Source organism: Mytilus trossulus, chromosome 8 (genome assembly GCF_036588685.1).
Source record: "Mytilus trossulus isolate FHL-02 chromosome 8, PNRI_Mtr1.1.1.hap1, whole genome shotgun sequence".
In the NCBI taxonomy this organism is placed as follows: domain Eukaryota; kingdom Metazoa; phylum Mollusca; class Bivalvia; order Mytilida; family Mytilidae; genus Mytilus; species Mytilus trossulus.
The window spans coordinates 30,250,888-30,322,976 of record NC_086380.1 but is presented as its reverse complement, the minus strand read 5'-3'; the positions used below and the strand labels follow the sequence as shown (position 1 = coordinate 30,322,976).

The 72,089-nt window shown below is 32.9% G+C and overlaps 3 protein-coding genes across 3 annotated transcripts; 2 read left to right on the top strand and 1 right to left on the bottom strand.

Annotated features, from left to right (window-relative positions):
• The first annotated feature begins 31,827 nt into the window (after window positions 1-31,827).
• LOC134727562 (short-chain collagen C4-like) lies at window positions 31,828-32,322 on the top strand. The gene has a single exon (XM_063591943.1). It carries the CDS (start codon window positions 31,828-31,830, stop codon window positions 32,320-32,322), a length of 495 nt encoding a protein of 164 aa, XP_063448013.1.
• Window positions 32,323-41,411: 9,089 nt separating this feature from the next.
• LOC134680794 (DNA ligase 1-like) lies at window positions 41,412-50,682 on the bottom strand. The gene is made up of 2 exons (XM_063540028.1): window positions 50,523-50,682; window positions 41,412-44,409 (listed from the first exon to the last, which is right to left on the bottom strand). The coding sequence occupies exons 1-2, from the start codon at window positions 50,645-50,647 to the stop codon at window positions 42,318-42,320; spliced, it is 2,217 nt and encodes a 738-aa protein (XP_063396098.1). The 5' UTR covers window positions 50,648-50,682; the 3' UTR covers window positions 41,412-42,317.
• Window positions 50,683-65,199: 14,517 nt separating this feature from the next.
• Window positions 65,200-67,096, top strand: LOC134727561 (uncharacterized). The gene is made up of 3 exons (XM_063591942.1): window positions 65,200-65,404; window positions 66,101-66,175; window positions 66,947-67,096. The coding sequence occupies exons 1-3, from the start codon at window positions 65,200-65,202 to the stop codon at window positions 67,084-67,086; spliced, it is 420 nt and encodes a 139-aa protein (XP_063448012.1). The 3' UTR covers window positions 67,087-67,096.
• Window positions 67,097-72,089: the final 4,993 nt, after the last annotated feature.

Here is a 72,089-nt window from a genome sequence, read left to right as displayed (position 1 = left end):
GGTGTGTTTATACGTGTTTGATCGATATGATGTGGAACGTTCTACAAAATCAGCAGAAAGAATAAGGAGTAAAATTAAGAATGGAAACCGTGAATGCTTCAAAGAGACAACAAGGTTTATTTCAAATGGTGGTATATCTAAGGTTATTCAAGTCATTGAATGCAGATCAATTGGAGATTTTAAGAAATTTCTTTGTGCACCAGAAAATAAACAGGGGTTGATAAGATTTGTAGGTGACTATGCACTCTCGAACTACAATGATTTTGATTTGCAAGAACATGACGAAATATTCTTAGCGAGATCTTTTCAAAATCTATATCTTTTGAAGCAGTTTTGTGAAGGATCTGTAAGTGACTGAAGAGGCAGATATAAGAATAATTCTACCGCCTCTGTTTGTTAATGCACAGGTGGTAAAAAGTTATTCCAGGGATTGCATTATATTAAAATCAAGACACTTATGTTTTATTTCTAAAAAGGTATTTTTTTCAGATGTCAAACATGATGAATTGTGGTTTCAGACTGCAAGCGTTTCTTCAACCAAAGACACAAGAAAGTTTTTACCTGTTCACGACATATACAACTTGTTTTTAGTTATTAGACCACTGATGTTTGGCACACCACATGCTGATCACGCTCTTACAGGATTTGACACGTCTTCTTTAATCAGAATTGGCAAAAAAGACAATTACAAGGCGCCGAAACAAAACCCATGCATGTATCAAAATGTGTCAATCTAGCTGGTTCTAATATTGACACATCTGTTGCAGTGAAATATCAATATGACCCCAGAAACAATGCTAAATTAGTACACGGTGATCTGAATGAACTGAAAAAATAAGTTAGCGTTTTCTTAGAGTGCTTACATAGTGAGACTACCTCCTTCAGATGATCATTAAGACAGCACATTATTCGAGTGTACTTCCAGATAAATGCTTATATCGTCAAACCACTACCTAGGTCACCTTGAAATATGGATATTGGGAATAGCTCTAAAGTTTCAATATGTTAGTATGTTTAACCCAATGTCCTTTGACTTTTCGTATGACATTGTTTGACATGTGAAGACAAAACTGTTAGGTAGCAAATCTGCCGTATGCTACATACAGAATTTGTCGTGCACCATCATTTGTTGTTTTCAGGACAGTGGTGATTGTAGAAACCAGCTTACTCATTAAATTGTTTTAGAAGATTTCTACGATAAAGTTGATGATTACAATATTAATCCCAAAGCCGAATATTTCAAGTTTTCTGCTGTTAATGGCCTCCGACTTGATATGGTTGGGTCTCTCTCTCTCTCTCTCTCTCTCTCTCTCTCCCCCTCTCTCTCTCTCTCTCTCTCTCTCTCTCTCTCTCTCTCTCTCTCTCTCTCTCTCTCTCTCTCTCTCTCTCTCTCTCTCTCTCTCTCTCTCTCTCTCTCTCTCTCTCTCTCTCTCTCTCTCTCTCTCTCAAACAAACCAACACAAAACAAACAAAGCTGGGCCTGGAAGCTGTTGGTGCGCTTTCAAACCAACTGGAGATATTCTTTTATCGATTTTGTATCGAATATTTGTATCGGAAGTATGACATGCCATGCATCCACCCATATGTTTTACTTAGTATTCCGTTACCTTTTCAATGAACACGCATATTGATGTCTAGTGTTAGAGTATTATATAACAGACAGCTTCTTTTGTAGTGTAATATCTCTGTGAATCGTGTTTGTTTGTATTTAACTTATTTATCGGGCTTTCAAATCGGTTTTAGTCAAGTCTGCTATATATGCCATTGTTTGTCTTGTTTTATAAAAAAAAAGGGGGGCACACAAGTTATTAAAATGCTATTGCTCTTGTACTGATTGACCAAATAACATAAAAAACTTCATATACTATAATGTTCATGCTGACATTTATGCATGAAGACTATTGTTTTTATAGTTCTAATAATTTTTTGGGTTTAAATAATCAGTAATTAATTACATAATGTTTTCATTAAATCATGGACCGGGTGTTAATTTTAAAGAACTTATTTCTCCTCTGTTCTTTATGGCATTTTAACAAAACTTTCCCAAAAATATATTTATATGTTAAATATTATATAACTTTCGTAGATAAAGATATTTTCTTCATGTTCTTACATGTTGGAAGCGAGGGTATACATCACTAATCTCTGGCAATCGGGCATAAACATGACAAGCTGAATTCGTATAGTATTCCTAGAGCAGGCTTCCATAGAAAAAAGTCTCATTTATCATGATGGACTACCGAGACATTGTCCGAAATGTCCAAAAATTGCAGTTTTTAAAATCCCCCCTTTTGACCCTTGACCACAATTTTCAAAAAATCTACACCACTTTGGCACTCTACGACATGCCTTAATCATAGGGTGTTATATTTGTCTTCGAAATAAGACCAAAATTAGTCGTGAGGTATTTCGGTTCATTAAATGTTCAACTTGATCTTATTTGTTACCGTATTATTAGCTGCGTCGGATAGAAATCGACCTCATGCAAACAGTTACAGACTTTGCATAGAGATTGTTTACGCCCGAAATAAGTTTACAGATGTATTGATATTCATGAGCATAAGTTTGATTTCTATCCGATGTAGCTCATATAATTATTACACAAGTTTAATTCATCCATGGTCTAGATTTACAATCAGCAAATGAATGGAAATTACAGTAGAGTATACTGAAATAGCATGCAGTTTTGTTTTTCTATGTATTTATAATGGAAATTACAGTACAGTATACTGAAATAGCATGCAATTCTGTTTTTCTATGTATTTATGATTTAAACGCTCTGCATGTAAACTTTTAGATTGATTTTTGTTTCTTGTGCATCTTTCAAGATAATTAGGTGGTTATTTGAAATTATCGACCATGAGCTCGTTGTATTCTTTTAACAAACCAACGCAGATATATTGTATCTGCTTTATAAAGAACACGACTCAGTTTCAGTGTTGTACTGGTACAAAATAAAACTTCCAATTTTATCATTAAATGGGTTAAAGTCCAACCTCTGAACTCGACTACTGTTTTTAGTCTATCAGATGCCAAAGGGGAAATCCAACAAATTAGAAATGATTGGTACCTTATTAAAGTGAAAGTTTTGGTGTATCATCAAGTCCTTTGTTGTTTTACCAACGGTTCGTATGATAGAGACATCGATTAGGTCTTATTGAAACAGCTATTTCAACTCAATAGTAACAATATAATATATAAGGCATTACTAGTAAGAATTTTAGTTGAAAACTGATATCAAGGGATCTTCTTAGTCCGCTTATTTTGGTTGTCTTTATTCCAAAATGAAATATAAAGATAAGAAGATGTGCTATGATTGCCAATAAGACAACCAAAGTTCAAATATTATTATTATTAATAATAATAATAATAATAATAATAATAATAATAATAATAATAATAATAATAATAATAATAATACAAATAATAATAATAATAATAATAATAATAATAATAATAATAATAATAATAATAATATAGGGTTATTGCATTAATATTGGGGAATATTGTCCCGAGTAGAATCTTATATTGCACGAGCTTGCAAGTGCAATATAATGTTCTACGAGGGACAATATTCCCCAATATTCATGCAATAACCCTTATATTGTATAGCAATATAATATTTAAAAGTAAAAATGGGTTTAAACTAGATTTTGACGTTGATGACGTCATGAATTTTTGAAGATTTATTGCACTAGTGCAATATTGGAATTTATTGCACGCTAAAATAATAATAATAATAATAATAATAATAATAATAATAATAATAATAATAATAATAATAATAATAATAATAATATCTTTATTTAAAGAGAGTAACTCATTTGGATAAAACCAATTTTCATTAAGGCTTTCTACATACAATATCAACTATATATACACAAATATAAAAAAAACCCAAAGAATACACCAATTGTATACAAAGTGGTTTAACTTATACATGTGATAAATTTCACATTTTTTAAATTTATAATGACTTGTAGGAGTATTTGAATGCAGATACAGTTTTTGATTTTTTTAATTTCACTGAATAGTGAATTCCACACTTTGGGACCACTAAAAGAAAACTTGATTTGTATAATTCTGTATTTGATTAAGGGACAATAAATTATCTGATGATCAAACTCGAGTATTGTACGATTGTTTACTATTTGTAGGCACAACAAGATTTGATAAATATTTTGGTGCCAGTGCATATTTTGATTTACACATTAATAATGACTAGTGGTAAAGTATTCTCTAAGTAACGGGAATAATTCCAGAATCCGTAAATACTAGTAGTTGAATAGATGGTTTACGAATATCGTGTTCGTTTAAAATAATTATAGCTGCCCTTTTTTGCAATTTTAGTAAACTGTCAATCAAATACTTGTTACACTTTCCCCATACTAATCAACAGTAATCCAAATGTGGTAGAATATACGCATTGTAAAATAGAATTCGTGCATTATGATTCAAGTATTTCTTGATTCGTTTTGATAAAGCTAAAAAAGAATTAACTTTTTTGATTATATGATTAATTTGATAATACCAAGAAAGAGTGGCGTCAACAAAAATACCAAGGACTTTTTTCACAGTGACTTTCATTAATATGTTGGCCATTAATGGATATATTTAAATACATTTGGTGTAAGCAATGCAGCTTTTTTTTTCATTGAAATTTTTCTTTGTATGTAGTGAGATGTAAATATTTAAATGATTTTATTCTGTCCGTTTGTCAAATTATGTCATTTTTAATCAGAAATTATAAACTGAAATAAATCCAAAAGTTATTTTAAGGAAATTGGAAACATTTTATAGAATACAAATGAACAATCATGCAATAGAGATGAAAAAATATGTAATAAAAATAAAAATAATATATCATTCAATGAAAATGCATGTCTATAAACATTCAAACTTCTTCAGTTACTTAATTCTCGCTCATGTTGTTATTTATAACAGTAGTCGTCAAACTTCCAGAAACAAACGTGTTTTATAGATCTGGAACATTGGGGATAAGAATATGAAAAATAGGTTACAGAAACCCACCAATACAATAAAACTAGAATATACATTAGCAGCAAGCCAAATATAGGTCTGCACTTTGTACAGGTAGGCCACGTGTGTAGAAAACCCAATGAGGAACACTAGCTGTGTGTATTACCTCTCCTGATGATACAAGGGCACACGATTTGCTGACGATATTATAATTGAACCCCATACAGTTTTCTCTATTCGAGCATATAAGTCCACAACGTTGTTCATTGATCAATGTGTATTCTTCCAAAATTGTCATCATTGCTCGTGTATTGAATATACTGCATGTTCCAAAATTTCCAGGAAACGATGCTAAAATTAAGTAAGTAAGTTTAACATATATTTAACAACAAATATGAATATTACATACAAAAACATAAATTTTTAACTCTTCATTTTTAACTTATTTGACACATTTGAAATTACAAATAGGAATGAAATGAAACGCCATATATAAGTTTATGGGACATTTATCCTGCAACACAAAAAAAAATTTCCAAACACGATCTTCTGCTATAGATCATGTAGACTAAGTACTATTCATTATGTGCAGTCCTCGTTGTCTTTTGTATTGTAAGTTGTGAATATGACAGATTCGCCTCTACAAAAGATCAAAGGTACATATCCAGTGATTGATTTTAAAACAGATTGATTTCTAATACTCTACTGGTACGAACACAAAAACGAAAAACAAAAGAAAAGCAAAGAAATAAACCGCAACAAGCAATAAAAATAAAACCTTTATGATAGTTGAAGTTTCATATTTACTGCTATAACTCGAGAAGTATTTATGTTTATATGATAACTAGAATCTCCAATATCCCAGTGAACTTGCTATTAAAAAAAATGAAATTAGATTGTCTGCTTCGTGTCTTGATCTTTTTCTTGGAATTAGCATAGATGGACTTCACCAAGCTAGACTCTTTGACACACATGTTGATTTTAGTTTCCCCCACTGTCAACTTCTTATTTCTTAGTTGTAACATAACCTTTACAACATTTTATGGGGTTAACGAATCTTAATATATACATTACTCTTGTGCATGTTCACACTTTACGGACTTTAAATAACCGAAGCCACTACCAAAAAACCCACAAAATTGTCAGAAATAACAATTACTATGTTGATGTGCATAAGGTATCCGCTACTTGAGAGAGAAACATATAGTACATGTAAGCAAAATCACAAGACAAGGTATGCGTTCAGTTTCGTTAGGTTGATTATTAATAATTGTTATTTGATAATTGAAGCACATTCCAAGATATACAAAGTGAGGTTAAAGTTATATCTTGGAATGAGAAACAGACGGTTCCTCATGATCTGATTATCTGATTTAGATATAGATAACAGATTTAAATGAAGAAAATTTTAAATCAGGGAGAAATAAAAGATTGATTTCTAGATTAGTATTCTATGAAATAATGTCAAAAATGTTCAAGGTAGATTTTTTTTTAAAGCTTGAAGACTATATAAAAAAACCTTGAACTCGTAAATTTTGAATTCGGTTTCGAAAGCAATATCAAAAACTGCTTCATGAAGTGTGTAGTCATAATAGAAGAAAAATATGCTTGTATTTTGTTAATATGAAGTGATCCAAGCGAATACATATTGTATCCAACAACAGACAGGTATATTCACCATTTGTCAACCTGTAAAAAAAACAAGGTTAAGCAAAAAGGAAAGTTATTGACGAGGCTTCTGGATTGAAACAATGATCTTAAAACGTGAAAACGTGAAACAGGTGTTATAATATCCTTTTCAGGATTTTATTTTATTCGAATAAAACAAGCTGCTAAAAAATGTATATATATTAAATCTTGCAAAATTATCAAAATTAGCAAATCTACCTTCAATGTAAATAATCCACTTCCCAGAAGCACCATGTGACGTCATAATCCCAGTTGACGTTATGACAAAGGGCTCCGGATCTGTCCAATTGTAGACTTCATCCACATAAAGAGAAAGCCCCTTTCCAAGACTAAAAAAACCATTTTCCCATGCCATCCAGATTGAATGAAAGTTAGGACATTTAACATATTCAAGTAGTCCTGGAATGAAGCTGTTTACAATGTCTTTAATAACACCATCGTTGTTACGGCGAACAATAATCTTTTCTTGGAATGATTTAGGATACAAGAGAATTTCATAAATTCCTTGATCTGTCGACTTGCTGGTGGTTTCTAGTAAGTATATTCGAGCACCGTCACAACTATATTTGAATATGAGGGAATTTCCAGAGTGCCCATACTTATTCAAGCATTTGATATGATCTATATAATTGAAACTGTATTTCATTGAGACATTACCAGAATCTGGTGTGTTTAACTCGATTTGGTATTGGTATCCTGTAAGAAATAAATTAATAAAATGAAAATATAGAATATCATGAAAATGTGGTTTTTCTCATCTTCAAAAAGGCTCTCATAACATGTTATCGGCAATTTGTACATTTTCCCTCTGATCTTACTGCCTAATCTTTTCAAGATCATGGACAGGACTTGATACACGAAAATATTAGGCAATGATGTCATGTATAAGTGCAGCGACGTCGCGTGCTCAAATCCATTCAAGTCAATTTATCAATGAAATGCACGCGACGTCATTCATACAACCGAACAACTATCCCAACGTTTTATACGCGTAAAAGTAGTTTTACTAGCTATTTCATTCTACTTGATATTTTTGCTGATAAAGTCAGTATCAAAAACAAAAATGCCATTATTCTATATTTATCGGAATTCGGTAGCGGCATGGTGACACTATTTGACATTGAGTCTTTAACGAGACCCCATAGATTTGGATTTTTTCCAAATTCTAGCCCAAACCTGTAAGGTTATTTTAAAAACATTTTGATAAATTATCAAGCGCGTATGAACTTTACCTAAAACGTTTTGCAATACAGTAGATTCTATTATCATACCCTTTCTGTGGGAAATCACATTTTTTTATTAATAAAAATCATAAAAAATACGCTATGAACATTTACGGTCCTACATTCTGTCGATACCTATATTTTGACATTGCACAAGGTCATGTTTTTTCTCGGACTGTTTATGAGGTCTTTACACTTAATGCATTGGATATGTACTGATTGATATTCTTGTCTTAGATACTTGATTTTTTATTAGTTGTTATTGGCTTTGAACTAGATTTCAATTTCTGCAAGTACTATTATATCTGTATTTTTTGTCCTAAGTCCTTTTGTTAGAGGATTTATGTTTCTTTTGTGTCGACTTGATGAGTCGATCCTTTTGCGACTGATGTTTATATTTTACACTTTGTTCTGCTGTTACATTTTCTTCCAATGTATGGTATGTGTTGGGCACCCGCAAACATTTTTAACCCCGCGACATTCTGTATATGGCAGTTAGGAGACTGTAATTCAGTAGTTGTCGTGGTGTGTTGCTGTGTAGCATAATTGTTTTCTCGTTTGAATTGGTTTTTTTTAAACAGCTTGTTTTACATTTGTTATTTCGGGGCCTTTTAGAAAGAACTACACTGATAACTACAACATATGAAACACGAACCACAGAAATAAATCGGACGACGAATTAAGGTGCTATCAAAATTAAGACCTGTGAAAATATGTCTTTTGTTAATAGGACAGAACATATATTTTGAATCGGTCTTCCTATAAGTATGGGGGTCTTAAATTGTTTTGTATCATCGACTTTAAAGGTCTACCACTGAATCCTACTAACACAGTTCTTGCGTTATGATGTCCGTGTATATTGTGAATATGGTCACGCGTAATGTTCAGTTGAGTTATGTAAGCGCCTTGAAACATGGAGGATTTATAACACAGAAAATACATTCATTAGTGAATATATACCATCTGCAATGTAAATAACCAAACTATACAAAAAAGTATTAAACAACATTATCTGATGTTGAAGTTTCGTTATGTCTTCAAATCATGTATTATATTAATCTTCAGTAAAATTCTCGAATTTACAATTCCAACTGATTGATACATTAAGAATATTCATAAATACATTGTAATTAAGAAATTTACAAGCTCCTAAATAGATATTTAATTCGAAAACGAATTTGTCATACGATCAAGACGATTTCATAAATCTTTAAGACAGTTATCTATCTTTTTATAATTCTTGCTTTTATGAATACTTTGCTGAATCAATAACAACATGTATCATATCTTCCCGACAACTTTAACTCATCTGTGGTTTGTTTACAAAACAAGCTTTGATTATGCCATTTTGTATTTATATAGTCAGGATCTTAGAAACTTTAATATGACATCTATACGAGCTTTCTATATACTTCGCTGTTTATAAGGATTTCTGTGCAGTATTTGTATCCAATATCAAGATGGGAGCTTTTCGATGTTCTTTTTCTATGTTGAAATAAAAGTAAAAGAGACCGAAATCGTTATTTTATGAAGTCTCTCCAATCGTAAAAGATGATTGTGTTACAGTGGTATTATCAGACTCTCTGGAAATTCCAATATCTTTGGTTATCAATTCGGCACAGCAAAACAATGTTTTTTCTTATGCTTTAGCTGCTGACGCAGCAACATATTAGCCGTGAAAAGTTGACAAAGCACCCACATTCAGAGATTTTCATCAAAGGATAAGAAACCCTAGTGATCATAGTATATTTTTCAATAGTTTGGAATACCTTTCTGAATCCTTAAATGAACTACTTTTTAGTATCAAGCACTACAATACGATGCTTTTCTCTCTATAACAGTGTGTATGTTTCTTTACTTGATTGGTATATTCATGTCTTAAGTTACATTTCAGCTTTCACATGTTTCACGCATTCATTAATTTATAATCAGTTGACATGGGTAAGTGTAGAGGACACACAAATATATTTATATAATGGATAAAACTACAAAACAAAACAAAACGCAAAAAAAAACCCAATTCAAAATAATAAGCTATAAAACGACTGTTTCTTGTTTTTAAACCATCAGTCAACGAAAATGTTCCTACCCTAATACATGACAGAATAAAGATCTATAAGTTTGAATTTTAAACACTATGATTTCTAGACAACAGATACACAACACAGTTACGAAAAATAACAACATGACCATTGTCAAATAAAATATCTCAAATACAAAAATAAGAAATGCGGAATCATTTTCAATCAAATTTATATTATTTTGATATGAAATCAAAACGTTTAATTAATCATACTTTAAAATTTATAAAAAAAAATGAAGGTTATTATTTAGTGAATACATACCATTTGCAATGTAAATAACCCAAACTATACCAAAAATTATCAAACACCCTAATCTGACGTTAAATAGTTTTGTCATTTTGTCATGTCTTCAGTGTTACGCTACAACCTGCAGTGAAACGCTTGAAGTTAAAGTTCCGAATGATTGATGGATTGAGAATTTGCATAAATACATTGTTTTCAATAAATTGGATAGGACTAGATTTTAAATAGATAGTTGATTGTAAAATGAATGTGACATACGACCTTAAAGTTTTCATCAATCTTTAAAGCAAGTTTCTTTTTTTTTTATTCAAATTGCTTTGATGAAATTTTTTATGACTACATGAACAATATATATTACACAAGTTTAATTAATTCATGGCTTGTTAACAGAGGAGGGACGACAGCTTAGGTGCTGTGTGCAAAGTTTTTCAGATCTCGTGCTACGGTTTCAGCTTCGGTTTGGCAATTTTGAGTACTGAAAAAGATCGATTTGTTCATTTTGATATCAAGTACAATCATGAAAAATATTGCAAGTTGTTGCTTAGTTTTTAGTTTTCTATGTTGTATATTGTGTGCTATTATTTGTCTGTTTGTCTTTTTCTGTCTTAGCCATGGCGTTGTCAGTTTATTTTGATCTATAAGTTTGACTGTCCCTTTTGTGTCTTTCGCCCCACCTTTAAAAACAATAAACATATTTGTTTTATTGTGCATAACCTTTGACAACTAAATCATAAAAACTAGTATTTTGTTTGGCTGAGATTGATTTCATGAAGATGTTAAGAATGACTATTGACATTTAAATCTTCAAAATATGATTTGATTTCAAGTTTAACAATTTTCCCCTTAACCAAATGCTGTGGATGAACGCAACTGTTCGTCAGCGTACGACCTTTCTAGGGTTAAAAAATTACCTCGCACAAAAGGAAAATTGTAGGCCTTAAATACTTTATTGGCATTTCCTCTATTCCATTTATTTTTACCTCATTATAATTTAGATGTAGGGCATTACTCTGGATGAATGTAACTACAAAGCAAAAAAAAAGCAAAAAAACAAACAAGAGCTTTCAAATGGCAAGCGTTTTTAGAAAAACAAATCTATTACTTATTTCTAAAACATCAGTCCGCGAAATTCTCCTACCCTAATACATGACAGAATAAATATATAAAAATTCGAAATTGAAACACTATTATTTGTAGACAATGGAAACGCAATACACTTACGGAAAATAACAACATGACCATTGTCACATAAAATAGCTAAAATACAAAAATAAGAAATGCGGAATCTTTTTCAATCAAATCTATATCATTTTATATGAAATCGAAAAGTTTATGAACATTTACGGTCTACATTCTGTCGATACCTTTATTTTGGCTTTGCACAAGTTCATGTCTTAACACTTAATGCATTGTGTATGTACTGATTGAAATTCTAGCTTTAGATATTTGCTTTCTTTTAGTTTTAATTGGCTTTGAACTAGCTTTCAGTAACTGCAAGTTCTATTTCATCTGTACCTTCTGTCTTACTACAGTTTGTGCTCTATCCGGGGGGAGGGGGGTTCAAAATCACCATTCACATTGTCAAAATGAAATTTGTAACTCTTAAAATACTATTGTGGCCTTCTCTGTATTTTACTTTTTCTCCTAATTAAAATTTATATGCAGAGCAATATTTTGAATGGGTGAAACTACAAAACAAAACAAAAGGCAAAAAAAAACCAAAAAAACAATTAAACATAATAAGCTATAAAACGGCAAGCTTTTTAGAAAAGCTATTACTAGTTTCTTAACCATCAGTCCACGAAAATTTCCCTACCCTAATACCTGACAGAATAAAGATATGAAAGTTTGAAATTAAAACACTATGATTTCTAGGCAACAGATACACAACAAAGTTACAGAAAATTACAAAATTACCATTGCCAAGTAAAAAGCTCAAATACAAAAATAAGAAATGCGGAAATGCGGAATCATTTTCAATCAAATTTATATTATTTGAATATGAAATAAAAATTTTTTTTTTATTATACTTATAATATTTTTTTTTAATGAAGAACATATTTAGTGAATACATACCATTTGCAATGTAAATAACCCAAATTATTCCAAAAAGTTTCAAACTTCCTAATCTTACGTTATATAGTTTTGTCATGTCTTCAGTGCAACGCTACAATCTGCAGTGAAATGCTTGAATTTAAAGTTCCAAATGATTGATGGATTGAGAAATTGCATAAATACATTATTACAAATAATTCGGATAGGACTATATTTTAAAGAGATAGTTGATTGTGAAATGAATGTGTCATACGACTTTACAGTTTTCATTAATCTTTAATGGAAGTTTCTGTCTTTTTATTCGAATTGCTTTGATGAAATCTTTGATGACACCTACATGAACAATATATCATAGTCAAGAAATCAAGAAAAAGTCGCTTAATTTAACAGTTTAATGGACCGACATACCTCCATGCTAAAAATCCATATGATGATAGAGAATACATCATACTATCATATTAGCCCTGTCTTAGAGTTTTCCCACGGTGCAGATTTTTGTAAAATTGCAGTAATGCGTGACTTTTCATTTTTTTTTCTTTTTCATTATCGATCAAGGAAACGCTTATAATTAATTCCTGTATGAAGATATCAGCAAATATTTGCTATGAAATGATAAAATAATGTATTAGCTTTCATTTAATATTAAAATTGAATATTATTTGAAAATACCCATTGAGTGAATTTTAAGAATTTAAAAAGGGTTAATATATCAAAGTTTGATTGAACATACAAATTTTTACTTTTGAGGTGTTTTTATTCTTGTTGAGTATTACGAATATACTAATTTTATTCCACATGTGAACGCATTCGTATAAATCCGGAAAATTATGGGTAGTGCTAATTCCATTATATAAGAACAAGTGAAGAAGCTTAGGTCGGGATATAAAGCCTTTACGTGTACAAGAAGAATACATTTCGATACATTTGAATTAAGGAAAAACCAATGCGTGTGAACATGAATCAACTTTCGTTAAAACACGATGCATGACAATACCATTATACTGGTTCAAATGTTTATTTTGTAGACAAAATTCATACAACGAGCTAAGCAATTAAGGCATGTCGAGTCATTAGAGCGTGCCGAATATGTTTGAAATGAAGCAAATTGCAAGTCAGGCTATCCAGTGGTGTGTTTAATATCCATAAAACACTTGAAGGACAAGGCGATGCATCATTCAGCATGCATTGTTAACTACTGGGTGAAATAAATAAAAATAATAACTTTCTTATGATGCTTCAAGTCAGTCGGAACATAATGGTACTTTCAAAAAACTAATCCAAAGTCTACATGATGATCAGTTTGTTAAAAAACATTAATTTTGTCGTATAGTGTGCTAGTTACATTTTGTTCCTTTCTTCTAGATCCATCATGATGAAAATTGTGAAATAAATTTAAAAACGTTCGAAATTTCAAATTATTTCTATCTATTTCCGTTAGAAGATGACAATAATGATCATATGGAAAATGATAAGAATGCACTCTTATTTAATACTATTCAGAAATGTTTACCTTTACCTGAGTGTGTGTTATCCCTGTAATAAAATTCACTTAATTCATGGTTAGAGATGGTATTGGTATTGTACAAAGTCTTTATGTAAGAAGGTACAACATATTGAGATTTTGTCGAGGACGCCTTTAAAACCATAATAACTTGTTTTAGTAACTTCAGGTTGTGTTGTAGACGTGTTTGGTCGATATGATGCTGAAGGTTCTATAAAATCAGCAAAAGAATAAAGAGTAAAATTGAGATTGGAAACTGTGAATGCGTCAAAGTTGAATGCAGATCAATTGGAAATTTCAAGAAATTTCTTTGTGTACATTAAATTAAACAGGGGTTGATAAGATTTGTAGATGACTCTGCACTCTCGCACTACAACGATTTTGATTTGGAAAAACATTACGAAATATTCTAAGCGAGATCTTTTCAAAATCTATAGACTGTAAAGCAGTTTTGTGCAGGATCCGTAAGTGACTGAAGCGGCAGATTAAGAATAATTCTGCCGCCTCTATTTGATAATGCACAGATGTTAAAAATATATTTTAGGGGTTGCATTATATCAGAAGAAGACACTTACGTTTTATTTCTAATAAGGTCTTTTCGTCAGATGTCAGACATTATGAATTATGTTTTCAGCACGTATACTTGTATTATACTTTGATTGATTTTTTGAACCTTTAAATACAAAGTAAAAGTTGAATTTTGTTCTGTTTTGTAGGTTTTTTTTATCAACTCAATTATCTAACAGTTACAGACTTTGCATTGAGATTTTTCAGCCCGAAATAAGTGAACAGATGTAATGATATTTATTAGCATATTGTATGATTTCTACCCGACATAGCTCATATAACTATTACACAAGTTTAATTCATCCATTCATGATTCACAATTATCAAATGGAAATGACAGTATAGTATACTGAAATAGTATGCAGTTTTGTTTTTCTATGTATTTATAATAGAAATTACAGTACAGTATAGTGAAATAGCATTCAATTCTGTTTTTCTATGTAATTATGATTTAAACCCACTGCATATATACTTTTTTATTGATTGTTGTTTCTGTGCATCTTTCAAGACAATTATGTGGTTATTTGAAATTATCGACCATGGGCTCGTTGTATTCTTTTAATAAACCAACGCATATATATTGTATCTCCTTTATAAAGAACTCAGTTTTATTCTGGTACAAAATAAAAACCCCAATTTTATCATTACATGGGTTAAAGTCTAACCTATGAACTCGACTACTGTGTTTAGTCTATCGGATGCCAAAGGGGAAATCCATCAATTGAAAAATGATTGGTACCTTCTTAAACTGCTGTTACATCATAACGTCCTTGTTGTTTTTTACAACGGTTCGTATGACGGAGACATCGAATAGGTCTTATTGAAACAGCTATTTCAACTCAATTGTAAACAATGTAATATATAAAGCATAACTAGTCAGAGTTTTAGTTGAAAACTGATATCAAGGGATCTTCTTAACCTGATAATTTTGGTTGTCTTTAATCCAAAATGAAATATAAAAATAAGACGATATGCTATGATTGTAAATGAGACAACCAAAATTCAAATGAATTGGATGTAAGCAATGCAGGTTTTTGTTCACGGAAATTGTTCTTTGTGTGCAGTGAGATGTCAATGTTTTGATGATTACATTCTGACCGTTTGCCAAATTTTGTCATTTTAAGACAGAAATAATAAACTGAAATAAATCCAAAAATCATTTTAAGGAAATTGGAAACATTTAATAGAGTACAAATGAACACTCATGCAATATAAATCTAGAAATATGTAATAAAAATAAAATATTATTCAATGAAAATGCATGTCTATAAACATTCGAACTTCTTCAGTTACTCAACTCTCGCACAGGTTGTTATCGTCTTTCTGTCATGTAACAGTACAATTAAACTATAATAAACATTAGTAGCAAGCCAAATATAGGTCAGCATTTTGTACAGGTAGGCCACGTGTGTAAAAAACCCAATTATGGACACTAGCTGTGTGTATAACCTCTCCTGATGATACAAGGGCACAAGATTTGTTGCCAATATTATAATTGAACCCCATACATTTTTCTCTATTCGAGCATAAAAATCCACAACGATGTTCATTAACTAATGTGAACTCTTCCAAAATAGTCATGTTTGCTCTTGTATCGAACGTACCACATGTTCCAAACTTGCCAGGAAACGTTGCTGAAATAAAGTAAGTAAGTTTAACATATGTTAAACAACAAAATATGAATATTACATACAAATACATACATGTTTAACTCTTCATTTTTAACTTATTCCACTACTTATCTCAAATCAGCGTTAACCTGTCTAACGCGGACAGCGGTCACCTATTCGTGTCTTCTTTTCGACTTTTAACTACGATTATCTTAATGCTTCAACTACCAAAATAATCATGCCGAAAAATATTTGTGTTCAGTATCGAAATCAAAATGAAAGTCTTTATACATTTTCAACCGAGATTATCCAATAGGAGGTGAATTCGTGAATTCCTCGTGTTCCACTTCTTTCCGTTTTGATTGAAAACCGTATCACCGACTTTTTTTTCCACGAAAATCAAACATTTCGAATGTTTTATTCACGTTTACAGCACTGGAATCCGCCATTTTTTTCACTGATGCAAGAACATGTTATGGCATTGACAAATCGCAATATATATGTTACTCTTGTGCATGTTCACTCCTTGCTGCCTTTAAGGGCATACGATACAATTACAGGGGAGGTAATGACGTTGCTAACGTAAAATGTTATTTTCGCGACGTCAAACTGTGACATATCGGATAAAGATGCATTTTTCGACTGATTTTCATCTTTCAAACTGATTTAATTTGAAAACGAGTTCATGGACCCCTATTTTTCAAAACAGCAATTTGTTTCATTTTGCAGGGAGATTATGTGACCAAAATTTTATAAAACTGTAAATAGAGGATTTTTTAAAATTTTGATAAACATGCAGCAAAAAATGACGTATTTTCTCAACGCATGAACATTTAATAAATATGACTTATTTCTGAATAAACAATGCATGATTTTTTATGATACTTATAAAATACAGACATTACCGATAATTTAACAAAAAACAATTTTAGTTTATCTTTAATTACAAAAAAGTTATTAAAAAAAAAAAAATATATACAAAACGTGTCTCTCTTTCGAAAAAGAAATTACGACCACAAATCTGAATTTTGAGCAAATATACAAAATTTCAACCTCATTTAACTCAAAAAGTAGCACATGAAAGTATATTTTTTATTACATATTTGATTTTATCAGGTAAAACATAGCCTATATGCAAATTTTTACGAACTTGTAAATACAGGATCAAAACTGTATGGTATGCCCTTAAACAACCCAAGCCACTACTTCAAAACCCACAAAATTGTCAGAAATTATAATTAATATGTTAATGTGCATAAGGTTACTGTTGCTTGAGAGAGAAACATTTAGTCAATATTAGGCTAAATCCCAAAACACGGATTGCGTTATGCATTGCATGGTTGATAATTGATACTTAATAATTGAAGAACATTCCAAAAATATACAAAACGTGGTTACATCTTAAAATGAGAAACTGACGGTTACCAATGATCTGCATATCTGATTTAGATAATAACTTGATTTGAAATTATCCAAAACTTTCAATCAGGGTTGAATGAAAGACGGCTAATTAATATTCTATGAAATAATGGTCAAGACAGATTTTTTAAAGTCATTTTAGAAGAAAAATATCATTGGGTTTTTTTTGGGGTTTTTTTTCTTCATAAAAACGAAGAAATTTAAGCGACAAATTGGTGTCTGCAACAACAGACAGATAAATTCACCATTCAAAAAACCCAAAGTTTTGCGAAAAAGCAAGTTAAATACAAAAACTCAAAACATTCAAAGTACTGCTTACTCCTTGATATCTAATTAACGTAGCGTCTAGATTGAAACAATGATCTCAAAACGAGAAAACGTAAAACAAGTGTTAATATTACGGATTACAAATGTGTCGAGGTTTGTGATTGGATAACAACACAGAGATGTCAGTATGTATTCGGGAAACTGCCGGGGTATATACGACGTTTTTATCTCCAATTGGAACCTCAAAAACGTCATCATAACACTGGTCACTATGTAACCTAGTCAAAAGCTATGGGACTGTCAGAGGCTCACAGATGGAAAATAATGACGTGCGTCAGTCAATAAGACATTTCTAATACAAATCACGCAATTTACACTTTTAATACTTAAATTTAATGTTAAACGTGTAACTATAAATTATTACAAACACGAAAAAATTATGTTCACAGCAAATTAGAAAATCCTTCACATATGTCGAACATTTCAGCTTGGGTTTTTCAAAATATATGTGTTGTCAACAAATACTTGCACTGGAAAATAATATTAAGTTAGGGGTAATCCGTAATATATAAAGGCAACAGTAGTATACCGCTGTTCAAAACTCATAAATCCATGGACAAAAAACAAAATCGGGGTAACAAACCAAAACCGAGCGAAACGCATTAAATATAAGAGGAGAACAACGACACAATACCGAAACGCAACACACACAGAAACAGACCAATCATCAGACAAAACACCACGAGAATAACAAATGTAACATGAAAACCAAATACATGAATTTGGGATAGACAAGTACCGTGCCACGTATTATCTCAATATCTCAAAAATAAGAGAAAACACAAACGACTCAACGTTAAAATGCAACACAAAGAGAAACGAACAATATTATAACAATGACCATTTTCCTGACTTGGTACAGGACACTTTTAAAGGGGAATAAAAGTGGTGGGTTGAACCTGGTTTTAAGGCATGCCAAACCTCGCACTTTAATGGCAAAGTTAAATATAACATTGAAATGACAACATAATATTACAGGACTACAATACAAATAAATAGGAGAACATATTAGACACAGAAAAACATGATTAATAGGTAACAAAAAGCTCAGGGGATATAAACTCTAAGCCGGGAATGTCACAGTATATACCCTGTCTGAGACCTGAATAACATATATTATCCTTTCCAGTGATTTATCTTATTTTAATGAAATACGCTGTTCAGAAAAATACTTATACTAAATCGAGGAAAATTAACAAGATTACCTTCTATATAAATTATCCAGTTCCCAGAGGCACCATATGACGTCATGATCCCGGTTGACCTTATGACAAAGGGCTCAGGATCGGTCCAATTTTAGATTTCATTCACATAAGGAGCAAGCCCCTTTCCAAGACTAAAGAAACCATTTTCCCATGCCATCCAGATTGGATGAAAGTTAGGACAATCAACACGTTCAAGAAGTCCTCCTGAAATGAAGCTGCTTTCAAGGATTTCAATAGACCCATTTTTGTTTCGGCGCACAACAATTTTGTCTCGAAGTGTTTTAGGATACAAGACTATTTCATATACTCCTTGATCTGACGATTTTCTGGTTGTTTCTAGTAAATATATTCGAGCACCGTCACAACTGTATTTGAATATGAGGAAATTTCCTGAGTGCCCATACTTATTCAAGAATTTAATATGATCTATATAGTTGGATCCAGTTGTCATTGAGGCTTAACCAGAATCTGGTGTGTATAAATCGATTTGGTATTGGTATCCTGTAAAAAAAAATACAGGAATGAAAATGGTGAAATGTGATTTATCTCATCATCATAAAGCATATCATTTACTTTATTCGGTGTATCACAAAATTCTTCCGACGCAATTCTTCCTTAACTAGGTCGACGTTTATTGATTATGGTCGCGCGTAAGGTTCAGTTAAGTTATGTAAGCGCCTTGAAACAAGGAGGATCTATAACACAAAATATACACCATTAGTGTCTGCTATATTATCTTCAATCTATATGTTCCGGACAATATGAGTATTTGGACCATACGCGTATGGTCATCACTCATATGGTCCAACCATACGCGTATGGTCGGACCATATGAGTATTATGCTCGTTTGGTTATTTACGGTCGGACCATATGATTATTTGGACCATCTAGGTATTTTTACAAATTGCATTAGAAATGTTCCCATAGTACAATAGACGTTATCGAAAACAAAACAATGATTTATTATATAATCAAAATATAAAAAAGAAGATGTGGTATGATTGCCAATGAGACAACTTTCCACAAAAGACCAAAATGACACAAACATTAACAACTATAGGTAACCGTACGGCCTTCAATAATGAGCAAAGCCCATATGGCATAGTCAACTATAAAAGGCCCCGATAAGACAATGTAAAACAATTCAAACGAGAAAACTAACATCCTTATTTAAGTAAAAAAATGAACGAAAAACAAATATGTAACACATAAACAAACGACAACCACAAATTTACATGCTCATGACTTGGGACAGGCACATACTCTAATAATGTGGCGGGGTTAAACATGTTAGCGGGATCCCAACCCTCCCCCTAACCTGGGACAGTGGTACAACAGTACAAGATAAGAACAGACTATAAAAATCAGTTGAAAAAGGCTTAACTCATCAGATAGACAAAAAATACAAGTGGACGTGGCCGGGTACTTATACATCCCGACACACAAAAAGACACAATGAACAGATCTAAGAGTACTCGCAGTTATCTGACAGCTAGTTCAAAGCCAATTACAACTAATAAAAAAATTCATGCCTCTAAGACTAAACAATCAATCCGTACACATCCAGCATGCAATGGATTTAGTGTAAAGACGTCAAAAACAGCCAGAGAAAAAAATGACCTTGTGCAATGCCAAGTTACAGGTATTAAAAGATTGTAGATCAATGAAAATGTATATGTATATAACATACTTGTAATATCTAGTTAGCTTTTAACCTACTGATAACAAAATCAATATTTATACCAATAAAACCTATATTCAATGAAACTACATAAACATTCAATATTGATGCCACAGTTGGTTTTCATCGCAAATTGTAATATTGCATGAATGCTTAGGGTGACATTTATTCCCACACGGCACCACACCATTTGCACGTTTTGGGTGTGTAATTACACATTTTGCTGGCGAGTGAAATGCTAGCCTTTTTAGCAGCTAGTTCTCCAAATCCTGTCCTTCTTGAGTGAGTTATCAAACTCTTTATCCTGTCGACGTTTTCGTCAGCAGTTAGTATAGTTTACTTCTTGTGTAACCGTTCATTAGGATATTTTTCAGAAGTTATCTTCCAAGTCGACGTATTGCAATTCTCCCGTAAGAACAAATCTGTAGTGCCTATTGTTATAAAATGTGTTTATTATCCCCAGGAGTAGATTACCTTAGCCGTATTTGGCACAACTTTTTGGAATTTTGGATCCTCAATGCTCTTCAACTTTGTATTTGTTTGGCTTTTTAACTATTTTGATCTGAGCGTCACTGATGAGTCTTATGTAGACAAAACGCGCGTCTGGCGTATAAAATTATAATCCTGGTACTTTTGATAACTATTTGACAAGTGCGTAAAATTATTTTGTGAAACTGCTTAATTTTATTCAATTATTTAATCATGTTTTATTATAATAAGATACAATTATCTTTGATAGGGTCACTTTAATGAAGTGACAACTAAAAATGTCATACCTTATGAACATGGTTTAAAGCCTAAAAAGCGCACATGTTGATTACCCGGATCATACGGCATACGCGTACTGTCGACCCATATGAGTATGCACATATGGTCATGACAATACGAATATTGTCCAAATACTCATATGGTCCGGAACATAAACAACCCAACTATACCACAAACACCCTTATCTGATTTTAAAGTTTTGTCATGACGTCAAATTACGTACCACATTTACCTTCTGTCGAACTGTCGAAATTTAAGAATTCAACTGATTAATTTACCAAGAATATTCATCCATATATTGTAGCATATTAATCTATTGCAATAACAATTCATAATTTCAAATAAAATTTGTAGATTTAGCTAACTAAGTCCTTATATTTGTATAAAATAACATTCGTTTATAGTGGAACATTGTTTTAGCATTGAATTAGCTACAATTAAAATTTCCTTGCAAGTCCCTCTCTGTGATCACAAATAGATAACTCTGGCTTATTTCCCAATCAATCTATCATCAAGGGAAGTAAATTCATGCAATTTTCATTCATAGTCTATTTCAAAAATGATAAAAAGTTCTTTATATTGGTATGTAAAAATTTTAAACGTTTCAAATTTATGAAATTATATTCGTACATCAATTGTTTTGATACATCAATAACAAAAACTGAAATATATTGCATTGATTCATTATGTAATTATTCAAATTTATATCAGAAACCTAACATAATTATAAAAAAAAATGAACCTGTTAAGGGGAGACAATTCTCGTATAGCTTTTTCGAATTGGCACATAATACCACGGAATGTCACTCATCATACAAATGGCACATCCATATAATTAATTAACTGCGCAATCGTGCTCCACCTTCAATGATGATTCTGAATTATAAATATAACCAAAAGTTGTTAATCTATAGATAGTGAAGACTAATGAAAGCTAACCCACTGTAAAAATATTTTTTTGCACTTTTTTCAAAATTCCTCAGAATAATTCTCGAGCCCCATGACTTTCATAGCTCAAAATTAACGTTTTTACAGAATATTTGAATAAAGTAGTTATAGATTATTCGCTTCTCAAAGTGTAAGACGCAATAGAAATCGTATGCTTGCACAATCTTACCGAAATACGGGTTTAATTAAGTCCTAAATATTTGGACATTTCTTCGTTTATTTTATTTTTTTTATCGAAAACCGGTTTAAACAAATCACAAGTACGTGTTAAGATCCGACTAAATACCTATTTCCCGATATGGTCAGGTAAAATTACTATATATTGTAATCAAGAAATTAACAAGATTCTAGATAATTAATTTGAAAATGAATTTGTCATTTAATCATAAAAATTTCATTATTATTTAAGACAGGTATTTATCTTTTATTATAAATGCGTTCATGAATTATTCGGTGAATCAATAACACCATGCACAATATCTTCCCGACATTTTTAACTCATCAATTGTATGTTTACAAAACAAACTATGAATATGTCATTTTGTTTTTTTTGCTTTTCGAAAGTTTAATATGACATCTATATACTTTGATATTGATGTACGCAACTGCTGGTCAACGTACGGCCTTTCCGGGGTTAAAAACATTACCACACACAATAAGAAAACTGTAGCCTTTTATTGGCATTGCCTCTTTTCCATTTTGGTTTACCCCATTACAATTTAGCTGTAGGGCATTATTCTGAGTTGATGTAACTACAAAGCCAAAAACAAAAATCAACAAAAGTTTTCGAATGGCAAGCCTTTTAGAAAAATAAATCTATTACTTGTTTCTAAATTATCAGTCCGCGAAACTTCTTCTACCCTAATACATGACTGAATAATGATATATAAGTTCAAAATTGAAACACAAGTATTTCTAGTCAATGGAAACACAATACAGTTACGAAAAATAAAAACATGACCAGTTTTATACAAAAATAAGCAATGAGGAATCATTTTCAATCAAATCTATATTATTTTGATACGAAACCAAAAAGTTTAATTTATCATACCATAAAATTTAAAAATGAATTAAATAAATCAAGAGTATTATTTAGTGAATACATACCATTTGCAATGTAAGTAACCCAAACTATACTAAAAAGTACCAAACACCCTAATCTGACATAAAATAGTTGTGTCATGTCTTCAGTGTACTGATACAATCTCCAGTGAAACGCTTGACATTACAGTTCCAACTGATTGATGGATTGAGAGTTTGCTTAAATACATTGTTTTACATAAATTGGATTGGACTAGAATTTAAATAGATAGTTGATTGTCATACGATCTTAAAATTTTCATTAATCTTTAACAATAGTATTTTTTCTTATTTATTCGAATTGCTTTGATGAAATCATTGATGACAACAACATGAACGATATATTAAAGTGGATGATAAACCAAGAAAAAGTCACTTATTTTAAAAGTTGTGTAGAAACCCTCGCGGCTGAAAATCTAAAGGATGATAGAGAATACATAACACCATCATGAAAGTCCTGTTGTTGAGTTTTTCCCACAGTGTAGTTTTCATTAAACTTAAATGCTTGTTGCTTTCTTTTTATTCGAATTGCTTTGATGATTTCTTTGAAGACTACATGAATAATATATATTACGCAGATTAAATTCAGCCATGGTTTGTTAAACAAATATAAATCACAACTAGACGAGCTTTCAATATTTATCGTTCATTAGAAGAATTGAGTAGGATTTTGGTAGTCAGTATTATGGCGGGTGCGTTTCATCCTCCAATCAATATTACGGATTCGTGATTGTTTTAAAATCTGTTTTTCATATAAAACGCCTTCTCATATTTGTCGTTAATTTTTAGGTTTTGTGCAAGGAAATCCAAATAGATATTTCGGCATTTAAAAGCAATATTGTATAGGATTTAGATATTAGATCAGCAACTTTTTTATGTCGTGAACATTCACAAAGCGCCCACATTCTCAGGTGTGCTCATTGTACGTTTTACTTCAGGAATGCTATTCAGGACATGACAGCTTTGAAAATCTCGGAGTTCTAAACGCTTTTAACCATCGAAAGCCGACCAAATAAATATATTAATAAACAAACATAGAAAAACAAAATTGCACGATATTCAAATATATTGTACTGATATTTCTATGGAATAATGGTGATTCTGAAATGAATTTGTAATTTATCAAATAACTATCTTTTTATATATTTCAAACGTAATCAGTACTATTCATTTGTATGGACCTAGCATTTATATATAATTAGTCCGAACATGCCTTCATTGACAATTACAGATAGCTTTTAGATTCATAATCATCACAAATTTCAGTACAGTACTGGCAATAACATGCACTTTGTTTATCTATGTTTTATGATTTAAGTCCACGTACATGTATAATTTTATATTGATTTTTACAACTTGTGCAATCTTTCAAAATAATAACATTGCTACTTGAAATCGCCGACCCGTTATATGTTTTGACAAACCAACGCAAATATATTGTATCTCCTTTACACAGAACACAACTCAGTCAGTAATAAAAAGGTTTAATTGGTTTTTAGATTGCTTTATTTTAAATGTATCTTAATTTCCAACTAAATATTTGATTATCTTTATTTCTTACCGAATAGTAAACTATGCCTCATTAAACATTCTAGTTTTATTATGCATCACAAAACGTATGAAAACAAAAGCATAACTACTAGTCCTTCCCGTTAAATTCTTCATATGCAAGGTAGGAAAATATAGTATTTCTTGTAAAGTGTTCCAAAGAGAGCGACGGAGGGAGCGAGACATATATTTGTAATAACAATCATTATAATCAGTCTTTGATTTGATGTTTTAACATGGAAGCTTATTCAAAGAGATTCCAGTAAAAGGATCAGGAATTAATTAACTGTGTGTCCCCAAAGTCCTCTATGGTTTTGTTCTCATAAAAAGCAGCATTAATACAGCACATTCTGTGTCTTTCAAATTAAAAGAAAAAAAACAGTTTGCTAGATTCTTTAGGTGACGTTCACATATATTTATGACGTCCTGTCATTCAATATCCCACATTTCTGTGATTATTTGCATCTCAGAATTCATAGCGAATTAGAGATAAAATGATATTAAAAAACAAGAAAGGATGACGTAACCGGTCACTGTAATTAATTATAATAAAATTATGTAATTTGAAATATATGAACATATGTAAAGTGTTCTATTTTTGTTTTTTTATTCCCATGAGAAAATGAGTTATACTTTTTCCTGCATATTGCAATTTATTTTACGATTTCTAAGACCATTTTTCGAAACACCCAGTGTAGACAACAAAGTCAATAACGTCGTAAAAGTCAGCAATATAGATTATAAGGAAAAATAATTTGATACCAGAATTGTCACTGAATTTTGATGATCACCATGAAATCAATTCATTTTCAAAGATTAGGTAACGCTGAAGTCGTACTTGTGTAATAAATAATGATTATTACATGGCATTTTTCATATCATACCCGTTATCGGCCCTAGGTCATGATATCAGCCCAAGATCCGTAGGCTCGATGGATGATATCATGACCGAGGGCCGATAAAGGGTATGATATGAAAAATGACATGTAATTATCTTTTTATCATATACTTCAACAGAAGAAATACAGACAAACACCATTAAAATTTTGTTTTTCTTTGATAATTTATAATTAACCAAATACAAATTTCTGAACTTTAATTGTTGTTATTAATGATATAACAAGCATCAGAGTGACATAAATGTATGAAAACAATTACATGACTTGTATATTAATGTTCTTAGTTGGAAAAATTAATTGTCACATTTCCCGTAATAGTTGTCCCTGCAAACATATGCATTGCTTTTCCTTTGTGATTTTCATGTACTATTTCTGGCATTTCATTTATTCCTGTAGTTGTTGTTGCTGAAACTGGTTTAGAATTAGATTCAACATTTGAAATATCTTTCAATACAAAAGAAAGTTCGGCTTCTTGGGAAGCAGACAAAAGTTCTGCATCATCATCTGATGGTATATCATTGTTGTTATCATCCAAAGGCCTTGGGTTTTTATCCGAAGTTATTTTCCCTGTACCAATTTTACTCAAAATATTACACATTTCCTTCTGTTGTTCAATTGATGCTGAGCTATAGGAGTTTATGGATTGAACATTTTTATGTCCACTCAACTGCAGTATGCGTGTATCTGGTATATCCTCATGTACCAAGGCAGTGATAGTAGTTTTTCTGACACTATGATTAGTTTTTCTACCCTGAATACCACCGTCTTCACACATTTTTTTTACAAAAGACCTTAGAGTGTTCTTTCCTAAAGCTTGTCTTGAAAACCAGACCCCGTCATCCTTAATTTGCCTGGAAAACCCCAAATAAAAGGGACAATCATCTGCAACCATATCTTCTGGTCTTCTTCTAAGAAACTGTTTATATGTCTGTATAGGACATCTAGGATTACCTGAAAGAAGATAAACCAGTTAAATATTGATTGTTTAAATGTCATTATTATACGCATGTTTACAATATAATATATATATATACATGTACATGTAGCTACACTTGTAATATATTATATCTGGCTGTTATTTTGTGATGGCAATATCTTGATATCTTGTTTAATACATATTTATACTACATGTATACTATGTTTTGCGTTTTTTAATTTACTTTTTCTGTAATTCAATTAAAAAATGAAATAATTATTTTGAATCTTGTCCCCCCTATAAAACTTTTCCTGAAACATTACCTGTGTCAGCAAACATCTTGGCCTGAAGGGCACGAGTGTCCAAGTTAGCACCCTTTCTTGTTTTGTTTATCCTCTCAGTATGTTCTAGATACTGCCCCCCGTCCGTAGTTGCCTTCATTTGGATGTCTCCCCATCTTAAAGTTGTGTGTTCTTTCCGGGAACGTAAACCAAAATGTAGAGTGTTATTCATCCAAACAGTTCTGACTAGAGATTGAGGATTTCCTGCAAATAGATTTAAGGAATTTGTTTGAGTAAAAAATATTTGATTTTGACTTGTGTATACAATAAGGTTAAAATAATATACATTCTTATGACTGTACAAAATCAGGTGAAGATAATTCAAGGTATTGTCAAATTATTTTTTTAATTACATCATACCAATGTGTTTATTTTGTAGAGAAAATTGTGACCTCACAAAGGGCCAAATAACAAGACAAAGCTATTTAAAACACCAATAACAAAAAAATAATTATGCAAAGAATTGTTACCTGCACCAAGCAGCTCTTTTTCGTATAGTAAATTAACTTCCTCAGCTGTGAAGGGGTCTGCTTTCCTTTTTTTGGCTCCCATTCCCATGGATTTCAGCTGTTTCAGTTTGGCAGAAATCACATCTCTAGAGGGGTGAAATTCTTTGTCAACCATTATATTTATTGCACATTTCTCTGTTAGATATCTTGATATGCTGCTCTGCATTGATCTGACAGATTGAGGTTTGTAGTTAGACTCGTCGTCTTTTTTCACTGTCATGAAGAAACGAGCCAAAAATTTATCAAGTTCCGTAACAGGAATTTCTTCCGCTAACCTAATCTCGTTGTTGGATCTTAACCATCTGTTGAAAAGTCTCATGTCACTCGTAGTTTTTCTAACTGTATTATAGTTTTTCAACGATTGAACAAAAGCAGCAGTGTCCGTGTCGTCTGCCATGTTTACAAACAACTTTCCGGAAATACCCGAAGTTCCAGGTTATAAACCCCACGGACAATAACGGAAAGGCATGCGATAACATTCCGGAAGCAGTTAATAAAGGTGCCTTTATCAGCCAGCTAAGGAAATCTGTAGGAATCTGGTTAATAAACCTTGTAATCCTTTCCTAGCCTTTTAATATTTTTTAAATGTTATTGAACTCTAAAATTTAAGTATTATTTCATACAAGTATATGATAAAAGATTATATAACCTCCCATTCGTATCAAAGTAAATGAATGTTCTCTACCATATCATTATATTTACATATATAATGGGGTAAATTCATATTTATCAAATTGGAATAATAGAAGGACATAATAACAAATCTATATCCATTTTCTATAAGTGAATATTAAAAAAAATAATATTTAAGCAGCCAGGCTAAGGAAACTTTTTATTGACATTATTTTTAGTTCTTTTGACATATAGTTCCTCAACGTGCTTCAGTACTTATAGGTCCTTGGCTTAAAAACTTTTAGCTTTTATGAACGTTGATCCAGATAGTTCTGCGAACGTACACACTTTAGAAAGTGTTATTTGTATTTTTGAAAAAGTGGTTGTCCTACGTCTTATCCAACATTAATTATTGGACACTTGGATGTAATGACATTTTTATATTAGCTATGTTTTATGTATTCTCGCTGTACATGTAAACTTGGGTCCAATAAATTTGTTTTTTTTATAGGTGTTTCGTCCTCATCGACTTATACCCGATCTATTTTAGATTTATACTTGGACGGTGTTGGCGTTTTATTTATTTCTTCAGCACTGAAATATTTATATTCAAGGATTTCAGTCTTTAGTCTCAGGCTACCGCGAAGAACACATGATTTAAGAACAGTCATAAAAATCGTGCAGTTTTACGATTTTATCACGTTAATATTTGACCTTTGTCTGTTCATAATAATTGATAAGATAAAAATGTGCCAAAGTCAGAGTATCGTCAACATTTGTTTAATTTTGTCCTGTGTCAATGTGACTTGTTATGGAAATACAAAGAGCAAAAGACTCCTAGTTGATGACATTGACATTCAACAACTGGTAAATGATGTTGACACTCTTAAGCAGACTGTTCAAGGACAACATAACCAGATTCAATCGCTGTTGGCTTTGTTATCTGTATATAGTTGTGTCGAATAAATTTGTTTTGTTTGTTTTCCGTCATATTGACGTATACCCGACATCTTTTTTTTTTATTTATACTTGATTTTTGCGTTTTATTTGTTTCTTCAGCACGGGAATATTTATATGTTACGCTCTCAGTCTTTGGTCTCGAGGTACCGCTAAAAACACATATCATGATGTAAGAACAGTAATAAAATCGTGCGGTTTTACAATCTTATCACGGTAATATTTGACCTTTGTCTGTTCATAATAATTGATAAGATTAAAATGTTTCAAAGTAAGAGTATCGTCTACATTTGTATAATTTTGTCCTGTGTCACTGTGACTTGTTATGGAAATACAAAGAGCAAAAGACTCCTAGTTGATGACATTGACATTCAACAACTGGTAAATGATGTTGACACTCTTAAGCAGACTGTTCAAGGACAACATAACCAGATTCAATCGCTGTTGGCTTTGTTATCTGCCAAAGGTAAAGTGGTGAAATACTTTTGTTTGTTTGTTTGTTTGTGTGTGTGTAAAATGGAATTCTAATTAAATCGTCTGTATATTAAACGGTTTACCAACTTTTGTATGAATTCAATTTAAGTATTTTAAAGAACAATTGGTAAAAGGGGGTATAACTACTAATGCTTCCACGGTCAGAAAGTACAGATTCACAAAAAAATAGTTCCGACGTATAAATAAAACTTTCCAAATTATAACATTACACAAATAAGGATAAGTAGTATATTTGCCAATGAGACATACAACTATTCCCAAAGTGCACATGAAGTTGCTGTAAGCAATTATAGGCAACAGTACGGCCTCCAACAATGACAAAAACCCATTCAGTATGCATTTGATAATTTGGGTTTCAAATGCAAGCTGAATGACTGGTTATCACGGTAAACCACTTTTTGACTGATAATTTTGAGTACAAAAGAGCCAATAGAATCTTAATAATTAAGGTATGCGAATATTTACAGCACGATAACACGAATGTTGTGCATTTTCGTGAAATTGATGACACATAAGACGTCTGTTTTTTTATCGTTAACTTAGAAGCCAATTTCTAAAGTAGAAAGATACTAAATAAAGGCAATAGTAGTATACCGCTGTTCAAAACTCGTAAATCTATAGACAAAAAACAAATTTGGGGTAACAAACTAAAACTGAGGGAAACTCATTAAATATAAGAGGAGAACAATGACACAACATTAAAATGTAACCCACACAGAAACGGACTAAGCATTGGACAATATCCGATGAAAATAACAAATATAACATCAAAACCAAATACATGAATTTGGGATAGAAAAGTACTGTGACACGTCTTATAGTAATGTTAATTCACAATAAAATAGAAGAGAAATAAAAACGACACAACGGAAACACAACGTTAAAAGGATCAATAATAATAATAGTGATCATGTAAAAGTAATCATTCATTGACTTGTACAAGTAAAATATCATTTTTTGTCAATTTTTCATATCAAGTAACATAATGAAAATCATGAACGCGCCTCGTACACCAACACTGTAGGTACACGTATATAGGGAAACCAAATTTTTCTTCATTATTCTGATTTTTTATGTATCGTCTGAGTTGTTGTCACACGAATGTTTACTCCACAACCATTTCGTTTTATATATGTCATATTTTGCCGCATTTGTTGTTTTCCCCATATCCTTCCTTTTGTCTATATTATTATGATATTCTCCTGGAAAGAGCTTTTTTTGAATAAAAAGGACCAACGAACCCATTACCTTACCTTAAAGATAGATCAGTAAACATGGGCATAATTATGGGTGATTATTCAGACTAGTGCACACAATTTACAGTTCAAACAAAGCAATGCCGAGTTCAAACAAAGTAAACACTTCGTATGCAGCATATTTGGGACAAATATGGACACTATATTTGTATAGGACACATGCAGAAAATGGAAAATTAAATATGCATATTTGATACATAAAACTAAGTTTTACCCTTCAAGCCCACGGTATTCCGTCTTATGATTAAACCAGAAATGAAATGTACAATATAACATATATTCCATATTGATCAAACAATTCAAAACGCGTGATGCCTTCGGCATATAATTCAAATGCATCGTAAGCTGTACATGACGTCTTTTAGACATCGTATGGCCATCGCGCCATCATCGTAATCCATCGGGTAGCCTTCGTGATCCATCACGTAGGCTTCGGCTGAGATTTGAAGCTTAAATACCCGTCTTCGGTTAACCTTCGTATGTCCATCTTTTGCTATCGTATATAATTTCGGCACCATCGTATAGACTTCGTTATTCATCGTACTTGCTTCGGTCACTTTTTGGTATTTTAACGAGATCGGGTCCAACTTCGTACGAACTTACAATTTTCGCATTCGGTTGTCCATCGTATATAAAAATCGGGACAGTGTGACGCGGGCATAAGGGATTAATAAGCTTCTCCATGATCAAAATTAGTGTTTGTCAAACTGCTATATAACCAGTTAATTTTTTGTCAAAATTTTATGAAAATTAAACGAGCCAAATTTATTTTAGTGATGGTGTTGGCTACCACCTTAAAGATATTTTTCATTTTATTTTAAACTGACGTTATATATTGTCACACGTATGTCACATATTTTATAAAGTTTATTTCTAAATAAACTGCCTTTAAATTTTGTTTCTCATACCTCTCATGTTCTTAGGGTTTGCTGGAGGAGGTCCATTTGCCCAGGACGGAGCAGCAGTAAATTATGTATGCCTACCACACGATCCAGACTTTTATAATGGAGACGTATCTATGAGTCCATATGGTCATATGAGTACTATGTATGACGCAGAGTACGAAGATAATTATTTCGGTCCCAACATGTTTCAGAAGGATGTCCCATGCGCTGTATGTAGAGCTACCGAAGCGTCATCTATTCTGATGATACCAGGGAAATCACAATGCCCGTGGACATGGAAACGAGAATATTATGGAAGGCTTGCTGCTGGAGGCGATGACGGAAATGGAATTGTTGCAGCTTCTGAATATGTTTGTGTTGATTACAGTCCTGTCTCCTTAGAAGGCGGACAAGCCAACGAAGATGGAAAGTTATTTGTCCCTGTTAAAGCTGTTTGTGGGACACTGAGGTGTCCTCCGTATAAGGATAACGCATTCTTAACATGTGTTGTTTGTTCAAAATAAAAAAAGATGTTTTTCCTTGATTGTATATATGCCAAAAAAATCAATGTCCATACATAGAAATAAAGACAACAGTAGTATACCGCTGTTCGAAATTAAAAAATCGATAGAGAAAAAAACAAATCCGGGTTACAATATAAAACTGAGGGAAACGCATCATATAAGAGAACTACGACACAACAGAAACACAACATTAACATGTAATCCACACAGAAACGAACTATAATATAACAATTGCCATTTCACTGACTTGGTACAGGGCATTTTAAAATAAAAATGGTGGGTTGAACCTGGTTTTGTGGCCTGCCAAACCTCCCACTTTAATGACAACTAAGATATATTGGAAGTGTAACATTCAAAAATAATTTCTTATTATCATTATAATAGCTGTAATGCACTACTGTGAATCTCCATTCAAATTAATACCGATATGTAATATGTATCAGAAGTATATTCTTTTCCCCACTCATCAGATGTCATTCACAAACATGTGTTGCTAAGGCGTTGGATGTATATATATATATTCTAATACCGCAGCGTGTAAAAAAAACGATAGTCTCCAATCAATACAAATATTCAAGGTATATCATTGAACAAATTTGAATTGTAATTGGTTTTTCATTTTCTGTATCGCTTTTTTTGTATAGTTGTATTGAACTTAGTAGCCATGATTTTAAATTCTTTCAGCTATTAAAAACTAAATTAAATGTGGTATTATTGTCAGCGAGACAAATGTCCACATCAGACTAAATGACCTAGATTTTAAACATTTATTGATGAATATACCGTGAGTTAAGATATAAAATGCTCCAGTATAAGACAACGTACAAAGGCAAAATATGATTCATCATCTAGCTTCCAATACGTAAATAATAACTAAGTTTCTATGATGAGTTTATTCTTATTCTATTATTTCTATATATTTCGGATAGAGATTGATTTCATAATATTGAATATACATAGTACTGAAAAATGAAATATATCGGCCAATTAAATGACTTTTTAATGAGTCATAACAAGAGAGTTGGTGTGTTCGAATAATATTTGTATTACCTAATAACTTTATGACAAGCTTTCCGACTGGATACTCCACTTAGTGTAGTCTGTAGTCTGTACTGATTTGTCGACATGAAGTATTAATGAAATGGACATAATTATGAATCAACTGCCGACAAAACTGATTTTTTCGAAATACATTTTCTAACAAAGGAAATATTAAATCATCATAGCTGTAGATATAAGAAGATGTGGTATGAGTGCCAACGAGACATTTCTCCATTCAAGTAAAAATTTGTGAAAGTAAACCATTATAGGTCAATGTACTTGTCAAAACCTTTCGCAATTGTGGATATTCAATGCCCTTCAACTAGGTACAGTATCGAGTCTTTGTTTTTATCTTTTAAACGCGCTTCTGGCGTATTCTATTTTAGTTATGGCATCTATGATGATATAAAAAAGAAGATGTGGTATGATTGCCAATGAGACAACTATCCACAAAAGACCAAAATGACACAAACATTAACAATTATAGGTCACCGTACGGCCTTCAACAATGAGCAAAGCCCATACCGCATTTAGTCAGATATAAAAGGCCCCGATAAGACAATGTAAAACAAGATATACAAGTATACTTGCTCATTTAATCTTCTGAATACTACTGGTTATGCATAGACTATTAGTATTAGACTTATAAATGATTTAGAAGTATACAGATTATGAATGATTTGCTGTTAAATCTCTTCACAGAAAAAAACTCATACTTCTTAAAACTTCTTAAAGTTCTGTATAAAGTGAACTTATTGTACTGAATTAATGACATGACTGTCTTTTTGTTTACTCATTAATTTTTCATTAAATTGTTTTCTAATAGAGTCATTGAAACCCATTGAAATAGGTTAACTTTGGTTCTGTATCAAAAAGATCGTACGACGATAACATAATACAGAGCTATGGAAAAAAACTGCTATGAACATTTTCCTAAATAATGATAACGAATTTTCGGTCGCTTTTTTCCAATATGGGATTCATTAACCCCGTAATTAGAGTATTCGGTGAGAAAGTACTGGTAAACATATCTAAAACGCAATAGCATATCTTAAATTTTTCGGTGATTCTGTAAACCGAGCCTGGAAATTAAAATACGATTCGAGTAAACATATGATCCTTTGTTTTTATTGGTATAATACATTTTTAGCGCTTAATTGGAATCGTACTTAATATTATTGTTACACATAAATGAACAATCACGGTTCTACGATCTGTCGATGCCAATATTTTGGGCAATGTACAAGCTCATGGTTTTTTTTTCTATAACGTCTCTACACTCAGTCAATTGAATGTTGGGTATGCGCTGTCTTAGATAAATGATTCTTTGAAGTTTTTATTGGCTTTGAAAAGGGTAGTAAAAACAGCGAGTACTATCAGATCTTTTCATATGTCTGATTCGTTGTGAATGATGTGACAATTTTCTTTTTTGTTTAATGTTTTCCTGCTTCTTTATATTGATCTAATAAGTAAACACTTTTTTCAACTAGTTTTTATAGTTTGTTTTTATGTTGTACTGATACACTACTGTAAAGATATTTAGAGTGAGCGGGATATCTGGAGTGGTGGGTGAGGGAGGTTGTTTTCGTCTTTGAACATGATTAAACCTCCACATTCTCCATGTGCCAGGTTCAAGTTAGAGCCAATCGTTTAGTGATTAAAAATATTATCTGTCCTTGTACAAATGTACATGTACCTACAATCATTATCGATCTATATATCTTTACCTCTCACCATATATAATTTTTTTAAATAAAGTATGTTTTGTATCTTTATTTGTTTCTCACAAAAGCTACCTGTATTTATTAAGCAGTTTCAAAGTATCCGTACATCAAGTCTTTTGTTATGTTAATTTCAATTACATTTAAATTCTGGTCATGTGATCATTTACCACGTGCGATTTGTTAAAGGGATGTGTTACAGTAGTTCATTCATAAAAAAAATGGATTATTTAATGATTTTTGATTTCCAAAAAGGTTTTATTTCAAAGATATGGTGAGTAAATATTTGTTTATAAAATGAACCTGTTGATACTACACGTCTTGTTACAATTAGATGATAAACCTGAATTACATACACAATAGAAATTACATGTAGGGAGTTGAGAGTAGTATAAATATTATTATTCAATCAGTATCAAAGAGGACATTGCACTGACCTGACCACACCAACTGTATATTTATATACAAAAAATGTCACACATAATAGAAAAGAAATTTGACCTTTTCTTGATAGTTTACTCATTGGCATTGATATCACATCTCCTTTTTTATTTTATCTTTTTTAAGGTAATATCAACAACAAGATCTCAAAAAGAGGCTATTTGGACGTTTGTGTAATAAATGCAAGAAGTTTGATATAAAAATTTTATATTTACGCCGACGCGCGTTTCGTCTTAAAAATGCTCATCAGTGACGCTCGAATAAAAAAAGAATTCAAAAGGCCAAATAAAGTACGAAGTTGAAGAGCATTGAAGACCAAAAATCCTAAAAGTTTTGCCAAATACAGCTAAGGTAATCTATTTTTGAGGTAGAAAAGCCTTAGTATTTCAAAAATGAAACTGTTATTTCATAACGCTCAACCAACTCGTGAATATTGGTTTTGTAGAAGACTATTATTTTCAAAATTTTCCATTTTCACAAGGTTTTTGTTTAAGAACATGTACTGATATTGGTCATAGTATATTGCTATTTGAAGTCTTTAGACATGAATTTGTTCTTATTTTTCTGATTTACTTTTATGGTAGCAATTTTAGTGTATATTTAAGTTTCTGTATTAACTATATATTAACCAATATACTTCTTTGTAAATAAATAGACAGTTAAAGAATTATAGTGGAAAAACTCATTAGAAGAAAAGAATAAGATTAAAAATTACTTTCGGAGAAACGCTAATGAAGAACATCAATATCATAAGTAGTTATCAAAAGTACCAGGATTATAATTTAGTACGCCATTGGGGATTCAAAATTTCAAAAAGTTGTGCTAAATACGACTAAGGTAATCTATGCCTGGGATAAGAAAATCCTTAGTTTTTCGAAACATTCCATGTTTTGTAAACGGGAAATTTATAAAAATGACCACGCTATTGATATTTATGTATACACCGAAGTGTTGTCTACTAGGCTTGTGATACCCTCGGAGACGAAACGTCCACAAGCAGTGGCATAGACCCAGTGGTGTAATTAGTTATCAAAAGTACCAGGATTATAATTTAGTACTCCAGACGCGCGTTTCGTCTACATAAGACTCAGCAAATTGCCAATGACGTTCAAATCAAAATATTTATAAAGCCAAACAAGTGCAAAGTTGAAGAGCATTGGGGATCCAAAATTCCAAAAAATTGTGACAAATACGGCTAAGGTAATCTATGCCTGGGATAAAAAAATCTTCAGTTTTTCGAAAAAATCAAAGCCCTTTTACCATATAGCTTCTCATCAATTTAGGTATTAATACACATTGCAATTTTGACTGCCAATTTTTTGGTGTAAGGGGTTTCTGATGAGGATAAATATAGAAAAGCGCTTCAAACGAACTGAATTTATAATGTGCTTTTCAAACTATACAATGCAAATTAAAATCAATTGAAACAAAGTTGTAAATAAAGGCAACAGAAGTATACCGCTGTTCAAAACTCATAAATCCATGGACAAAGAAACAAAATCGGGGCAACAAACCAAAACCGAGGGAAACGCATTAAATATAAGAGGGGAACAACGACACAACAGTACACAGAAACGGACCAAGCAACAGACAATACACCACGAGAATAACAAATATAACATCAAAACCAAATACATGAATATGGGATAGACAAGTACCGTGCCACGTCTTATCTAAAAAATAAGAGAAAACAGAAACGACTCAACGTTAAAATGCAACATACACACAGAAACGGACAATATTATAACAATGGCCACCTTCCTGACTTGGTACAGGACACTTTTAAAGGGGAATAAAAGTGGTGGGTTGAACCTGGTTTTAAGGCATGCCAAACCTCGCACTTTAATGGCACAGTTAAATATAACATTGAAATGAAAACAAAAAATTACAGGACTACAATACAAATAAAAAGCAGAACATATTAGACAAAGAAAAGCATGATTAATAGATAACAAAAAGCATCAGGTTTAACATTCAATACGCCAAAAACGCGTCTAGTCCACACGAGACTCACCAGTGACGAAAAAAATACAAAATTGTACAGCACTGAAGATCAAAAGTTGAAAAGGTTTTGCCAAAAACTGCTACAAAAAGATTGCAAACTATTATTTTGAAATAGACAAACAATAAACCAAACGACAAATATTACATTCAAATATATATTTATAATTCATTACTTAAAAAGAAAAGGATATGAAATATTGGATCAAAGTAACAAAAATTAAAGTCAAATACAATTTATAATTCATTGCTTAAAAATAAAAATATCTAAACAATTGACATGATCAGGTAAGCAGATTGTATTATTACTTTAAAGGTGTATCAATATGCACAAATATAAATTATGTAGAATATTAAAGATTATAACGGGCATACACAATAAAGATGAGAAATTGTATCCTTATCTTAATTTAAACTGAACACTAAGTTCATCAGAATGTTGTTGTAAACCACATAAAAACATGAAAAATAAAGATGTTAAAAGTTGAAAATGAAAATGTCAATGTCAAATCTGTTATGATGCTGACCGAGAATCCCTATCATTATCAAACGATAAGTCTTTAACGTGATTTGATATAAGTGAAAACACGATATTGAAGAGAGAAATATAGATTCTACCACTGCATTGAGTGTAATGTGATATTTATCTACTCGAGACAGTTAAATTTTCAAATTTAAAACGCGAGGCTTGCCCGAGCATTTTAAATATTTAAAATTTAACTGTCGAAAGTGGATAAATATCGTATTACACGAGATTTGGTAGTTGAATTTGTTTCTCTAATGATTTTATAGCATTATGCAGGCAAACTGATTCCTTCTTTTCGAATGATCTGCAAAAAGGTGTGTTCTTTTTATGTGACGTCATCAGGCATGGTTGCCTTTTTTCATGCCGTCACAATATGAAATCAAAAGAAAAGCAAGAAAATTCGACGTCATAATCGGATTTTAACCAATGGAGTACTGAGATCGAACGACCCACACGTTGATTAATTTTTTTTATACAATGGATGCAGAAAGGGATAGAAGAACAGTAGTTGTTGTAGTTATAATTGTCAGAAAAGGAAGTGTTCCATAATATTTGAGACAAAATGAATCAAAGAAATCATAGTGAAACTGTGCAATATATACAAGAATAAAAGAAAACACTTCTCGGATCAAATGACAAACTTAAACCTAGAATTCCGGTATCGATCTTTCAGCATTTACTATTGAAGAAAAGACCAATAGACACTTAGATGGATTGATGTATCTAGGCAGTACGAATTGTTGTTCTGTGTACTTGTGAGCTAGTACGTCTCAATTACCAAACGTGAGAACTAGTACAAATTAGATTTTATTTTACCCCTGTTATTATTATTTAATCCCTTAAACGTCTTGTTACAGTCCTAGCTATATATACTTCATTTGCCACAGAAGGTAAATCGCCTTTAGTATTTGCAACTGAACTTTAATGGCCTGTTGAAACGAAAAGTCCCTAACCAAATGGTAAAATAAAAAAAATCATACACATCACACGAATAGATATATAGTTCATTGGGATCTAAAACGTTTGTGAGTTGTATGGTTTATCGGAACAATTTATGAAATATATTTCTCAAACACAACCAAATAAACAATGTGTAAAAGTAACATGTCTACTGCAAATCTCATTTATAAAAATTCTACTGAAATAACAACAGGCAAAAGCGCAAATGATATAAAAAAAAAAAACAAGCTCTATCCGGGGGGAGGGGAGGGGTTAAAAATCACCATGCACATTTTCAAAATGAAATTTGTAACCCTTAAAATACTATTGTGGCCTTCCCTGTATTCTACTTTTTTCCCCAATTAAAATTTATATGCAGAGCAATATTTTTGATGGGTGTAACTACAAAACAAAACAAAAGGCAAAAAAAAAAAAGAAAACAATTAAACATAATAAGCTATAAAACGGCAAGCTTTTTAGAAAAGATATTACTAGTTTCTTAACCATCAGTCCACGAAAATTTTCCTACCCTAATACCTGACAGAATAAAGATATAAAAGTTTTAAATTACTAAAACACTATGATTTTTAGGCAACAGATACACAAGAAAGTTACAGAAAATTACAAGATTACCATTGCCAAGTAAAAAGCTCAAATACAAAAAATAAGAAATGCGGATTCATTTTCAATCAAATTTATATCATTTGAATATAAAATCAAAAAAATAATTTAACAAAAAATAATGAAGATCATATTTAGTGAATACATACCATTTGCAATGTAAATAACCCAAACTATACCAAAAAGTTTCAAACACCCTAATCTGACGTTATATAGTTTTGTCGTGTCTTCAGTGCAACGCTACAATCTGCAGTGAAACGCTTGAATTTAAAGTTCCAAATGATTGATGGATTGAGAAATTGCCTAAATACATTATTACAAATAATTCGGATAGGACTGTATTTTAAAGTGATAGTTGATTGTGAAATGAATGTGTCATACGACTTTACAGTTTCATTAATCTTTAATGCAAGTTTCTGTCTTTTTATTCGAATTGCTTTGATGAAATCTTTGATGACACCTACATGAACAATATATCATAGTGAATGACAAATTAAGAAAACGTCGGTTAATTTAACAGTTTAATGGACCGACATACCTCCATGCTAAAAATCCATATGATGATAGAGAATACATTATACTATCATGTTAGCCCTGTCTTAGAGTTTTCCCACGGTGCAGATTCTTTTTCATTATCGATCACGGGAACGCTTATAATTAATTCCTGTATGAAGATATCAGCAAATATTTGCTATGAAATGATACAATAATGTATCAGCTTTCATTTAATATTAAAATTGAATATTATTTGAAAATACCCATTGAGTGAATTTTAAGAATTTAATTTGAATGTGACATTTTTTTCAATTTTACCGTCTGTCAAAGTATATTAAATTTCTTACATACATCAACCGTAGTCGCTTTTGACAAAAAAAAATAGTGGATTAACAAATACTTAAAAAGGGTTAATATATCAAAATTTAATTGAACATACAAATTTTTACTTTTGAGGTGTTTTTATTCTTGTTGAGTATTACGAATATACTGTAAGCCACCCGAGAGCATCCTGTCCTATACTCGGTAGTTTACTTTAATAACACGTAAATACAATATGTGACTCCTGTAGCAACTCTACATTTGTATTAAACTTCCTAAATTACTTGTCAGGTATGGTCTTCAGGTTGTTTAATATGTATGTATTGAGCGATCCCTTGTATTCGAGTGTTACTGAGCTAATTTTTGTTCCTAACGGCTTTCCATAGTTTTTATGTTTGAACGAGCGTCTTCCAGCATCTATTGTTTTCATCAGTGTAAATTCATGTTCTTTTTATATGTATCATAGTTCAATTAAACAAAGTTATCTTTCCAATGTTAACAGTTTTTATTTGCTCACTGTTAAAAGTATGTAACATTATAACATCGTAAAACAATATAAATAAACAGTTGCGTTCAAGTGTACTGAATCATAAATCCTTATAAATACATATTTGTGGTGTCCGACGTGGTGGGAGATAGCTTACTGTACAAAAGACGGCTAATTACATATCATTAAACTTCATTATGTTATCCTTATTCTCACCTAAAGGTTATTGTTACTTTATTTGTTTTCCAAGGTTTGAACTTGCCGCCAGCAAAACTTTGGGCTATCTGCCATTGCTGAGTGCTCGCGCGTTTATATACTAAATTGTAATTGTCACGTGACATACTAATCCAATGGAAACTTGTCCTTTCCGGGAAGCCGGAACTATTAAAATTTCAGATAATGAAAAACATGATATACATATCATCTTAGGTTGTCCGAACATTGTCCTTATACATAAAATATCAAAACAAAGCTATAGCATCTGAAATATCGACAAAGAAGCTTGAAATAATCAATCGGACACCACTGCGCGCGCATTGATTTAGCAGACGATCTGCGTAATTACATAATACGTAAATAACATACAACATAGTTCATTTCAACCATCTAAATATTTACAATATATTTGTGTCCGGCAGGGTATACTTATTAAAAATCTTATCTGTGGTATTAAAAATACAATGTTAGATCAAATGTCCAGGGGACGAATTGGTATTTAAAGATATCAAAACACATGTTTCGGTCCCCACAAAATGGCAGACGACAAAGTCTCCGTAAATAAACAATTCGATTGAAGTATTTTCCTATGTATATCAGGCATATTAGACGTTTAAATATGAATATTTGGTTACAAGAAATGATCCTTAAATCTGGAATTACATGATATAAAGCATGTAGAAGGTAAGCCATGAGTAATTACATACATTCCCTGCCGTAACACTTGTACAACAAAATGTAAACAAATGAAAAATTCATTTCACTTCCAGTGTTTTACACATTAAAAATTTGATATCCTTGATAATTGTCAACATCATCTTGAACCTATATACAAACATGAACTAGAAATTCATATCATAGCTGATGAAATGCTTCCCCCCTTTATATTTGGTAAACAAAAAAATGAAACTTTGGCCTGTGAAATCCATACATAAAAATAGTAAATTAATGCCACATCTTTGATAAAAAAATGTTTTACTTGCTCGTTCGAGCCAAGTTACTATGCGTAAGAACACAACCGTTATGTTTAAAAAAATAATATTTCCTTTTTCTGAATTTATAATATCATAACAAGTACTTCCAATGCCTTACACTTCCCCCAACTTCAATATATATTAATTCTCCTGAATTAAAAAACAGTATAACTATGTTATTTAAAAGAATTGTTCATAAATTGTCTTTCTCTTCATTGGTCTTCACCAAGTCTAAGTTGTACACCCACGGCATCAATTTTGTTCAAGATAGTGTCTGTTGATGTGTCTCTCTTTGATGATGATGCTTCAATCATATCAAGCAATTGTAAGGTGGTGGGATCGTCTGTTTTACTCTTAATGATATTGGCAATTGCTTGGTACAGATAGTATCTAGACTTTACTGTCATTGTATTGCCCTCTGTTGATTGTGGGGTTTTCGTGCCTGGAAGTGCCAAAAAGTGATACTTTAATAGAAGCTCCTCCTTTGAAAATTGAAGCTGTTTCCCGGTGTTTAACTCCAATGCAATGCTAGCATACTCCCAATTGAAATATCTTTGTTCAGGGGTCATGTTTTTCCAGTTTTTCGGGGGCCATTTCACTTCAGCTGGTATGGTAATCAAAGTTACGATTTCTTCTTTTTCCCATTCCCTCCTCCCAGCTGGGAAAAGTGGCATCCCACCTCTCCTTAAAAGTTTGTCTGCTCTTTCACTGGCAGTGTAAAACTGTTCACTTTGCAGGTTCTCTCCTTCCTGTAGTCTCATTAGTTCTGCTTCATTTGACCTGGTTTCTTCTGCTAATCTCTTGGTTTCTGCCTCCTCCTGTCTCCTTAGTTCTTCCTCTTTCATTCTAATTTCCTCATCCTGTTTGTGTTTTTCCCTTCTCTTTTGTTCTGCCTCCTTTAGTCTGACTTCCTCCTCCTGTTTCTGTTTTTCCTGCTTCTTACGTTCTTCCTCCTTCTGTCTGATCTCCTCCTGTTCCTGTTTTTCCTTTCTCTTTTGTTCTGCTTCCTTTAGTCTGACTTCCTCCTCCTGTTTCCGTGTTTCCTGCTTCTTATGTTCTTCCTCCTTCCTTTTGATCTCCTCCTGTTCCGGTTTTTCCTTTCTCTTTTGTTCTGCTTCCTTTAGTCTGACTTCCTCCTCCTGTTTCTGTTTTTCCCGCTTCTTATGTTCTTCCTCTTTCCGTTTGATCTCCTCCTGTTCCTGTTTTTCCGTTCTCTTATGTCCTTCCTCTGTTAATGTCATTTCCTCATCCTGTTTCTTGTAATCCTTTCCTTTCTTTATTTTCTTTGCCTTCTGTTCCTGGTGGTTAGTCTTTTTCTTTCTTTTCTCTACATATCTCTCTTCTTCTTTCTCGGTCGTCTTTCTACCCTTCTTCTGGCTTGTTGGTTCCTCTAAAATCTCTGGTTCTTCATTGTCGCTGTCGTCTTCTAAAATGATATCCGATGTTGATGGTGTTTTCAGTGGTGATAGTTGATTTGTGGCGGCTTTTGTCTGTTTTCCTGGGAATAATTCGCCTGATGTTTTTATATCCGTTATATACTCCTCCTTTATTGATAATTTCCTAGCCACTACAGGAGTCACTATAGACTTTAGTTTACCGTCTATCGATACAGAGAAGGTATGTGATCCTGCGTACTTTGTGTTAACTAGTGCTGTCATCCTTCTAATCAAAGCGTCAAGCATTTTTTGGTCTCTAAGAACGGAGTCATTCAAATGGATCATATAAAATCTTATGGACACTCCAAGGTCCAATTTAAAAATGGCTGTAGAGTCCCCAAGTCCCAAAGTTAGTTGCTGGAGGGCCAGCCCTTCATAAATAGTGGGGCGTGTTGGTGAGTAAGATCCATTGGGTTTCTCCGACTCAACCTCTTCTTCTTGTGTACCTTTTACCATCTCCTTCGGACACTTCCACCCTAGAGTCCATTCCTCTTTCTTTCTGTTGGTGTTGTCCACCCTGTTTAAAAATTCAAGAACCTCAATCCTGGCTTTCATTGCTTCTTGTGAATTCTCATTTGATGGTAGGATTACCTTAGCATATGTCTCTGGATAGTTTGCCATCCAAAACCCATTGTTTTCGCTCAGGAAGCTATAAGGCATCAGTTCTATTTTACTGCGGTGGTGAGCCATGACATGCTCCTTAAGGTCAACCATCCTCCTGTAGGACTTCTCCTCAGGACACCAAACACAAATGACCGAAAGCCTTTTGTGTGGGGCAGCTGCCAGATGATTTTTCAGTTGTCTCCTTGTCCTAAACGTCATGGGACACAGCCAACACTTTGCCTCAATTTGGGATGATGGTCTCATTCTGAAATTGAATCATCAATTATAAATCCCTCCACCATACAACATATATTAATACAATACATAATATCATGTAGTGTCCTGTAGTGTGACTATATTTGTTTGTGTGTTTGAAATCCTCCCCCCATATGGCATATGCTGGTAGTAAATGGATCAAGCTAAGTTTCAGTGTAAAAATATGATATCCACCCCCTTGGTCTCCCTATTTCAAAAATCTCAAGCCTCCTCAAGACAGTAAGTTGTCGTTAATTGCTTTCCGCCGCACAGCTTGCGCATACAAAAAAAACGCTTGGCAGTAGTTTAATCTGCCATTCCCCTGGCAGGAAGATTCATCCTTCCCTTACAGCCAATAATATGTCCTGAGAAACAATGGCCATTTGTCTCCCTTACATATTCTTCCAGAGTGGATACAACTCTAGGAATTCCATCATGACTTTCTCCAGTCTGAGAAAAGTCAAACAGTTACTCTTAAACATAGTAACTCATCAAAACAATTAAAAACGTAACAACTTGTACAACTAATTTCGGCTATTCAACCAACGTTGGAAGGCATCTCAAACCTTCCTACTGGAGAACCAAGTGGGCGGATTCCGTCCTTGATAGGGCAGTAGTCTATCAATGTGGTAGACCTTCCCTGGCTGTTTCTTTGACCTTCTCACAAGGTAAGTGATGTCGTCAATTTTCCTTGTAACAACATATGGTCCTTTCCATTTTGATGTCAACTTATGACAAATTCCCTTTTTCTTCGATGCATCATAAAGCCATACAGCTTGACCTACTTGTAATTCGCGTTTTACTGCTTTCAAGTCATAGTGACGTTTTTGATACTCAGAATTCTGCTTAAGATGTTTCCTAGCAAGTACATGTGACTTTGACATTGCGTCTTGTAATTCATTTACATATTTATCTGTTTCAGGGGAAGTGGATTCGTTTGGTCCATCAGGACGTGGAATAACAGCTTCCATAGGAAGAAATATGTTTCTGCCAAACATCATCATGTTAGGGGTCTGTCCTGTACTGGCGTGAACTGATGATCTGTATGCCATCATAACCTGTGGCAAAATCTCATCCCAGTTTCTCTGATCATTTTGACAATAAAATGTTAGCATGCTTAGGAGTGTTCTGTTAAATGTTTCTACGCTTCCGTTGGACTGGGGGTGTTGACTTGTACTTCTAGTTTTGTCAATTTTAAGTAGATCACACAGATCTTGAAACAGCTTTGCTTCGAAAGACCTTCCTTGATCAGAGTGGAGCTGTAATGGTGAACCAAACCTACAAATAAATTCTTTCACGATGGTACGGGCAATGGTCAGGGATTCCTGGTCCGGAATAGCATATGCTTCAGTCCATTTAGAAAAGCAGTCGCAAAGAACCAAAACATAGCGGTTTTGTCGTTTTGTTAACGGAAGTGGACCAAGAATATCAATCGCCACACGTTCCATAGGCTCGCCAACCAAGTATTGACCCAATGGAGCCTTGTTCCGCTTCAGTGATTTCCTAGCAGCACACTGGTCACATTCCTTGCAGTACCTTGTGATGGAGCTTTTCATAGCTGGCCAGTAAAAGAGTTGCTGGATCCTACTTAGCATTTTATCTGGTCCTAAATGACCTGCAGACGGAACGTCATGAAAATACTTGAAGACTGTCTTTTGGTGTGATTTTGGTACCAGGAGCTGCAATTTGAAGTTGTCTACATCGTCTTTATCAGAACAATAAAATTTTCTATAAAGCATGCCATTGTTTATTGTTAGCCTATCCCATTGTCGCCATATTGTCTTCTGGAATGATGTTCCTTTTGATACTTGGTCCCAGTCAGGTTTATTTTTCTTTTCTTGAAGATATGTCACAATGAGTGACATGTCTAGGTCTTCCAATTGGCATTGTCTGATACTATCTGGGTCCCATCCATCAATGCAGTAACCACTTGTTGTAGCACTATACTGATTTCCTGTCTGACTTCTTGTACATACTCGTACTATTTCTATTCTTGGTGTTGGTTCTTCATTTTCGTGTAACTCCTGGTTAACAAAATCAGTTTCTTCAAGTTGGATTTCGTCTGTTTCATCGTCGCTTGCGTGGTTTCCAGATTCTTGTCTCTCGCATGATTTACAAGGTCTTCTGGACAGAGCATCGGCATTTGAGTGTTTCCTTCCAGCTCTGTGTGTTACTGTCAAATTGTAAGTTCCCAGTTCTTCGAGCCATCTGGCTGTTTGACCAGTGGGTTTCTTTAGATTTTTCATCCATGATACAGCTGCGTTATTTGTGCGCAGCAAAACTTCCTGGCCATATAGATAATGATGAAATGTCTTTAGTGCTATAATTACAGCAAGTAGCTCTTTTCGGGTTACACAGTATGCCTGTTCATGTATGTTCATAGATTTGCTCATGTATGCTATGACTCGTTCAAGACCATCTTGAATTTGTGACAACACTGCTCCGACAGCCTTATCACTTGCATCTGTATGCAAGTATGAATGGCAAATTTGGCAGTGGGTAGGCAAGTACAGGTGTACTTGTTAAAGCGCTTTTCAACTGTTGAAATGCCTTTTGACACTCATCATTCCAAGCAAAACGGCTATTCTTTTCACAAATTTTGTGCATTGGTCTTGCAATTGCTGCAAATCCCTTAACAAATCGCCTATAGTAAGAGCAACGTCCTAAAAAGCTGCGCACCTGTTTTGCAGATTTAGGGACAGGCCAGTCATCTATTGCTTTTGTTTTCTCTAGATCAGTGGAAATTCCCTCCTCGGACACGATATGCCCAAGGAACCTAACTTGTTTTTGAAAGAAAATGCATTTGGCAGGTTTCAATTTAAGATGTGCATTTTGTAGACGTATAAAGATTCTTTCCAGCCTCCCAAGACCCTCTTCAAATGTCGAACTTATTGATATGATGTCGTCCATGTAGAGTAATAGTTCTTTCCACTGTAGCCCTCTGAGAACATTTTCCATCAGACGCTCAAAAGTAGATGGTGAATTTGCAAGTCCAAAGGGCATGACAGTGAACTGGTATAACCCTAAACTTGTCAGAAATGCGGTCTTTTCCTTGTCTTCAGGAGCCATGCCGATTTGCCAAAATCCTGAATTTAAGTCCATTGATCCGAAGAATTTTCCCCCAGCGAGCGAGTCGAGGCACTCGTCTACTCTCGGAATCGGGTAGGAATCTTTTTTCGTGACGTCATTCAAAATTCTGTAATCAACACAGCACCTAGGGCTGCTATTTTTCTTCATTACAAGGACTATATTTGATGCCCAAGGACTAGAAGATGGTTCGATGATTCCTTTGTCCAACATCCGATTGACTTCTGATTTTTCCATCTCTTGCTTTCCAAGTGGCATACGTCTAGATCTCTGCCTAAAGGGTACTGCATTTCCTGTATTTATTCTATGTGTTACAAGGTCTGTCCTCCCTATGTCATCATCTGTCCTTGAAAATACACTTTGGTACTGTGAAAGGAGTCTGGAGAGTTGTTGTCTTTGGTCCTCATTTATATAAGTTGAACTCCTTTTTAATAAGTCAGTAAGATGTTCTGGTATTTCTTCACTAGCTGTAAAGCAATCTTTCTGTAGTGTTCTAATCTGCTCTGGTTTCAAATCATGCTCAGTATATGATTCACATGTTCCTATTGTTTCCTTTTTATACAGTTTAACTTCGTCGTCACCATAGTTGACAACATTAACAAAGTGTACTTGGTCTTGTGTATTTATAATCCCAGGTATGGTTAATGTAGACTTGGCTGTTCCTGTCGTGCCCTCTATTAATCCGTATTCTGTTAAATGATTGACTCCCGGTATTTCTACAGGCATCATAGTACTCGTCATTGGAGGAATTGTCATGTTGTCCTTAATTTCTACTCTGCAAATCATATTTGCCTTCCCTCCAATCCAACATTGTATTTCCTGGTTGTGGATCGTGTGTAAGACCATGCGCTGATAATTTACTTTACTAACTTCCTTTAGTAAGAAATCCTGTCCAAGTATTCCATCCTGATTGATATTGCATATCATAAAATTTTGACTGAAAATTTCTTGACCAAGCATTAGTTCTAAAATGATCGATCCAATGGCAAAAACCTTATTGCCATTAACGTCAAATATTTCGGATTTGTTTGGTACTAAAGAACACCAAACATTTGAAGGCAATTTTTCGTAAACATCAATAGATAATATTGACGCTGTTGAGCCACTGTCAATTAAAAAGTTGACAGGAAACCCAAAAATTAATCCATTTGTATAAAACCCGTTATCCCAATTATCATCTGTTTCCCCTATATGTCCTGTCCGGACATGTTTTTCTCCCTTCATATCAGGCCTTTTATCTTCTGTCACTAGCTCACGACCTATTGAGCCAGCGTTCTGTCGTTTCCCTGGTTGTGATTAAAAGAGGTATTTTGTCTTTGGTTGCCCTGGAAATTCCCTCTAGCTCTTTGGTTGTTTTTGTGTGGACAGTTCCTCATAAAATGGTCTGGGGAGTTACATCCGTAGCATCTGCCAGTATTTGCCCTCTTTGATTCCCGACTTCCATGTCCTTGTTCCAGCTTTGCTATCCTATCGTGTAATTCCTGCAAATTGCTATGGTAATCCTTTTCACTCATGTGTCCTTCGATGTCCTTTGATTCCACAGCTCTGATCATTGTTGACTTCTTTTTGTCTTGATCCCCCAATATTGACTCATACCTCTCTATTACATCAACAGCATCTGCTATTGTGTGGCATTCCTTGTCAATACAACGACATTTCATTTCCACAGTTATTACCTTGAATAACTGGTTTAGTGCAAGAGACTCCTGCGCTGCTAGGTCCAGGTCATAGTACGCCTTTTGCGCTAGTTGCCTTATATCATCCCCCACCTCAGCTATGCTTTCCCCTGCCATGCGCCTGCGCATCTCTAACTTTGAGAGCCAACGATTTTTGTGTTTTGAACTCCCAAACCTCTGATCTAACTTTTTTGTTAGCATTTGGTATGTGCGCCTGTCGCCAGCAGACAAGCTCATGTAGTATGTCCTTGCTTGGCCCCTTAAGCTAGCTGCCAAAAACAACAGTTTTGTACGGTTTCCCCATTGTCCCAATTCAGCGCAGTCCTCAAAATGCGACAAGTATTCCTCCCAACAATCCTTACCAGAGAAGGGCTCAGGTTTAAGTGTTACCTTTGGTGGGCCAGTTGGTTGCATATTATGATTACCCCTACCATTCTTATCGTCAAAATCATGTCTCTGATATTCATCCCGTCCTTTATGTCTCTGATCTACTTCATCACCATGACCTTGTAAAATTGATTCCCTATCAAAGTCGTCATTGTCATCAGTGTGTATTTGATCCCCTTGTCCTAAGTCATCTAAATCTAAATCCCTTTCCCTACGGAAATTTATTTCAGGGTCTGGGGAGTTCCTACCAGCATCAGCCATATTCTAAATAAAGACTTTTTATTTTATTTGTTGTTTCATATTCTATAGTTATAATAAATTTTTGTACAGTAAATCCACCACGTCGGGCTTAAACCACGTTTTTAAGTTGACAGGTTATTCCAAGGTTCGTATCCTGGATGCTAATTAGAATTTTAGCATCCCACTTCAGACACCAAATTGTAAGCCTCCCGAGAGCATCCTGTCCTATACTCGGTAGTTTACTTTAACAACACGTAAATACAATATGTGACTCCTGTAGCAACTCTACATTTGTATTAAACTTCCTAAATTACTTGTCAGGTATGGTCTTCAGGTTGTTTAATATGTATGTATTGAGCGATCCCTTGTATTCGAGAGTTACTGAGCTAATTTTTGTTCCTAACGGCTTTCCATAGTTTTTATGTTTGAACGAGCGTCTTCCAGCATCTATTGTTTTCATCAGTGTAAATTCATCTTCTTTTTATATGTATCATAGTTCAATTAAACAAAGTTATCTTTCCAATGTAAACAGTTTTTATTTGCTCACTGTTAAAAGTATGTAACATTATAACATCGTAAAACAATATAAATAAACAGTTGCGTTCAAGTGTACTGAATCATAAATCCTTATAAATACATATTTGTGGTGTCCGACGTGGTGGGAGATAGCTTACTGTACAAAAGACGGCTAATTACATATCATTAAACTTCATTATGTTATCCTTATTCTCACCTAAAGGTTATTGTTACTTTATTTGTTTTCCAAGGTTTGAACTTGCCGCCAGCAAAACTTTGGGCTATCTGCCATTGCTGAGTGCTCGCGCGTTTATATACTAAATTGTAATTGTCACGTGACATACTAATCCAATGGAAACTTGTCCTTTCCGGGAAGCCGGAACTATTAAAATTTCAGATAATGAAAAACATGATATACATATCATCTTAGGTTGTCCGAACATTGTCCTTATACATAAAATATCAAAACAAAGCTATAGCATCTGAAATATCGACAAAGAAGCTTGAAATAATCAATCGGACACCACTGCGCGCGCATTGATTTAGCAGACAATCTGCGTAATTACATAATACGTAAATAACATACAACATAGTTCATTTCAACCATCTAAATATTTACAATATATTTGTGTCCGGCAGGGTATACTTATTAAAAATCTTATCTGTGGTATTAAAAATACAATGATAGATCAAATGTCCAGGGGACGAATTGGTATTTAAAGATATCAAAACACATGTTTCGGTCCCCACAAAATGGCAGACGACAAAGTCTCCGTAAATAAACAATTCGATTGAAGTATTTTCCTATGTATATCAGGCATATTAGACGTTTAAATATGAATATTTGGTTACAAGAAATGATCCTTAAATCTGGAATTACATGATATAAAGCATGTAGAAGGTAAGCCATGAGTAATTACATACATTCCCTGCCGTAACACCTGTACAACAAAATGTAAACAAATGAAAAATTCATTTCACTTCCAGTGTTTTACACATTAAAAATTTGATATCCTTGATAATTGTCAACATCATCTTGAACCTATATACAAACATGAACTAGAAATTCATATCATAGCTGATGAAATGCTCCCCCCCTTTATATTTGGTAAACAAAAAAATGAAACTTTGGCCTGTGAAATCCATACATAAAAATAGTAAATTAATGCCACATCTTTGATAAAAAAATGTTTTACTTGCTCGTTCGAGCCAAGTTACTATGCGTAAGAACACAACCGTTATGTTTAAAAAAATAATATTTCCTTTTTCTGAATTTATAATATCATAACAAGTACTTCCAATGCCTTACAATACTAATTTTATTCCACATGTGAACGCATTCGTATAAATCCGGAAAATTATGGGCAGTGCTAATTCCATTATATAAGAACAAGTAAAGAAGCTTAGGTCGTGATATAAAGCCTTTACATGTACAAGAAGAATACATTTTGATACATTTGAATTAGGGAAAACCCAATGCGTGTGAACATGAATCAACTTTCGTTAAAACACGATGCATGACATTACCATTATACTGGTCCAAATGTTTATTCTGTAGACAAAAGTCATACAACGAGCTAAGAAATTAAGGAATGTCGAGTCATTTGAGTAGGCCGATTATGTTTAAGATGAAGCAAATTTCAAGACAGGCTATCCAGTGGTGAGTTTAATCTCCACAAAACACTTGAAGGACAAGGTGACGCATCATTCAGCATGGATTGTTAACTACTGGGTGAAATAAATAATGATGCTTCAAATCAGTCGGAACACAATGGTGCTTTCAAAAAACTAATACAAAGTCTACATAATGATCAGTTTGTTAAAAAAAAACATTATTTTTTTGTCGTATAGTGTACTAGTTACATTTTGTTTCTTTTTTCCAGATCCTTCCTGATGCGGAAAAAATTGTGAAAAGAAGTTTAGGAACGTTCTAAATTTCAAATTATTTCTATCTATTTCCGTCAGAAGATGACAATTATGTTCATATGGAAAATGATAAGAATGCACTCTTATTTTATACTGGATGGAAATATTTACCTTTAGCTGAGTGTGTGATATCCCTGTAATAAGATCCAATTAAGTCGTGGTTAGAGATGGTATTGGTATTGTACAAAGTCTTTATGTAAAAAGGTACAACATATTGAGATTTGGTCGAGGACGCCTTTAAAACCATAATAACATGTTTTGAAAACTTAAGGTGTGTCATAGACGTGCTTGGTCGATATAATATGGAAGGTCCTACAAATCAGCAGAAAGAATAAGGAGTAAAATGGAAAGAATAAGGAGTAGAACGGAAACCGTGAATGCATCAAATATTAGACCACTGATGTCTTGCACATCATCAGCTGCTCCAGCTCTTACAGGATGCGACACGTCTTCGTTAATCGGACCAATCTAACTGGTTTTATTATTGAAATATATGTTGCAGTGAAAAGTCGATTCATCTAGAATCAATATGATCCAAGAAGTAATGCTCGAAACTCAAAATTTAAGTCGGCCTTTTCTTAGGGTGCTTACTTCGTGAGACTACCTCCTTCAGAAACATCATTCAGACAACACATTATTCGGGTGTACCTCCGGATGAATGCTTAGATCGCCAAACCATCACCTAGATCTCCTTTGAAATATGGATACTGTAAACCAACTTATTTTCGCGAGCGATTTATTATCGCGACTTTCGCGAGTAGAAAAATAACGCGTAATGAAATCGTCGCGAATATATAAATCTTGGATCTATCCTTACCAAACTACATCAAGTAAATTAGAAAATCGCGAATTTAAATAGGCGTGAAGATGACTAGAAAGAGGAAAACGCGAAATAAAGTATCGGCGAAAATAAGTTGGTTTACAGTAGTGAGAATTGCTCTAAAGTTACACAATGCTAGTATGTTGAACCCAATGTCCTTTGGACCTTGTTTTCTATGTAAAGGCAATTCTACTTGTAGCAAATCTGCGTATGCTACATGCAGAATTTGTCGTGCATCATCATTTGTTGTTGTCAGGGCAGTGATGATTGTAGAAATCGGCTAACTCATTCGATTGTTTTAGAAGATCGCTACGATAAAGATGTTGATTGAACTGTTAATCTCAATGCCGAATATTTCAAGTTTTCTGCAGTTAGTGGCCTCCGATTTGATATGGTTGGGTCTCGCTCTCTCCAAAAACAAAATAAACAACAACACCAAAACAAACCAAAACAAACCAAAACAAAACAAAAAAAACTGGCAGTGGTGTCGGACCTTGAAGTTGTTGGTGCGCTTACAAACCAACTGGAGATAAAAAAAGAAATAAAAAATTTGTATAGAATATTTCTATCGGAAGTATGACATGCCATGCATCCACCCATATGTTTTACTTAGTTTTCCGTAACCTTTTCAAATGAACGTGCTTATCGATGTCTAGTGTAAGAGTATGATTTTGCCATGTCATTAGGGACTTTCTTATTGAATTTTTCTCGGAGTTCAGTATTTTTGTGATTTTTATTTTTTTATAAACCTACACAGATTCTGTTGTTACAGTAGCGTTATATCCCGGTGAAGTTTGCCAATATGCCATTGTTTGTCTTGTTTTATAAAAAATAAAAGGGGGGGACAAAAGTTCTCAATATGCTTTTGCTCTTGTACTGATTGACCAATTAACATCACAAAAACTTAAAATACTATAAAATGTTCATACTGACATTTATGCATGAAGACAATTTTTTTTATAGTTCCAACATTTGTTTGGGTTTAAATAATCAGTAATGAATTACATAATGTTATCAGTAAATTATGGACCGGATGTTAACTTAACAGTACTTATTTCTCCTCTGTTCTTTGTGGCATTTTAACAAAACTTTTTCAAAAATATCTTTTTATGTATTCATATAGTATTGCATAGTTAAATATTAAGAATGTGTATTTTTTCTTTCTTGACGACTTCCATAGATAAAGATTTTTTTTCTACATGTTGGAAGCGAGGGTATACATCACTAATTTCACAGCCATTAACATGACAAGCAGAATTTATATAGTATTCCTAGAGCATGGTTCCATATATAGAAAAAAATCTCATTTATTATGATGGACAACCGAGAAATTGTCTATATGTCCGAACATTGCAAATCTCCCTTTTGACCCTTGACCACAGTTTTCAAAATCTACACCACGTTGGCATTCTATGAGACAGGGTATGCTATTTATCTCCGAAATAAGACCAAAAGTAAATTTAAATGTTTTTATTGACCTCATTTGTCACCGTATTATTAGCTGTGTTGGATATAAATCGATCTTATGCAATTGCACGTATACTTGTATTGAATGTATAATACTTTGATTGATTTTTTGAACCTTCAAATAAAAAGTAAATGATGAATTTGGTTCTGTTTTGTAGGGTTCTTTTATCAACTCAATTATCAAACAGTTACATACTTTGCATTGAGATTTTTCAGCCCGAAATAAGTTAACAGATGTATTGATATTTATTAGAATATTGTATGATATCTACCCGACATAGCTCATATAACTATTACACAAGTTTAATTCATCTATTGATGATTAACAATCATCAAATGGAAATGACAATAGGGTATACTGAAATAGCAGGCAGTTTTGTTTTTCTATGTATATATAACGGAAATTACAGTACAATATAGTGAAATAGCATTCAATTCTATTTTTCTATGTTATTATGATTTAAATCCACTGCATTTTATACTTTTTTTTATTGATTATTGTTTCTGTGCATCTTTCAAGACAATTAGGTGGTTATTTAAAATTATCGACCATTGGCTCGTTGTATTCTGTTAACGAATCAACGCATATATATTGTATCTCCTTTATAAAGAACACAGCTCAATTTCAGTGTTGTTCTGGTACAAAATAAAACCTCCAATTTAATCATTAAATGGGTTAAAGTCCAACCTATTAACTCGACTACTGTGATTAGTCTATCGGATGCCAAAGAGGAAATACATCAATTGAGAAATAATTGGTACCTTTTTATACTGTTGTTGCATTATTACGTCCTTGGTTTTTTTTTTACAACGGTTAGTATGACGGAGACATCGAATTGGTCTTATTGAAACAGCTATTTCAACTCAATTGTAAACAATGTAATATATAAAGCATAACAAGTCAGAGTTTTAGTTGAAAACTTATATCGAGGGATCTTCTTAACCTGATAATTTTGGTTGTCTTTATTCCAAAATAAAATATAAAAATAAAAAGATGTACTATGATTGCCAATGAGACAACCAAAATTCAAATGCATTGGGTGTAAGCAATGCAGGTTTTTGTTCTTTGTATGAAGTGAGATTTAAATGTTTTAATGATTGTATTCCGACCGTTTGCTAAATTATGTCATTTTTAATCAGATATAATAAACTGAAATAAATCCAAAAATTATTTTAAGCAAATTGGAAACATTTAATAAAATACAAATGAACACTCATGCTATATAAATAAAGAAATATGTAATAAAAATAAAATATTATTCAATGAAAATGCATGTCTATATACATTCGAACTTCTTCAGTTACTTAACTCTCGCTCAGGTTGATATCACCTTTCTGTCATGTACCAGTACAATACAACTATGATATACATTAGTAGCAAGCCAAATATAGGTCAGCATTTTGTACAGGTAGACCACGTGTGTAGAAAACCCAATGATGAACACTAGCTGTGTGTATAACCTGTCCTGATGATACAAGGGCACAAGATTTGTTGACTATATTATAATTGAACCCCATACAATTTTCTATATTCGAGCATATATATCCACAAAGTTGTTCATTGATTAATGTGAACTCTTCCAAAATAGTCATGTTTGCTCTTGTATCGAACATACCACATGTTCCAAACTTGCCAGGAAACGTTGCTGAAATTAAGTAAGTAAGTTTAACATATGTTAAACAACAAATAAGAATATTACATACAAATACATACATTTTTAACTCTTTATTTTTAACTTATTTTACCACTTTGTAGTTACAAATATGAATAAAACGGTCACTTCCAGATGGTGCAAGAAAATGTGTACCGTTAATTTTATTCAGACCCTTTCACACCTTTTTTTTTCTATATAATTTAACTCATATCAGCGTTTACCTGTCTAACGCGGACAGCGGTCACCTATTTGTGTCTTCTTCGACTTTTAACAAAGATTATATTAATGTTTTAACTACCGAAATAACCATGCCGAAAAATATTTGTGTTCAGCATCGAAACCAAAATGAAAGTCTTAACACAATTTCAACCGAGATTATCCAATAGGAGGTGAATTCGTGAATTCCTCGTGTTCCACTCTTTCCGTTTTGATTGAAAACCGTATCACCGATTTACTTTTCCACGAAAATCAAACATTTCGAATGTTTAATTCACGTTTACAGCACTGGAATCCGCCATTTTTTTCACTGATGCAGGAACCATAACTCTACCGATTGAAAAGGCTAAAACAATTTGCCACGATCCTGACCATAGGCGATGTCTGATTCAAAACATTTTCGGAACCTCATTTCAAAGGATCTCTCTTGAGCGGTCACTTTTGATACTTTCCAAGATTGACTGCTAAATACAGGTTTGGCTGTAAAGACTCAGGACTATTCATTATTCCCAGTCCTTCATTGTCTTTTGTCTTGTTATTTGTGAATATGACAGATTAGCTGTTACAAAAGATCGAAAGATCATATCCAGTGTTTTATTTTTAAAAAGATTGATTGCAAATACTCTACTGGCACGAAAACGAAAAACAAAACCAAAAGAATAACAAAGAAAAAACCGCAGCAAACAATAAGGATTTATTTTTATGATAGTTGTAGTTTATTTTTTATTGCTATAACACGAGGAGTATTAATGTTCATATGATAACTAGCATCTCAAATATCCCAGTGAACTTGCTATCAAAGATATAACTGACATTAGAAGGTCTGCTTCGTGTCTTGTTATTTTTAGTGAAATAGACTTCACCAAGATAGACTCTTTGACAAACCTGATAATTTTGGATTCACTCCTGGCAACTTTTTATTTTTTCTTTGTTACAACACATATACCTTGCTACATTTTATGGCATTGACAAATCGTAATATATACGTTACTCTTGTGCATGTTCACTCTTTACTGCCTTGAAACAACCATAACCCCTACTACAAAACCCACAAAATTGTCAGAAATTATAATTAATATGTTGATGTGCATAAGGGAACCGTTGCTTGAGAGAGAAACATTTAGTCAACATAGGCTAAATCCCAAAACACGGATTGCGTTATGCATTGCTAAGTTGATAATTGATACTTGATAATTGAAGCACATTCCAAAAATATACAAAACGTGGTTTTATCTTTAAGTGAGAAACTGACGGTTTCTAATGATCTGAATATCTGATTTAGATAATAACTTGATTTGAAATTACCCAAAACTTTAAATCAGGGTGGAATAAAAGACGGCTGATTAATATTCTATGAAATAATGTTCAAAACAGATTTTTTAAAGTCATTTTAGAAGAAAAATATCGTTGTTTTTTTCTTGGTTTTTTTTTTTCTTCATAAAAACGAAGAAATCTAAGCGACAAATTGGTGTCTGCAACAACAGGATATATAAATTCACCATTCAAAAAACCCAAAGTTTTGCGAAAAAGCAAGTTAAATACAAAAACTCAAAACATTCAAAGTACTGCTTGAATTCCTTGATATCTAATTAACGTAGCGTCTAGATTGAAGCAATGATCTCAAAACGAGAAAACGTAAAACAAGTGTTAATATTACGGATTACAAATGTGTCGAGGTTTGTGATTGGATAACAACACAGAGATGTCGGTATGTATTCGGGAAAATGCCGGGGTATATACGACGTTTTTATCTCCAATTGGAACCTCAAAAACGTCATCATAACACTGGTTACTATGTAACCTAGTCAAAAGCTATGGGACTGTCAGAGGCTCACAGAGGGAAAATAATGACGTGCGTCAGTCAATAAAACATTTCTAATACCAAATCACGCAATTTAATTTTAATACTTAAATTTAATGTTAAACGTGTAACTATAAATTATTACAAACACGAAAAAATTATGTTCACAGCAAATTAGAAAATCCTTCACATATGTCGAACATTTCAGCTTGGGTTTTTCAAAATATATGTGTTGTCAACAAATACTTGCACTGGAAAATACTATTAAGTCAGGGGTAATCCGTAATATATGTGTAATTCAGGTCTCAGACAGGGTATATACTTTGACATTCCCGGCTTAGGTCTTATATCTGCTTCGCCTTCGGCTCAGGGGATATAAACTCTAAGCCGGGAATGTCACAGTAAATACCCTGTCTGAGACCTGAATAACATATATTATCCTTTCCAGTGATTTATCTTATTTTAATGAAACACGCTGTTTAGAAAAATACGAAGAAAATTAACAAGATTACCTTCTATATAAATTATCCAGTTCCCAGAAGCACCATATGACGTCATGATCCCGGTTGACCTTATGACAAAGGGCTCAGGATCGGTCCAATTGTAGATTTCATTCACATAAGGAGCAAGCCCCTTTCCAAGACTAAAGAAACCATTTTCCCATGCCATCCAGATTGGATGAAAGTTAGGACAATCAACACGTTCAAGAAGTCCTCCTGAAATTAAGCTGCTTTCAAGGATTTCAATAGACCCATTTTTGTTTCGGCGCACAACAATTTTGTCTCGAAGTGTTTTAGGATACAAGACTATTTCATATACTCCTTGATCTGACGACTTGCTGGTTGTTTCTAGTAAATATATTCGAGCACCGTCACAACTGTATTTGAATATGAGGGAATTTCCTGAGTGCCCATACTTATTCAAGAATTTAATATGATCTATATAGTTGGAACCAGTTATCATTGAGGCTTGACCAGAATCTGGTGTGTATAAATCGATTTGGTATTGGTATCCTGTAAAAAAAAATACCGGAATGCAAATTGTGAAATGTATTTTATATCATCATCATAAAGCCTACCATTTACTTTATTCGGTGTATCACAAAATTCTTCCGACGCAATTCTTCCTTAACTAGGTCGACGTTTATTGTGATTCTGGTCGCGCGTAAGGTTCAGTTAAGTTATGTAAGCGCCTCGAATCAAGGAGGATCTATAACACAAAATATACATAATTAGTGTCTACTATATTTTGTTCCGGACCATATGAGTATTTGGACTATACGCGTATGGACCTCACCATATGCGTATACTCATATGGTCCAACCGTACGCATATGGTCGGACCATATGAGTATTATGCTCGTTTGGTTATTTACGGTCAGACCATATGATTATTTGGACCATATAGGTATTTTTACAAATTGCATTAGAAATGTTTCAATAGTACAATAGAAATTATCGAAAACAAAACAATGATGATTACCTGAAATTTTATTCATTATATAATCAAAATATAAAAAAGAAGATGTGGTATGATTGCCAATGAGACAACTATTAATAAAAGACCAAAATGGCACAAACATTAACAACTATAGTTAACCGTACGGCCTTCAACAATGAGCAAAGCCAATACCGCATAGTCAGCTATGAAAGACCCCGATAAGACAATGTAAAACAATTCAAACGAGAAAACTAACGGCTTTATTTAAGTAAAAAAAATGAACGAAAAACAAATATGTAACACATTAACAAACGACAACCACAAATTTACAGGCTCATGACTTGGGACAGGCACATACATAAATAATGAGGCGGGGTTAAACATGTTAGCGGGATCCCAACCCTTCCCCTTACCTAGGACAGTGGTATAACAGTACAACATAAGAACAAACTATAAAAATCAGTTGAAAAAGACTTAACTCATCAGATAGACAAAAAAACAAGTGGACGTGGCCGGGTACTTATACATCCCGACGCATAGTGACACAATGAACAGATCTGAGAGTACTCGCAGTTATATGACGGCTAGTTCAAAGCCACTCACAACTAATAAAAAAATCATGCCTCTTAGACTAAACAATCAATCCGTACACATCCAGCATACAATGAATTTAGTGTAAAGACGTCAAAAACAGCCAGAGAAAAACATGACCTTGTGCAATGCCAAGTTACAGGTATTAAAAGATTGTAGATCCATGAAAATGTATATGTATATTACATACTAGTAATAATTAGTTAGCTTTTAATCTACTGATAACAAAATCAATATTTATACCAATAAAAACAATATTCAATGAGGCTACATAAACATTCAATATTGATGCCACAGTTGGTTTTTATCGCAAATTGTAATATCGCATGAATGCTTAGGGTGACATTTATTCCCACACGGCACCACAGCATTTGCACATTTTGGGTGTGTAATTACACCTTTTACTGGCGAGTGAAATGCTAGCCTTTTTAGCAGCTCGTTCTCCAAATTCTGTCCTTCTTTAGGGTGAGTTATTAAACTCTTTATCCTGTCGACATTTTCGTCAGCAGTTAGTATAGTTTACTTCTTGTGTAACCGTTCATTAGGATATTTTTCAGAAGTAATCTTCCAAGTCGACGTATTGCAATTCTCCCGTAAGAACAAATCTGTAGTGCCTATTGTTATAAAATGTGTTTATTTTTTATAGTTTTGACTAGTGACTTATTTTTTGAAACTGCTTACTTTTATTCAATTATTTAATCATGTTTTTATTATAATAAAATACAATTATCTTTGATATGGTCTTTTTAATGATGTGACAACTAAAAGGACTTATACTTTAAACCATGTTCATACCTTATGAACATGGTTTAAAGTCTAAAAAACACACATGTTGATTACCCCGATCATACGGCATACGCGTACGGTCGACCCATATGAGTATACACATATGGTCATGACCATACGAATATGGTCCAAATACTCATATGGTCCGGAACATATACAACCAAACTATATCACACACACCCTTATCTGATTTTAAAGTTTTGTCATGACGTCAAACTACGTACCACATTTACCTTCTGTCGAACTGTCGAAATTTAAGAATTCAATTGATTAATACACCAAGAATATTCATCAATATATTGTAATCAAGAAATTAACAAGATTCTAGATAATTAATTTGAAAATGAATTTGTCATTTGATCAAGAAGATTTTATTATTATTTTAGAGAGGTATCTATCTTTTATTATAAATGTGTTCATGAATTATTCGGTGAATCAATAACACCATGTACAATATCTTTCCGACATATTCTACTCACCAATTGTATGTTCACAAAACAAACTCTGAATATGTCATTTTGTTTTTTGGCTTTTCGAAAGTTTAATATGACATCTACATACTTTGATATGGATGTACGCAACTGCAGGTCAACGTACGGCCTTCCCGAGTTTAAAAAAATTACCACGCACAATAAGAAAACTGTAGCCTTTTCTTGGTATTTCCTCTTTTCCATTTTGGTTTACACCATTACAATTTAGCTGTAGGACATTATTCTTAGTTGATGTAACAACAAAGCCAAAAAAAAAGTCAACATAAGCTTTCGAATGGCAAGCCTTTTAGAAAAAAACATTCTATTACTTGTTTCTAAACTATCAGTCCGCGAAACTTCTCCTACCCTAATACATGACTGAAAAAAGATATCTAAGTTCAAAATTGAAACACAAGTATTTCTAGACAATGGAAACGCAATACAGTTACGAAAAATAAAAACATGACCAGTGTCAAATAAAACAAGTCTAATACAAAAATAAGAAATTAGGAATCATTTTCAATCAAATCTATATTATTTTGATACGAAACCAAAAAGTTTAATCTATCATACCATAAAATTTAAAAATGAATTAAAAAAATCAAGACTATTATTTAGTGAATACATACCATTTGCAATGTAAACAACCCAAACTATACCAAAAAGTATCAAACACCCTAATCTGACATTAAATAGTTTTGCCATGTCTTCAGTGTACCGATGCAATCTCCAGTGAAACGCTTGACATTACAGTTCCAACTGATTGATGGATTGAGAGTTTGCTTAAATACATTGTTTTGAATAAATTGGATTGGACTAGAATTTGAATAGATAGTTGATTGTCATACGATCTTAAAATTTTCATTAATCTTTAACAATAGTATTTTTTCTTATTTATTCGAATTGCTTTGATGAAATCATTAATGACAACAACATGAACAATATTATAAAGTGGATGATAAACCAAGAAAAAGTCACTTATTTTAAAAGTTGTGTAGAAAACCTCGCGGCTGAAAATCTAAAGGATGATAGAGAATACATTACACCATCATGAAAGTCCTGTTGTTGAGTTTTTACCACAGTGTAGTTTTCATTAAACTTAAATGCTTGTTGCTTTCTTTTTATTCGAATTGCTTTGATGATTTCTTTGAAGACTACATGAATAATATATATTACGCAGATTAAATTCAGCCATGGTTTGTTAAACAAATATAAATCACAACTAGACGAGCTTTCAATATTTATCGTTCATTATAAGGATTGAGTAGGATTTTGGTAGTCAGTATTATGGCGGGTGCGTTTCATTCTCCAATCAATATTACGGATTCGTGATTGTTTTTTAATATCTTTTTCATATAAAACGCCTTCTCATATTTGTCGTTAATTTTTAGGTTTTGTGCAAGGAAATCCAAATAAATATTCCTGCATTTAAAAGCAATATTATATAGGATTTAGATGTTAGATCAGCAACTTTTTTATGTCGTGAACATTCACAAAGCGCCCACATTCTCAGGTGTGCTCATTGTACGTTTTACTTCAGGAATGCTATTCAGAACATGACAGCTTTGAAAATCTCGGAGTTCTAAACGCTTTTAACCATCGAAAGCCGACCAAATAAACATATTAATAAACAAACATAGAAAAACAAAATTGCACGATATTCAAATATATTGTACTGATATTTCTATGGAATAATGGTGATCCTGAAATGAATTTGTAATTTATCAAATAACTATCTTTTTATATATTTCAAACGTAATCAGTAATATTCATCTGTATGGACCTAGCATTTATATATAATTAGTCCGAAAATGCCAACATTGACAAATTACGGATAGCTTTTAGATTCATAATCATCACAAATTTCAGTACAGTATTCTGGCAATAACATGCACTTTGTTTATCTATGTATTATGATTTAAGTCCACGTACATGTATAATGTTATATTGATTTTTAGAACTTGTGCAATCTTTCAAAATAATAACATTGTTATTTGAAATCGCCGACCGTTATATGTAATGACAAACCAACGCAAATATATTGTATCTCCTTTACACAGAACACAACTCAGTCAGTAATAAAAAGGTTTAATTGGTTTTTAGATTGCTTTCATTTAGATGTATCTTAATTTCCAACTAAATATTTGATTATCTTTATGTCTTACCGAATAGTAAACTATGCCTCATTAAACATTCTAATTTTATTATGCATCACAAAACGTACGAACACAACAGCATAACTAATAGTACTTCCCGTTAAATTCTTCATATGCAAGGTAGGAAAATATAGTATTTCTTGTAAAGTATTCCAAAGAGAGCGACGGAGGGAGCGAGACATATATTTGTAATAACAATCATTATAATCAGTCTTTGATTTGATGTTTCAACATGGAAGCTTATTCAAAGAGATTCCAGTAAAAGGATCAGGAATTAATTAATTGTGTGTCCCCAAAGTCCTCTTTGGTTTTGTTCTCATAAAAAGCAGCATTAATACAGCACATTCTGTGTATTAGAAATTAAAAGAAGAAAACAACAGTTTGCTAGTTTCTTTAGGTGACATTCACATATATTTATGACATCCTGTCATTCAATATCCCACATTTCTGTGATTATTTGCATCTCAGAATTCATAGCGAATTAGAGATAAAATGATATTAAAAAAACAAGAAAGGATGACGTAACCGGTCACTGTTATTAATTATAATAAAAGTATGTAATTTGAAATATATGAACATAATTATGTTAAGTGTTCTATTTTTGTTTTTTATTCCCATGAGAAAATGAGTTATATTTTTTTCCTGCATATTGCAATTTTATTTTACTATTACTAAGACCATTTTTCGAAACACCCAGTGTAGGCAACAAACGTCGTAAAAGTCAGCAATATAGATTATAAGGGAAATAATTTGATACCAGAATTGTCACTGAATTTTGATGATCACCATGAAATCGATTCATTTTAAAAGATTAGGTAACGCTGAAGTCGTACTTGTGTAATAAAGGAGTTTATAACCTCCCATTTGTATCAAAGTAAATGAATGTTCTCTACCATATCATTATATTCACATATAAAATGGGGTAAATTCATATTAATCAAATTGGAATAATAGAAGGACATAATAACAAATCTATATCCATTTTCTATAAATGAATATTAAAAAAAATAATACTTAAGCAGCCAGGCTAAGGAAACTTTATATTGACATTATTTTTAGTTCTTTTGACATATAGTTCCTCAACGTGCTTCAGTACTTATAGGTCCTTGGCTTTAAAACTTTAAGCTTTGATGAACGTTGATCCAGATAGTTCTGCGAACGTACACAATTTAGAAAGTGTTATTTGTATTTTTGAAAAAGTGGTTGTCCTACGTCTTATCCAACATTAATTATTGGACACTTGGATGTAAATGACATTTTTATATTAGCTTATGTTTTATGTATTCTCGCTGTACATGTAAACTTGGGTCCAATAAATTTGGTTTTTATAGGTGTTTCGTCCTCATTGACTTATACCCGATATCTTTTCGATTTATACTTGGACGGTGTTGGCGTTTTATTTATTTCTTCAGCACTGAAATATTTATATTCAAGGATTTCATTCTTTAGTCTCAGGCTACCGCTAAGAACACATGATGTAAGAACAGTCATAAAAATCGTGCAGTTTTAAGATCTTATCACGTTAATATTTGACCTTTGTCTTTTCATAATAATTGATAAGATAAAAATGTGCCAAAGTAAGAGTATCGTCAACATATGTTTAATTTTGTCCTGTGTCATTGTGACTTGTTATGGAAATACAAAGAGCAAAAGACTCCTAGTTGATGACATTGACATTCAACAACTGGTTAATGATGTTGACACTCTGAAGCAGACTGTTCAAGGACAACAGAACCAGATTCAATCGCTGTTGTCTTTGTTATCTGCAAAAGGTATAGTAGTAATAGACTTTGTTTGTTTGTTTGTTTGTTTGTGTAATGGAACTCTAGTTAAATCGTCTGTATATTAAACGGTTTACCAACTTTTGTATGAATTCAATTAAAGTATTTCAAAGAACAATTGGTAAAATCACTAATGCTGCCACGGTTAGAAAGTACAGATTCACAACAAGATAGTTCCGACGTTTAGGTAAAACACTATATTTATACATCACACAAACAAAGATAAGTAGTATGATTGCCAATGAGACAAACAACTATTCCCAAAGTGCACATGAAGTGGCTGTAAGCAATAATAGGCAACCGTGCAGCCTCCAACAATGGCAATACCATTCCGTATGCATTTAATAATTTGGGTTACAATTGTAAGCTGAATGACTGGTTATCACGGTAGAACACTTTTTGACTGATAATTTTGAGTACAAAAGAGTCAATAGAATCTTAATAATTAAGGTATGTGGATATTTACAGCACGATAACACGAATGTTGTGCTTTTTCGTAAAATTGATGACACATAAGACGTCTGTTTTTTTATCATTAACTTAGAAGCCAATTTCACAAGTAGAAAGATACTAATAGTGATCATGTATAAGTAATCATTCATTGACTTGTATCACTAGCCGTCATCAATTATGTCAAACTCGTTTTTGAATGAAAAATGTTGATATCTGTTGTATCTGTATTTTCAGAAGCAGCTGGTGCGATTTATACACGATGGGGGAGAAAGGACTGTACAGTAAATGGCACGGAATTAGTATATGAAGGTAATAAGACTAATTGTGTCTCTACTAAATTTTTAAAAATAAACAATAGACTTTTATTTACGTTAACTCATTTAATTTTAAGAGGGTCAGTAACCCGAAAAATTATAAACTGACCATGAATAAGAGTAGTTCGTGTGGTTTGTTGATTAACTATGTTCCCTTTCAAACAAACATGAAGTGTATCACAGTTAAGGAAACACGGTTTGATGTAAAGGAGGTATAACTAAGGTACATCAAATCTTTATGATCAGGTGACAGACAAACATTATAAACGTTTTTTATTTTTTTTATTTTAAAACTTACGTATCATTATAACAGTATTATAAGCTGTTAAACGGTGGTGAAAAAAGAGAAAAAATCATCTATAAATGTAGGCCGACGTTGTTTTTCGTATAAACTATATCTTACTTTAATCATTAAAGTATTGTGTAAATTAAAATTCAATGATGCAATCGACTAGTGGTATTTTTATAAATAATATTAGGGTGGTACCAAAATCAGGTGAACGTTTTAATTAGTTGTGTTCTCCATGATCAAAATTAGTGTTTGTCAAACTGCTATATAACCAGTTAATTTTTTTGTCAAAATTTTATGAAAATTAAACGAGCCAAATTTATTTTAGTGATGGTGTTGGGTACCACCTTAAAGATATTTTTTATTTTCTTTTAAACTGACGTTATATATTGTCACACGTATGTCACATGTTTTATAAAGTTTATTTCTAAATAAACTGACTTTAAATTCTGTTTCACATACCTCTCATGTTCTCAGGGTTTGCTGGAGGAGGTCCATTTGCCCAGGACGGAGCAGCAGTAAATTATGTATGCCTACCACACGATCCAGACTTTTATAATGGAGACGTATCTATGAGTCCATATGGTCATATGAGTACTATGTATGGCGCAGAGTAGGAAGATAATTATTTCGGTCCCAACATTTTTCAGAAGGATGTCCCATGCGCTGTATGTAGAGCTACCGAAACGTCATCTATTCTGATGATACCAGGGAAACCGCAATGCCCGTGGACATGGAAACGAGAATATTATGGAAAGCTCGATGCTGGAGGCGATGACGGACATGGAATTGTTGCAGCCTTTGAATATGTTTGTGTTGATTACAGTCCTGTCTCCTTAGAAGGCGGACAAGCCAACGAAGATGGAAAGTTATTTGTCGCTGTTAAAGCTGTTTGTGGGACACTGAGGTGTCCACCGTATAAGGATAACGCATTCTTAACATGTGTTGTTTGTTCAAAATGAAAATAAACGTTTTTCTTTTTTTTTGTATATATGCCCAAAAAAAAGCAATGTCCATACATAGAAATAAAGACAACAGTAGTATACGGCTGTTCGAAATTCATAAATCGATAGAGAAAAAAACAAATCCGGGTTACAAAATAAAACTGAGGGAAACGCATTAAATATAAGAGAACTACGACACAACAGAAACACAACATTAACATGTAATGCACACAGAAACGAACTATATTATAACAATTGCCATTTCACTGAATTAGTACAGGGCGTATTTAAATAAAAATGGTGGGTTGAACCTGGTTGTGTGGCCTGCCAAACCTCCCACTTTAATGGCAACTAAGATATATTGGTAGTGTTACATTCAAAAACAATTTCTTATTATCATTATAATGGCTGTAATGTACTACTGTGATTCTCCATTCAAATTATTACCGATAGTTATATATATCTTATATGTATCAGAAGTATATTCCTTTACCCACTCATTAGATGTCTTTCACAAACATGTGATGCTAAGGCGTTGGATGTATATATATATAGAGATTCTAACACCGTTTCGTGTGAAAAAAAAACGATAGTCTCTAATCAATACAAATATTCAAGGTATATCATTGAACAAATTTGAATTGTAATAGGTTTTTCATTTTCGGTATCCCCTTTTCGTATTGTTGTTTCGAGCTTAGTAGCTATGATTCTAAAATTCTTCCAGCTATTAAATACGAAATTAAATGTGGTATTATTGTCAAGGAGACAAATGTCCACATCAGTCCAAATGACCTAGATTTTAAACATTTATTGATGAATATACCGTGAGTTAAGATATAAAAGGCTCCAGTATAGGACAACGTACAAAGGCAAAATAGGATTCATCATCTAGCTTCCTATACGTAAATAATAACTAAGTTTCTATGATGAGTTTATTCTTATTCTATTATTTCTATATATTTCGGATAGAGATTGATTCCATAATATTGAATATACATAGTACTGAAAAATGAAATATATCGGCCAATTAAATGACTTTTTAAAGAGTCATAACAACAGAGTTGGTGTGTTCGGATAATATTTATATTACCTAATAACTTTATGACAAGCTTTCCGACTGGATACTCCACTTAGTGTAGTCTGTACTGATTTGTCGACGTGAAGTATTAATGAAATGGACATAATTATGAATCAACTGCCGACAAAACTGAATTTTTCGAAATACTTGATCATTTTCTAACAAAGGAAATATTAAATCACCATAGCTGTAGATATAAGAAGATGTGGTATGAGTACCAACGAGACATTTCTCCATTCAAGTAAAAATTTGTGAAAGTAAACCATTATAGGTCAATGTACTTGTCAAAACCTTTCGCAATTGTGGATATTCAATGCCCTTCAACTAGGTACAGTATCGAGTCTTTGTTTTTATCTTTTAAACGCGCTTCTGGCGTTTTCTATTTTAGTTATGGCATCTATGATGATATAAAAAAGAAGTTGTGGTATGATTGCCAATGAGACAACTATCCACAAAAGACCAGAATGACACAAACATTAACAATTATAGGTCACCGTACGGCCTTGAACAATGAGCAAAGCCCATACCGCATTTAGTCAGATATAAAAGGCCCCGATAAGACAATGTAAAACAAGATATACAAGTATACTTGCCCATTTAATCTTCTGAATACTACTGGTTATGCATAGACTATTAGTATTAGACTTATAAATGATTTAGAAGTATACAGATTATGAACGATTTGCTGTTAAATCTCTTCACAGAAAAAACTCATACTTCTTAAAACTTCTTAAAGTTCTGTATAAAGTGAACTTATTGTACCGAATTAATGACAGGACTGTCTTTTTGTTTACTCATTAATTTTTTCATTTAATTGTTTTCTTATAGAGTCATTGAAACCTATTGAAATAGGTTAACTTTGGTTCTGTATCAAAAAGATCGTACGACGATAACATAATACAGAGCTATGGAAAAAAACTGCTATGAACATTTTCCTAAATAATGATAACGAATTTTCGGTCGCTTTTTTCCAATATGGGATTCATTAACCCCGTAATTAGAGTATTTGGTGAGAAAGTACTGGTAAACATATCTAAAACGCAATAGCATATCTTAAATTTTTCGGTGATTCTGTAAACCGAGCCTGGAAATTAAAATACAATTCGAGTAAACATATGATCCTTTGTTTTTATTGGTATAATACATTTTTAGCGCTTAATTGGAATCGTACTTAATATTATTGTTACACATAAATGAACAATCACGGTTCTACGATCTGTCGATGCCAATATTTTGGGCAATGTACAAGCTCATGTTTTTTTTTTCTATAACGTCTCTACACTCAGTCAATTGAATGATGGGTATGCGCTGTCTTAGATAAATGATTCTTTGAAGTTTTTATTGGCTTTGAAAAGGGTAGTAAAAACAGCGAGTACTATCAGATCTTTTGATATGTCTGATTCGTTGTGACTGATGTGAAAATTATGGGCAGTGCTAATTCCATTATATAGGAACAAGTGAAGAAGCTAAGGTCGTGATATAAAGCCTTTACATGTACAAGAAGAATACATTTTGATACATTTGAATTAGGGAAAACCCAATGCGTGTGAACATGAATCAGCTTTCGTTAAAACACGATGCATGACATTACCATTATACTGGTCCAAATGTTTATTCTGTAGACAAAAGTCATACAACGAGCTAAGAAATTAAGGCATGTCGAGTCATTTGAGCATGCCGATTATGTTTAAGATGAAGCAAATTTCAAGACAGGCTATCCAGTGGTGAGTTTAATCTCCACAAAACACTTGAAGGACAAGGTGACGCATCATTCAGCATGCATTGTTAACTACTGGGTGAAATAAATAATGATGCTTCAATCAGTCGGAACACAATGGTGCTTTCAAAAAACTAATACAAAGTCTACATAATGATCAGTTTGTTAAAAAAAACATTATTTTTGTCGTATAGTGTGCTAGTTACATTTTGTTTCTTTTTTCCAGATCCTTCATGATGCGGAAAAAATTGTGAAAAGAAGTTTACGAACGTTCTAAATTTCAAATTATTTCTATCTATTTCCGTCAGAAGATGACAATTATGTTCATATGGAAAATGATAAGAATGCACTCTTATTTTATACTGGATGGAAATATTTACCTTTAGCTGAGTGTGTGATATCCCTGTAATAAAATCCAATTAATTCGTGGTTAGAGATGGTATTGGTATTGTACAAAGTCTTTATGTAAAAAGGTACAACATATTGAGATTTGGTCGAGGACGCCTTTAAAACCATAATAACATGTTTTGAAAACTTAAGGTGTGTCATAGACGTGCTTGGTCGATATGATGTGGAAGGTCCTACAAATCAGCAGAAAGAATAAGGAGTAAAATGGAAAGAATAAGGAGTAGAACGGAAACCGTGAATGCATCAAATTTGAATGCAGATCAATTGGAGATTTAAAAAAAATTCGTTGTGCACCTGAAAATAAACCGGGGTTGATAAGATATGTGATGACTATGTACTCTCGCACTACAACGATTTTGATTTGCAAGAACATGACGAAATATTCTTAGCGAGATCTTTTCAAAATCTATAGATTGTAAAGCAGTGTTATGCAGGATCTGTAAATGACGGAAGAGGCAGATATAAGAATAATTTTGCCGCCTCTAGATCTGTTTGATAATGCACATATGGTAAAAAGTTATTCCAGGGGTTGCATTATATTAAAATGAAGACACTTACGTTTTATTTCTAACAAGGTCTTTTCCTCAGATGTCAAACATGATGACTTGTGGTTTCAGACTGGAAGCGTTTCTTCAACCAAAGACACAAGATGGTTTTTACCTGTACACGGCATATGCAACCTATTCTAGTTATTAGACCACTGATGTCTTGCACATCACCAGCTGCTCCCGCTCTTACAGGATGCGACACGTCTTCGTTAATCGGACCAATCTAACTGGTTTTATTATTGAAATATCTGTTGAAGTGAAAAGTCGATTCATCTAGAATCAATATGATCCAAGAAGTAATGCTCGAAACTCAAAATTTAAGTCGGCCTTTTCTTAGGGTGCTTACTTCGTGAGACTACTTCGGGTGTACCTCCGGATGAATGCTTAGATCGCCAAACCACCACCTAGATCTCCTTTGAAATATGGATACTGTAAACCAACTTATTTTCGCGAGCGATTTATTTTCGCGACTTTCGCGAGTAGAAAAATAACGCGTAAAGAAGTCGTCGCGAATATATAAATCTTGGATCTATCCTTACCAAACTACATCAAGTAAATTAGAAAATCGCGAATTTAAATAGGCGTGAAGATGACTAGAAAGAGGAAAACGCGAAATAAAGTATCCGCGAAAATAAGTTGGTTTACAGTAGTGAGAATTGCTCTAAAGTTACACAATGCTAGTATGTTGAACCCAATGTCCTTTGGACCTTGTTTGATATGTGAAGGCTATTCTACTTGTAGCAAATCTGCGTATGCTACATGCAGAATTTGTCGTGCATCATCATTTGTTGTTGTCAGGGCAGTGATGATTGTAGAAATCGGCTAACTCATTCGATTGTTTTAGAAGATCGCTACGATAAAGATGTTGATTGAACTGTTTATCTCAATGCCGAATATTTCAAGTTTTCTGCTGTTAGTGGCCTCC

Bases quoted from the DNA above. Each gene is read 5' to 3' on its own strand.
- LOC134727562 (XM_063591943.1), top strand. From the start codon at position 31,828: ATGTTCTTAGGGTTTGCTGGAGGAGGTCCATTTGCCCAGGACGGAGCA.
- LOC134727561 (XM_063591942.1), top strand. From the start codon at position 65,200: ATGTGCCAAAGTAAGAGTATCGTCAACATATGTTTAATTTTGTCCTGT. The intron at 65,405-66,100 runs GTATAGTAGTAA...CTGTATTTTCAG, and splicing joins GTCTTTGTTATCTGCAAAAG to AAGCAGCTGGTGCGATTTAT. The intron at 66,176-66,946 runs GTAATAAGACTA...TCATGTTCTCAG, and splicing joins CACGGAATTAGTATATGAAG to GGTTTGCTGGAGGAGGTCCA.
- LOC134680794 (XM_063540028.1), bottom strand. From the start codon at position 50,647: ATGTCACGTGACAATTACAATTTAGTATATAAACGCGCGAGCACTCAG. The intron at 44,410-50,522 runs GTGAGAATAAGG...ATTCAATTTCAG, and splicing joins AAAGTAACAATAACCTTTAG to AATGAGACCATCATCCCAAA.